Below are 72,089 nucleotides of genomic sequence, written 5' to 3' on the forward strand. Positions count from 1 at the left end.
TGACGCTGTGACACTATGACACTATGACACTATGATGCTAAGACACTGGGACGCTGTGACACTATGATGCTGTGACACAATGACACTATGACACTATGACACAATGACACTATGATGCTGTGACACTATGACACTATGACACTATGATGCTATGACTCTATGATGCTATGACGCAATGACACAATGACGCTATGACTCGATGCTATGACACTATGACACTATGATGCTATGACACTATGACACTATGACGCAATGACACAATGATGCCATGACGCCATGACTCTATGACGCTATGATGCAATGACGCAATGACGCTATGACACTATGACACTATGACGCTGTGACACTATGATGCTGTGACACTATGACACAATGACACTATGATGCTATGACACTATGACACTATGACGCTGTGACACTATGACGCTGTGACACTATGACACTATTACACTATGACACTATGATGCTATGACACTGTGACGCTGTGACACTATGATGCTGTGACACAATGACACTATGACACTAAGACTAAATGACACTATGATGCTGTGACACTATGACACTATGATGCTATGACTTTATGATGCTATGACGCAATGACACAATGACGCTATGACTCGATGCTATGACACTATGATGCTATGACACTATGACACAATGACACAATGACACTATGACACTATGACGCTTTGACACTATGACACTATGAAACAATGACGCCATGACTCGATGCTATGACACTATGACGCTATGACACTATGACACAATGACGCAATGACACAATGACGCAATGACGCTATGACACTATGACACTATGACGCTATGACACTATGACGCAATGAAACAATGATGCCATGATGCCATGACTCTATGACGCTATGATGCAATGACGTAATGACGCTATGACACTATGACGCTATGACACTATGACACTATGACACTATGACGCTGTGACACTATTTCGCTGTGACACTATGACACTATGACACAATGACACTATGATGCTATGACACTATGACTCTATGACGCTGTGACACTATGACACAATGACACTATGATGCTATGACACTATGACACTATGACGCTGTGAAAATATGACGCTGTGACACTATGACACTATAACACTAAGACACTGACACTATGACGCAATGACACAATGATGCCATGACGCCATGACTCTATGACGCTATGATGCAATGACGCAATGTCGCTATGACGCTATGACACTATGACACTATGACACTATGACGCTGTGACACTATGACGCTGTGACACTATGACACTATGACACAATGACACTATGATGCTGTGACACTATGACACTATGACACTATGATGCTAAGACACTGGGACGCTGTGACACTATGATGCTGTGACACAATGCCACTATGACACTATGACACAATGACACTATGATGCTGTGACACTATGACACTATGACACTATGATGCTATGACTCTATGATGCTATGACGCAATGACACAATGACGCTATGACTCGATGCTATGACACTATGACACTATGATGCTATGACACTATGACGCAATGACACAATGATGCCATGACGCCATGACTCTATGACGCTATGATGCAATGATGCAATGACGCTATGACACTATGACACTATGACGCTGTGACACTATGACGCTGTGACACTATGACACAATGACACTATGATGCTATGACACTATGACACTATGACGCTGTGACACTATGACGCTGTGACACTATGACACTATGACACTATGACACTATGATGCTATGACACTGTGACGCTGTGACACTATGATGCTGTGACACAATGACACTATGACACTATGACAAAATGACACTATGATGCTGTGACACTATGACACTATGACACTATGATGCTATGACTTTATGATGCTATGACGCAATGACACAATGACGCTATGACTCGATGCTATGACACTATGATGCTATGACACTATGACACAATGACACAATGACACTATGACACTATGACGCTTTGACACTATGACACTATGAAACAATGACGCCATGACTCGATGCTATGACACTATGACGCTATGACACTATGACACAATGACGCAATGACACAATGACGCAATGACGCTATGACACTATGACACTATGACGCTATGACACTATGACGCTGTGACACTATTTCGCTGTGACACTATGACACTATGACACAATGACACTATGATGCTATGACACTATGACTCTATGACGCTGTGACACTATGACACAATGACACTATGATGCTATGACACTATGACACTATGACGCTGTGAAAATATGACGCTGTGACACTATGACACTATGACACTAAGACACTGACACTATGACGCAATGACACAATGATGCCATGACGCCATTACTCTATGACGCTATGATGCAATGACGCAATGTCGCTATGACGCTATGACACTATGACACTATGACGCTGTGACACTATGACGCTATGACACAATGACACTATGATGCTATGACACTAAGACACTATGACGCTGTGACACTATGACGCTATGATGCAATGACGCTATGACACTATGACACCATGACGCTGTGACACTATGACGCTGTGACACTATGACACTATGACACTATGATGCTATGACACTGTGACGCTGTGACACTATGATGCTGTGACACAATGACACTATGACACTATGACACTAAGACACTATGACACTATGACGCAATGACACAATGATGCCATGACGCCATGACTCTATAACGCTATGATGCAATGACGCAATGACGCTATGACACTATGACACTATGACGCTGTGACACTATGACACTATGACACTATGACACAATGACACTATGATGCTATGACACTATGACGCTGTGACACTATGACACTATGACACTATGATGCTATGACACTGTGACGCTGTGACACTATGATGATGTGACACAATGACACTATGACACAATGACACTATGATGCTGTGACACTATGAAACTATGATGCTATGACTCTATGATGCTATGACGCAATGTCACAATGACGCTATGTCTCGATGCTATGACACTATGACGCTATGACACTATGACACAATGACACAAAGACACTATGATACTATGATGCTGTGACACTATGACACTATGAAACAATGACGCTATGACTCGATGCTATGACACTATGACGCTATGACACAATGACACTATGACACAATGACACTATGATGCTATGACACTAAGACACTATGACGCTGTGACACTATGACGTTGTGACACTATGACACTATGACACTATGATGCTATGACACTGTGACGCTATGACCCTATGATGCTGTGACACAATGACACTATGACACAATGACACTATGATGCTGTGATACTATGACACTATGATGCTATGACTCTATGATGCTATGACACAATGACACTATGACGCTGTGACACTATGACACTATGACACAATGACACTATGATGCTATGACACTATGACACTATGACGCTATTACACTATGACACTATGATGCTATGACACTGTGACGCTTTGACACTATGACACTAAGACACTATGATGCTATGACACTGTGACGCTGTGACACTATGATGCTGTGACACAATGACACTATGACTCTATGACACAATGACACTATGATGCTGTGACACTATGACACTATGACACTATGATGCTATGACTCTATGATGCTATGACGCAGTGACACAATGACGCTATGACTCGATGCTATGACACTATGTCACTATGATGCTATGACACTATGACACTATGACGCTATTACACTATGACACTATGACACTAAGACACTATGACACTATGACGCAATGACTCTATGACGCTATGATGCAATGACGCTGTGAAACTATGATGCTGTGACACTATGACACTATGACACAATGACACTATGATGCTATGACACTATGACGCTGTAACACTATGACACTATGACACTATGATGCTATGACACGGTGATGCTGTGACACTATGATGCTGTGACACAATGACACTATGACACTATGACACAATGACTCTATGATGCTGTGACTCTATGACACTGTGACACTATGATGCTATGACTCGATGCTATGACACTATGACGCTATGACACTATGACACAATGACACAATGACACTATGACACTATGATGCTGTGACACTATGACACTATGAAACAATGACTCTATGACTCGATGCTATGACACTATGACGCTATGACACTATGACACAATGACACTATGACACTATGACACTATGATGCTGTGACACTATGACACTATGAAACAATGACGCTATGACTCGATGCTATGACACTATGACGCTATGACACAATGATACTATGACACAATGACACTATGATGCTATAACACTATGACACTATGAAGCTGTGACACTATGACGCTGTGACACTATGATGCAATTACACAATGATGCTATTACACTATGACGCTATGAAACTATAACGCTATGACACTATGACACACACTATGACACTATGAAGCTATGACGCAATGACACAATGACACAATGCTACAATGACACTATGACGCTATGACACAATGACGCTATGACGCTATGACGCAATGACACTATGACGCAATGACACTATGACACTTTGACACTATGACGGTATGACACTATGACACAATGATGCTATGATACAATGACAATATGACACTATGATGCTATGATGCTATGACTCAATGACACAATGACACTGACACAATGACACTATGACACTGATGCTATGACACAATGACACTATGACACAATGACACTATGACACTATGATGCAATTACACAATGATGCTATTACACTATGACGCTATGAAACTATGACGCTATGACACTATGACACAATGACACTATGACGCCATGACACTATGACACTATTACGCTATGACACAATGAATCTTTGACACAATGACGCTATGACACTATGACATAATGACATAATGACACTATGACACTATGACATAATGATATAATGACACTATGATGCTATGACACAATGAAGCTATGACACTATGACATAATGACGCTATGACACTATGACACTATGACATAATGACGCTATGACACAATGACACAATGACGCTATGACACAATGACACTATGACACTGTGACACTATGACATAATGACGCTATGACACAATGACACTATGACGCTATGACACTGATGCTATGACACAATGACACTATGACACTATGACGCTATTACACTATTACACTATGACACAATGACGCTTTTACACTAAGATATAATGATACTATCACGCTTTGACATAATTACAAAATTACGCTATGACGCAATAACACTTTGACGCAATGACACAATGACACTTTGACACGATGACGCTCTGACACAATGACACTATGACACAATGACACAATGATGCTATGACGCTATGACACTATGACACAATGACACTATGACACAATGACACTATGACACTATGACGCTGTGACACAATGACACTATGACACTATGAAGCTATGACGCAATGACACAATGACACAATGAAGCTATGACTCTATGATGCTATGACACAATGACACAATGCTACAATGACACTATGATACTTTGACGCTATGACTCAATGACACAATGACACAATGATGCTATGAATCTATGATGCTATGACACAATGACGCTATGACGCTATGACGCAATGACGCAATGACACTATGACACTTTGACACTATGACGCTTTGACACTATGACACAATGATGCTATGATACAATGACAATATGACACTATGATGCTATGACTCAATGACACAATGACACTGACACAATGACACTATGACACTGACGCTATGACACAATGACACTATGACACAATGATACTATGACACTATGATGCAATTACACAATGATGCTATTACACTATGACGCTATGAAACTATGACGCTATGACACTATGACACACACTATGACACTATGAAGCTATGACGCAATGACACAATGGCACAATGCTACAATGACACTATGACGCTATGACACAATGACGCTATGATGCTATGACGCAATGACACTATGACGCAATGACACTATGACACTTTGACACTATGACGCTATGACACTATGACACAATGATGCTATGATACAATGACAATATGACACTATGATGCTATGATGCTATGACTCAATGACACAATGACACTGACACAATGACACTATGACACTGACGCTATGACACAATGACACTATGACACAATGACACTATGACACTATGATGCAATTACACAATGATGCTATTACACTATGACGCTATGAAACTATGACGCTATGACACTATGACACAATGACACTATGATGCCATGACACTATGACACTATTACGCTATGACACAATGACACTTTGACACAATGACGCTATGACACTATGACATAATGACATTATGACACTATGACATAATGATATAATGACACTATGACGCTATGACACTATGAAGCTATGACACTATGACATAATGACGCTATGACACTATGACACTATGACATAATGACACTATGACACAATGACACTATGACGCTATGACACAATGACACTATGACACTGTGACACTATGACATAATGACGCTATGACACAATGACACTATGACGCTATGACACTGATGCTATGACACAATGACACTATGACGCTATTACACTATTACACTATGACACAATGACGCTATTACACTATGATATAATGATACTATCACGCTTTGACATAATGACAAAATTACGCTATGACGCAATGACACTATGACGCAATGACACAATGACACTTTGACACTATGACGCTATGACACAATGACACTATGACACTATGACACAATGATGCTATGATACAATGACAATATGACACTATAATGCTATGATGCTATGACACAATGACACAATGACTCTGACACAATGACATTATGACGCTGACGCTATGACACAATGACACAATTACACAATGACACAATAACACAATGACACAATAACACAATAATGCTATGACACTGTGACACAATGACACTATGACACTATGATGCAATTACACAATGATGCTATGACACTATGACGCTATGAAACTATGACGCTATGACACTATGACACAATGACACTATGACGCCATTACACTATGACACTATGACGCTATGACACAATGACACTTCGACACTATGACACTATGACACAATGACGCTATGACACTATGACACTATGACATAATGATATAATGACAATATGATGCTATGACACAATGACGCTATGACACTATGACATAATGACACTATGACACTATGACACTATGACATAATGACGCTATGACACAATGACACAATGACACAATGACACTATGACACTATGACGCTATTACACTATTACACTATTACACTATGACACAATGACGCTATTACACTATGACATAATGATACTATCACGCTATGACATAATGACACTATGATGCTATGACGCTATGACACAATGACACTATGACGCTGTGACACAATGACACTATGACAATATGACGCTATTACACTATTACACTATGACACAATGACACTATTACACTATGACATAATGATACTATGACGCTATGACATAATGACGCTATGAAGCTATGACGCTATGACACTATGACGCTATGACGCTATGACACAATGACACAATGCTATAATGACACTATGACACTATTACACTATGACGCTATGATGCTATGACGCTATGACGCTATGACACAATGACACTATGACACAATGACACAATGCTACTATGACACTATGACACTATGACACTATGACATAGACACTATGACACAAGGACACTATGACATAATGACGCTATGACACTATGACACAATGCTACAATGACACTATGACACAATGCTACAATGACACTATGACGCTATGACACTATTACACTAGGATGCTATGACACTATGACGCAATGACGCTATGACACTATGACACTATGACATTATGACACTATTACACTATGACGCAATGACACTAGGACACTATGACACTATGACATAATGAAACTGTGACGCTATGACACAATGACACTATGATGCTATGACACTATGACACTATGACGCTATTACACTATGACACTATGACGCTATGACACAATGACATAATGAAACTATGACGCTATGACACTATGACGCTATGACACTATGACACTATGACGCTAAGACACTATGACATAATGAAACTATGACGCTATGACACAATGACACTATGACACTATGACGCTATGATGCAATGACACAGTGACACTATGACACTGACGCTATGACACAATGACGCTATGACGGTATGACACTATGACACTATGGGCCGGATTCAGAGCCACTCGTAAGTGGCCGCTCGTTCGCTCCGAGCGATGTTCGCTCAACTGCGCATGCGTATGGGTTGTAATACACATGCGCGAACCAGTCATTGCGGTCGGAAATTGTGTGCTCGCAAAATAGCGAATGCCTGCTATTTTGAGTGACAGGAGGAGGCGTTTGTGGGTGGTAACAGGGGAAGGTGCTTGAAAACGGGGAGTGGAGATCCGAACGCAGGCATGCCAAATGGTCAAAACGGGCGTTTTAAGGGTGTGCATAATTAACAAAGCAGCGTCATCGACCACGTCACTTGGTTGTCTTTTAGCCTGAACTGCTCGCATGATTGTGGTAGGAAAATGCTACCACAAGCACTGCGAGCAGTTCAGATGCCTTTTCGATGTACTCGATTAATCTAATAAATAGCGGAGATGACGTAGGATGCGAGCGGCCAGGGGTCGTTTTTTTAAAAATAGCGAGCGCATGTTTCGTTTGCTCATTCAGACATAGAGGCGTCAACAGACCGCAAAGAGCGAGCGCTCTATTTAAATATCCGGCCCCTTTTTCTGAACGAGCGAGTGCAAATAGCGTCCGGCTCTGAATCAGGCCCTATGATACAATGACACTATGACGCTATGACACAATGAAGGTGTTAAAAGAAATTCGGAAAGAATGACCAGCAGAAAAAATGCTTATCCACTGTCTATTCCTGATTATTGAATGTTCTGCAGTGACCTTACCTTAAGGTGTCTGCCACATTTATCATCTGTTCACCTTGTAATCCTGCAGACTGTGGGCCTGATTCAGAGCCGGACGCTATTTGCGCTTGTTCGTTCAGAAAAAGGGGCTGGCTATTTAAATTGAGCGCTCATTCTTTGTGGTCTGTTGACGCCTTTATGTCTGAGCGAGCGAACGAAACATGCGCTCGCTATTTTGTAAAGACGCCCCCTGGCCGCTCGCATCCTACGTCATCTCCGCTATTTATTTGATTAATCGAGTACATCGAAAGGCATCTGAACTGCTCGCAGTGCTTCTGGTAGGTTTATCCTACCGCAATCATGTGAACAGTTCAGGCTAAGAAACAACCAAGTGACGTGGTCGATGACGCTGCTTTGTTAATTATGTACACCCTTAAAACGCCCGTTTTGACCATTTGGCACGCCTGCATTCGGATTACCACTCCCCGTTTTCAAGCACCTTCCCCTGTTACCACCCACAAACGCCTCTTCCTCTCACTCAAATTAGCAGGCACTCGCTATTTTGCGAGTGCTCGATTTCCGACCACAATGACTGGTTGGCGCATGCGCATTACGACCCATACGCATGCACAGATGTGCGAACAGCGCTCGGAGCGAACGAGCGGCCGCTTACGAGCGGCTCTGAATCAGGCCCTGTGTCCCTGTACTCGGAATAAGGTCCGGCACCTGCTGGCACTTACTGACTTTTGCTACCTTCTGGCTGTAAGCCAGTGCTGTGAGCTGAGGCCGGTGGTCAGCTTCCTCTTGGCAAAGTCCTCTCCGCCAGTGCTGCCAGCTGACTATTCCCCTGCAGCCTCACGGAGGTGGTAGGTGTTCACTATACAGACCAGCAGCGCAACACCTTCAAGCACTTCACTGACTAGTATATCATCTCCGGCCACAATTCAGTGTTGAGAGCCGAAACAGGTGGTAAGTTTCGTGTCTGCCGAGTCTGCTCCCCCAGTACTTACCACTACAACCCTATGGAGGTGTCTGGTGTTTGCCAGACTAATCAAAGCTATACCACCTTGATGCATCGCTCCAGGGACAACAGCTAAATAAGAACTTCGGTCCACAGACCATCTATTCAGGATTTACCTATTTATTCCTACCTTCACACTCTAAACACTATCCAGGAGGAGGTTAAGTATGCTAGCTATACAAGTGTACTGGGGACTAATTAAGACAAAGATCCCTTTGCTATTTGGGTTCACGTTGTATGCACATTGTATGGACCTGATAGTAAATTATTATTTCCTCATTGTGAAATAATTGATGTTTTGGTGTGTTTACATCAAATAACTACAGAGCAGTTGATACTTTTAAAACATTTTTTATTGTTACTTTTAATAAATTGTATCTATATAATACATGCAAGTCTTCAGTACAGCTTATTACAGTTCACTCAATATCACATTCAGCGCTGTGCGTCTTTCCATATTAGATTTGTTATACCTGAATGACTAAGAAAAACTATGCTGTGCAAGATACAGGAAGGCCACTTAGAAAAAGAAAAATGTAAGTAGAAGGCACGAGAAGTGATGTATTGGCCAATAATGTACCAAGACATAGCACAGGCATCAGCTACATATGAATTATGTCCTATGTATAGACCAAAGATACAAATAGAGCCGCCGAGTCCTCATGCAGAGCCAGAGAGACCATACCAGAAGAAGAAGAAGGTACAGTACATGGTCCTGGTTGATTATTACTCTAATTAGCCTGAGATAATGATACTACATACAACTACTGGTAGAGATGATATCGATTCCATGATGTCAGTCTTTGCAAGACATGGTTTCCCTATGGAAGTGATCACTGACAATGGTCCTTAGTTTTCCAGTGTTGAATTTAGACAATCGCTGATGATTGGGAATTGTTTTATACGATGTGAAGTCCCTACTGGCCACAGGTTTGGTGAAACGTTCAGTAAAATGTAAAGACATGAATGAAGAAAACAATACTGAAGTGCACCATTATAGAATGGACTTTCTGCAGTGCAAATGCTGATGGGAAGGAAGATTAGAGCAAATTTTCTAATACATGATGAACTACTTAAAGCGCCTGATTAAATATTATTCAGATGAGTAAGGAATGACGACAGGGGAAACAAAAACTGTTCCATTATAGAAGAGCATAAAGCTTGTATGATTTTATATCATGTGACCAAGTCCATGTCAGAGACCATGAGAAAGGCACTGTGCAGGCACAAGTAGCACCAAGATCTTATACCTTACCGCTGGAACTCTCTCCCTCACTCTATCAGACTCTCCACCTCAGTACAAAACTTCAAATGAGCTCTCAAGACCCACTCTTTATAAAATCCCCACTCTAACCCACTGCTCCATGCTTCTTGCTCGCTGTCTCTCCCCTCTGTCATCCCAGTCTGCCCCCCCCCCCTTTAGACTGTAAGCTCTCACAAGCAGGGCCCTCTTCCCTCATGTACTTTACCTTCCCTTGCTTTTATCATCATCTTCTCCCCAATGTCTACAACCACTAAACCCTTGGGTTCTGCTGCCCTACTGCTCTTTTCTGTATTATGACCACGGCAATGTTTATAAACCTTCACCATGTTCTGCAATCTTCTGTACTATAAGTCACTGTTTTCTTCATTTGTTCATACCGTTTCTGCTTATGTCATTTGTAAGGCTCTGCGGAACCCTTGTGGTGCCATTTAAATAAATAATAATAATAATAATAATAATAATAATAATAATAATAATATTATATGCTCAGAGCATGGAACAGAAGTAAGAAGACATTTTGTGGATTTAAGACCTCGACCTAACCATCATTAAGACACCATGAGAATATCCTTCATCTGACGTATTATCTGAATTACAATAAACAAACTATGTCTCACAAACGCTCCAACATGGTTGATAGAACACAGACTATGTGGAGCATATTTATCAAACAATGTGGAAAAATTCCGATGGTTTATGTCAGCCATTGTGCAAATTTTGGCTAATTTTTGTATATTTTATCGTCATATGTATGAAGTATATTATGGTGGGAATGAAAATGCGAAAAACACCCTTAAATATGACATCTTCACTTTTTTTTTTATTCCAACAACAAAACAAGTACTGCATAGTTTAGTTTTACGAATTCAATAAAGTAAAAAGCACTGTGCATGACTGACCACCATTTGCAATTAAAAATTGCAAAACAATTCGCAAGAATCATTTTGCTGAATGGTGTTTTCCGATGGTGTATGCATTCTTGTTTTTTGTGCGTGTTTGCTCCAAAACTCACAAGAGACAAAACACACATAAACATGCTTACAGCATGTATGTCACAGTCACGGACGATACAAAATATGGTACGTGAGAAAATGGAAGCGAGACTGCAGGCATGGACATGGAAATGTGTTCTGATTGGTAGAAACAGTCACATGTCATGTTCTCACTGATACAGCATAAATAAACACCCCAAACTGCAGGAACCTTGTGGATTTGTCAGTGTGGAGTTGGGAGAGGGATGGAGGGATGAAGTCACACCTGCTGCGTTTCGGGTGTAAGGCTGTTAGCACATCTATACCGCACAAAATGCCATGTGGAGTACGGTTGTCAGTGCTGTCAGTGCGGACGGGTCCATTCAGGGCTCATTGGAGAACTGCAAAAAGTGATTCTCCGACATTAAAAGAATCAATCTGAAGATGACAAAGAAGGCAAGAGCTGCACGCCAAGCAGGCACTGGATCTCCCTACTAAGCTGACTACCAAGCCTGCGAGATTCCGTTACAGGCGATGAGCCCACCAGAGGTTATAAGTCGCGTCAATGTGCTGGATACGGATGCCCTGAGACAGCCAGGTGAGTGTTCATGTTTTCACAAATACTGCTTGTACTTTGTGTTTTGTGTTGGAACTTGTGTATACAATAATCAATGTTAATGATGCATTTGAAGGTAAAAAGTCTCAGCAATACCGAGTTGACTTGTAGTACATGAAGGTTTGATAGAAACTCGATACACAAATATGCGTCTACGGGGATGAGCAAAGGATGGGACATACTAAGGCAGCGGGATATTAAACACAACAATATTGCGACTAAAACTAAGATGGCTGCTGAGCAAACACAGCAAAATTGCTGTGTTTAATGTCCCACTGCCACAGTATGCCCGTCCTTTGCCCGTCCCCGAAGATGCTTATTTGCGTATCGAGTTTCTATCAAACACACTGTATACCGCTGATCGATTCCTAGTCTCCTGCTGCCCCTTTTAGTCTCCCGTGAGTAACCATCCTGTCCCCGTGGCCATCTTGTGTTTCCTCAGCTGCCATCTTAGTTTCAGTCACAAAATTGCTGTGTTTAATGTCCCACTGCCACAGTATGCCCTGTCCTTTGCCCGTCCCTGTAGATGCTTATTTGCGTATCGAGTTTCTATCAAACACACTGTATACCGCTGATCAATTCCAAGTCTCCTGCTGCCCCTTTTAGTCTCCCGTGAGTGACCGTCCTGTCCCCGTGCCATCTTAGTTTCAGACGCAAAATTGCTGTGTGTAATGTCCTGTTTGTCATAGACGCATCTTTACGTATTAAGGGGCATATGTATCAAAGCATGATGTGAGATGAAATTGGAAAATAGATATCACTAATCAGCTCAAAACTATCATTTATTAAACACAGCCTGAAAAATGTAATTTACAAGCTGGTTAGACTGTATATACTGTATCTCACTATTTTATCCCACATCAAGCTTTGATACATTCTGTACTGTATGCCCCTCAGTTTCCATCAGTATGCCTGGTTTATATAACTATAGCACTATATATATATATATATATATATATATATATATATATATACAGTCAGGACCATAAATATTGGGACATTGAAAGAATTTTCATATTTTGGCCTCTATTCACTACCACAATGGTTTTGAAATGAAACAAACAAGATGTGCTTTAACTGCAGACTTTCAGATTTAATTTGAGGGTAATTACATCCAAATCGGGCAAACGGTGTAGGAATTACAACAGTTTCAATATGTGCCTCCCACTTTTTAAGGGGCCAAAAGTAATGGGACTATCAACTCAAAAGCTATTTCATGGACAGGTGTGGGCTATTCCCTCAATATTTCATTATCAATTAAGCAGGTAAAAGGTCTGGAGTTGATTCTGTGTGTGACATTTGCATTTGGAATCAGTTGCTGTCAACTCTCAATATGAGATCCAAAGAGCTGTCACTATCAGTGAAGCAAGCCATCATTAGGCTGAAAAATCAAAACAAACCCATCAGAGAGATAGCAAAAACATTAGGTGTGGCCAAATCAACTGTTTGGAACATTCTTAAAAAGAAAGAACGCACTGGAGAGCTCAGCAACACCAAAAGACCCGGCAGACCACGGAAAATAACTGTGGTGGATGACAGAAGAATTATATCCCTGGTGAAGAAAAACCCCTTCACAACAGTTGGCCAAATCAAGAACACTCTCCAGGAGGTAGGTGTATATGTGTAAAAGTCAACAATCAACAGAAGACTTGACAAGAGTGAATATAGACGGTTCACCACAAGATGTAAACCATTGTTGAGCCACAAAAACAGGAAGACCAGATTAGAGTTTGCCAAACAACATCTAAAAAAGCCATTACAGTTCTGGAACAACATCCTATGGACAGATGAGACAAAGATCAACTTGTACCAGAGTGATGGGAAGAGAAGAGAAGGAAAGGAACTGCTCATGATCCAAAACATACCACCTCATCAGTGAAGCATGGTGGTGGTAGTGTCGTGGCGTGGGCATGTATGGCTGCCAATGGAACTGGTTCCCTTGTATTTATTGATGATGTGACTGCTGACAAAAGCAGCAGAATGAATTCTGAAGTGTTTCGGGCAATATAATATGCTCATATTCAGTCAAATGCTTCAGAACTCATTGGCCAGTGCTTCACAGTGCAGATGGACAATGACCCGAAGCTTACTGCAAAAGCAACCAAAGAGTTTTTTAAGGCTAAAAAGTGGAATGTTATGCAATGGCCAAGTCAATCCCCTGACCTGAATCCGATTGTGCATGCATTTCACTTGATAAAGACAAAACTGAAGGGAAAATGCCCCAAGAACAAGCAGGAACTGAAGATATTTGCAGTAGAGGCCTGGCAGAGCATCACCAGGGATGAAACCCAGCGTCTGGTGATGTCTATGCGTTCCAGACCTCAGGCTGTAATTGCCTGCAAAGGATTTGCAACAAAGTATTAAAAAGTGAAAGTTAGATTTAGGATTGTTTAGTTTGTCCCATTACTTTTGGCCCCTTAAAAAGTGGGAGGCACATATAGAAACCGTTGTAATTCCTACACCGTTCACCTGATTTGGATGTAATTACCCTCAAATTAAATCTGAAAGTCTGCAGTTAAATCACATCTTGTTTGTTTCATTTCAAAGCCATTGTGGTGGTGAATAGAGGACAAAATATGAAAATTCTGTCAATGTCCCAATATTTATGGACCTGACTGTATATATATATATATATATATTTATATATATATATATATATATATATTAAAGATGTGCGCTGACTCCCGTGTTTTGGTTTTGGTTTTGGATCTGTATCTCCCCTGGTTTTGGATCTGGATTGGTTTTGCCAAAACCTCACCTCCGTGTCTTGTTTTCGTGTTTTGGTTTTGGATCTGGTTTTTTTCTTAAAAAAAAATAAAAAAACAGCTAAAATCACATAAAATTGGTCTTTTTTGTTCCTACACTATTAATAATCTCAATAACATTTATATCCACTCATTTCCAGTCAATTTTGACCACCTCACAGCTCACAAGGGGACCAGGAAATGTGCTTTCCAAAAATAAACAAATGACTTAAATAATACTTTGCAAATCTTCTATAAACTGGCATTTCCCAACCTGTACAGGGACATAAAAAAACCCAGCTCAAACTGCCATTGTTCCCACTGTCCACTTAACCATATGAGATATATTGTGAACAAGCGGAACTGAGCAGCAAATGCAACATTTCTGACCTTAGGTTAAAGTATTATGTTGTGCGGCTGCACCATGCCTGCTTGCTGGCATTTTTTTTTCATCCCAGACGGGGACCAGGAAGCGTGCTTTCCAAAAATAAATCTTCTGTTCTGTTTCCCAACCTGTAAAGAAACATTAAAAAAACAGACTTAGTTAGTGGCCTTCAAATTGCCATTGATCCCACTGTCTTGGACTGGAGTAACCATGGCGACTGAATTAGTGTCATAAGGAAGAGGAGGCTGCAAACTGGGTGTCATGTTATGAGTTGGCCATATGGGGTATCTTGCTGTTAAGGGATCAGGCTGGTAATCATCAGTGGACACATTCATTTATTATAGTTGTTGTTATTTTGGGTTGCCATCTCCTGAAGGGTGTTTACCAACAGACAGAGACTACCTACCTATTAGCTCAATCATAGACAGTTCTTGGGGAACAGAGCTCTGTTCTCTGGACAGAAGCCAAATAGGTGGGAGTCCCTGTTCCAAGTCAAACATTTGAAGCTCTTATTCTCTCCACATCATCTATGATAGAAGAAAAAAAAATGTCATTGGGGACATCTAGCTCCTCTTTCTGTACCCTGCTTACCATTTTTGGATGGGGACATCTAGCTCCTTTTTCTGTACCCTGCTTACCCTTTTTGGACAGTAAGTCCTGCATGGATGGTTTGGAAGAAGGCCTAGCAACAAATGGGGATGGTCATTATCAAGACCTGGTCCCCCCAGTGGGTGTAGTCTGGGAGGTATTGGTTGGCATGCAGGCAGTGGAATAACAAAGGCCTCCATGTTGTCTGTGCTTACTATTCTGTATTTTATTTTGCCATTCAGGTAGGAATAAACTAGTGGGCTACAGAACAGAATCTCATAATCACTGGATGTCTTAGTGCATTCAGGCCAAATACGATCCATGAATTCCCGGACAGATTCCGGACAGATGAATCCTTTGCTTGTAATAATCTTTGGCTATCTATAACACCCACCTTTGCCAGGAATTACCAGATACTTTAAAGGCTGTAACTTTGAACTGCTTTATAGAAAACATGTGAATGAGACCTTTCCATACTGCAGAACATGATGGAGAAATCCCTTGAAGTTCAGCACCTAGAGCATCTTTTTTCATGTTCTCTGAGGCCTGTGAAGAAAGATTCTCCACACTGTAGTCTTCCATTGTGACTTTTTAATGGTGATTTTAATGTTGCCCACTGGCTGATCCATCTCATCTGAGGGTTGTGTTTTCCCCAAGCAAGTGAGACAATTCACATCCAGAAGGTGACTCTTATGTTTTGCCGTGGTGTCAGTCTCTCTTTTGGCAGAATTAGGCTAAAGTTTTTTACAAATATTATAAATATAGGCTTTAGTTTTTTAGAGCATATAACTTTATAAGCTGTTAGGATAACATTTCTGCTATGTTTAAGATTAAAACAAACAAAACTTTTTGTAACCCAATAGCTTTAAAAAAAAATTTCATTGCAATATTCATGCAGCCCCTTGCCAGACAGCAACACAGCACCCCTCCGCAGCTATGTTGATGACCGGTGTGGCTGACACACACATAAAAAAAAAATTATTTATTATTTTGGGCAGAAGCCCCTCAACTGACAGGAGCACAGCACCCCTGCGCAGCTACGCCGATGATCATGACAGACAGGTGTAAAATTGATAATAAATTAATTAAAAAACAATTCATTGGTTGCAGCCCATTGCTGTTAAATTGATAATAAACTAATTAAAAAACAATTCATTGGCTGCAGCCCCTGGCTGTTAACTTGATCATAAATTAATTAAAAAAACAATTAATTGGTTGCAGCCCCTGGCTGTTAAATTGATCATAAATTAATTTTAAAAAATCATTGGTTCCTAAACCAACCATAACATTAATTTAAAATATCAGGCAGCAATGCCCCAATGAGCAAGTAATGAAATGGAAAAAGGTGCAAGATGGAATAGTCCTTGGGCCCTCCCACCCACCATTATGTTGAATATGCAACAGGACAGTTTAACAAACCAATCATTTCAGCGACAAGGACTGCCAATTGTGGCTGAAATGATTGGTTTGTTTGGACCCCCATAAAACAATTTGCCAATGTGCTTTGGACATGGAAAAGAAAATAATCCCATACACAAACTGGCTTTACATTACAAGTTGTCATCATCCTCATCCTCGTCCTCCCCATCAGTGTGTACATCCTCTTCTTCACACAATATCAATTCATCCCTGCTGGATTCCACCATAGGCGCCTCTGTCATTTTTTGATGTAATTGTTGGTCGAGGTCTTCCTCGTGGAATTTGTAATTCATTTTAATGAACATCATCTTTTCCACATTTTTAGGAAGTAACCTCCTACGCTGGTCACTTACAAGGTTGCCAGCTGCACTGAAAACTCTTTCAGAGTACACACTGGAGGATGGGCAACTTAGGTAATGCAAAGCCAGTTTGTGTATGGGACTCCAAATTGCCTCTTTTTCCTGCCAGTACTGAAAGGGACTGTCTGATATGTCTATTAGGATATTATCTCTGAAATAGTCCTCCACCATTCTGTGAATGAAGACCATATAACACATAGTCACGGTAGAAGACATGTCAGTAGTAGGCAGTTTTCTCAGGCTTCAGCTAATGGAAGGGCAAATTTAACTGTACCTGCTGGTCATGCAATCTTCGACAAGCGGGCACCGAATGTCTAAAATGTCCAGATATTTTGCGTGCCACCGAGAGAATCTCCTACATGCCCCTGTCATTTTTTTTAAAATGTTGTACCACCAAATTAATTGTGTGAGCAAAACATGAGACATGTTGGAATTTGCTCAGATGTAATGCTCTCACAATATTGGTGGCATTGTCAGAAATCAAAAATCCCGAGGAGAGTCCAAATGGGGTAAGCCATTTAGCAATGATTTCCCTGAGTTTTTCTAAGAGGTTCTCAGTGGTATACCTCTTAGTGAAACCAGTTATACAAAGAGTAGCCTGCCTCTGTATCAGCTGTCTTTTGGGAGAAGTTGCTGCTGCTGTTGCTGTTGTAGGCAATACACCTACCCAGTGGGCTATTACAGTCATGTAATCCTTAGTTTGCCCTGTCCCACGTGTCCACATATCAGTGGTCAAGTGGACAGTGGGTACAACGGCATTTCTGCGGACATTAATAAGGTTTTTTTTAATGTCCTTGTACAGATTTGGAATTGCTCTTCTAGCAAAGTGGAATCTAGAAGGGATCTGGTAGCGAGGACACAGGACCTGAATTAACTGTTGAAAACCCACTGAATTAATGGCGGGTACTGGGCGCGCATCTAATACCAGCATAGCTGTTATGGCATCAGTAATCTGCTGTGCAATTGTGTGATTGCTGTCATACTTGTTTGACCTTGCAAATGATTGTTTAACAGTTAATTGCTTTTTGCAGGATACGCTACAAGTAGTCTTCCTCCTGGTCCCCTTCTGGGATGAAGATCCACTGGCAGAAACAGCAGCAGCAGCATCAGGCGTAGTGATCAAGGATCCTTCTGAGGAATCACGGATAGGAGAGGAGTCAATCATGTTTGGAATACAAACATTGGATGCAGCAGGACTACTCCCATATGACGAATGAGGATGTTGATGATGCAGGTGTTGGCGTTGGAGATCGAAGGCACTTGGATCTCACAGAGAGGGAGCCGGTAGGTGACACTGGACTTGATACATTTTGCGTTTTGGAACTTGGCAACGTACACTTTGATATTTGATAAATGTGCTCCAAGTGACGTAACAAGGAGGAGTTTTCCTAGGTGGTTTAGGTCCCTCCCTCTACTCACTCTTGCATGGCAATGGGCACATATGGCACAACTGTTGTCCGGATCGGGATGGAAATAATTCCACATGTGAGAATTTGATTTTTTTGTATTTTGTCCCGGCATGACAACAATGGGCTTTGGCTTTTTCAAACCATGGGCAACAGCTGTTGCCTTACTTACACAAAGGATTTCCTCAGCATCAACATCCTCATCACCAACACCAACATCTTCATCATCAACATCCTCATCATCCTTGTCTTCATCCACCAAAATATCCTCCTCCTCCATGTGCAATTCCACAGAAGCATCCTCAATGACTACATGTTCAAGATGTTGACTGCCCTTCCCCACATTTACAGAGGGCACACAAATGTTGGAACTTGGAGAATCCTCCAGTACACTAGTATTTAGGTCAGGCTCACACATGGCAATCACGGACACACTTGCACTCTCCTCGGGGATTTGTGATTTTGATTTCTCAGGGTACACAATTGTTTTTTCTGGAGCTGTCTTAACAACTTTCACATTTTTAATTGGACCACCACTACTACTACTACAAGCAGAAGGGCTATCAGAATCAGCAGCCTTCTTCATAAAGTAAGAAGGCCAAGGCCTTATCCTATCCTTGACACTTTGTGTAATGAATGGCATATTGCCAATTTTTTGTTTATCTAAAGTCAAATATCCTTTAAAAAATTTTTTCTTAATTTCAGTAAAACTTGCTTTACCATATTGATGGCATGACTTAAGCCCTGTGGCATGGGCCTTCATAGAAGTCGAGGAAGTTGACGGTCTTGCACTGCTGGCAGCAGCTACAACATGTGGTTCTTGGCCTTGCTCTCCTGTCATGTGACAGCCCTCCATATTTTTTCTGCAGTCTAGAAGCAGTGTCACAATCACCAATAGTGTAGCCAAGGTGCGGTTACAAAATTAACACACATGCAGTCGTGCACACACACAAAAATATTAGAAAAAACGACAAATGATGATTTATATTTTTTGTCAGCTCCAGAAGAACTTGGCCCCAGAGTAACGATTGATCATGATTGGAGTCTGTCAGCACAATGTTGCAACTTCCATTACTTTGTGGATCTTGTCCACTACTACGATTAAGCCGAAAACCCACCCACACAAACAAGAAAAAAATATGACACTTTAATTGTTATTTTTGAATGAACACGACTATAGTCGCTGGATTTTGTGCGCTAATGTGGTTAAGCCTAACACCCACGCACACATAGAATAAAAAAATATATAAGTCAGTGACACTTGTATTGTTTTTTTTTTATTGAACACGACTGTAGTCGCTTGATCTTGTGCGCTACTGTGGTAACACCCATGCACAACAGAAGAAGAAAATATATAACATTGATACTTTTATTGTTTTTTTTTTTTTTTTCTAAGAACGACTGGAGTCGGGCAGCACAAGGTTGCAAGTGCAATGTGCATTGCTGGCTGGCTCTTGTGCACTACTGTGGTTAAACCTAACACGCACACACAGAAAAATATACAAAGACACTTTTTTTTTTTTACTTTTTTTTTTGGAGTCCAGAACTTGGGCCCAGAGATGGACACAGCACAAGCCCAGGTCACAGCAGACAGCCCAGATGGACCACCAGACAGCACAATGACAGTGACAGCACTGTGGCCAGAGACCAGAATGGATCAGCACAGACAGCACAGTGATAGTGACAGCACCGTGACCAGAGATCAGAATGGATCAGCACAGACAGCACAGTGATAGTGACAGCACCGTGACCAGAGACCAGAATGGATCAGCACAGACAGCACAGTGACAGCACCGTGACCAGAGACCAGAATGGATCAGCACAGACAGCACAGTGATAGTGACAGCACTGTGACCAGAGACCAGAATGGATCAGCAGACAGCACAGTGGTAGTGACAGCACCGTGACCAGAGACCAGAATGGATCAGCAGACAGCACAGTGATAGTGACAGCACTGTGGCCAGAGACCAGAATGGATCAGCACAGACAGCACAGTGATAGTGACAGCACCATGACCAGAGACCCGAATGGATCAGCACAGACAGCACAGTGATAGTGACAGCACCGTGACCAGAGACCAGAATGGATCAGCACAGACAGCACAGTGATAGTGACAGTGACAGCACCGTGACCAGAGACCAGAATGGATCAGCACAGACAGCACAGTGATAGTGACAGTGACAGCACCGTGACCAGAGACCAGAATGGATCAGCAGTCACCAGCCCAGGACACAGCAGATAGCACCAGCACCTCTCCCAGCCCTACACTACCCACCCTCCCTGTTCACTTTACACAGCTGGAGTGGAAATGGCATCTGTCGCGTGGTCCCTTATATACTGCATTGATCATAGAGACGAAAGCTTGCGAACCGCGAGATTTCGTCTCTATGGTTTTGCCTCGGTTTCAAGAACTGAGTAAGGTGGGAACCTCCGAGCCTGCTTGGATTCGACTCAGTTATGTGAAATTCGGGTGGCCTCTGTTCTCTGAGAACTGAACCCGCTCGTCTCTAATATATATATATATATATATATAATATAGCAAAACAGCGGCACTCCGGAGACTTGAAAAAAGGAGAAAACAGGTGTTTATTCTACGTTTCGGGGTCTCCCCCTGCCTCAGGAACACACACAGGAAGGGGGAGACATGCAAACGTAGAATAAATAAGACACCTGTTTGCACCTTTTTTCAAGTCTCCGGAGTGCCGCTGTTTTGCTATATTCTGCATTAAGGGAGTACCGTCCACTGCTGAGGGCACCTGGAGCAAGTAAAATAGACCTACAGTGTGGTCTGCAGATCCCACTACCACCATGACCATGAGAAATCACTATAGTGTCCAAGGCTGGAACAGCATCGACATTGTCGCAAGTTTTCAGTGTAACGCTATTTTGCACTTTTAACGCACAGTCAGTTTGTAATACAAAGAGCTCTCTCTCAAACAGAGCCCCCTACCAGTTACTGCTCCTCATAAGATATCACTATAGTGTCCAAGGCTGGAACAGCATCGACATGAAATGACTATTGTGTACAAGTCTTGGACAGTGCAGAGTGGCGCAAGGGTACTGTAGTAATATAGACAACTGGGCATGCGCAGCGATGATCTTCCATACGCCATGGCATAGTGATACTGTACAGTACAGTACATGGTGTATGGCTTGGCGCCACAGATCCCATTGTAACCCCTCCACTGGGAATGCGTAAGAAAACCCAATTGCAACCCCTCGGAGCTGACAGCCACCACAGCGCAGACATTGACGCAGGTTTGCACTTGTTAAACACACAATCAGTTTGTAATGTCTTACTTTTAAGCAGCCTTTTAAACAACAACACTACAGTATTACAGTACAACACTACTACAGTAGTTTCACTATAGTGTCCAGAGCCGACAGTGCCAAAAAAAAAGAATATTATTTTCCAGGGCTCGAACCCGAGACCATCATTCTTGCAAAGTGATCACCTAACAACTAGCCCACATGCCAGCTACAGTATATTAAGAACCGCACAGAGTGGCCTCATCCTTGTGCACTCCACCCACCCGCTGCTGTTTTTAATAAAAAAAATTGTCTTCCTTTCCAAATATTATACAGTACTCCACCATTAGATAATAATTCATCCCTTCTCAGTGAAAGCTGTGCGTGCATATCATTAATCTACAGTATGTACAATACTGTATGTGTACTGATTTGCGTCCCGTTCTAAGAGCTTACTGTATGTACAGTATGTACAGTATGTGACATTAAAAATATTGGTTGTGTGAACATGCAAATGCTGTGAATGTGATATCCATCCAATTTAAGTATAATAGTATGGCATTCATTACAAATTACAACAGTGGAGCACTCGCTACCCAGCGGATAAGCGCTGTATTACATGCCGCAGCGTATCCTCAGTTGAAGAATACCACGGTACGCCACAAGTCCAGCCATCACGTAACGTTCCATGGCACGACTCAGAGGCCTGAATGCCATGCCATGAACAACAAACCAGCTGGGCCCATCTGTATGTTACAGTGTCACAGCCGCTGCAGCATGCATATATTCTGTGTGTATCTGCAGGTGAAATGCTACATTACAGTGTCACAGTGGCTGCGGCATGCCTATTTTCTGTGTATGACTGCGGGTGTATCTTCAGGTGAAATTCTATGTTACAGTGTCACATCGGCTGCGGCATGCCTATATTCTGTGTGTGACTGCGGGTGTATCTAAAGGTGAAATGCTACATTACAGTGTCACAGTGGCTGCGGCATGCCTTTATTCCGTGTGTGACTGCGGGTGTATCTGCAGGTGAAATGCTACATTACAGTGTCACAGTGGCTGCGGCATGCCTTTATTCTGTGTGTGACTGCGGGTGTATCTACAGGTGAAATGCTACATTACAGTGTCACAGTGGCTGCGGCATGCCATTATTCAGTGTGTGACTGCGGGTGTATCTGCATGTGTAATGCTATGTTACAGTATCATAGCGGCTGCAGCATGTCTATATTCTGTGTGTGACTGCGGGTGTATCTGTAGGTGAAATGCTACATTACAGTGTCACAGTGGCTGCAGCATGACTATATTCTATGTGTGACTGTTGGTGTATCTGCATGTGTAATGCTATGTTACAGTGTCACAGTGGCTGCAGCATGTCTATATTCTGTGTGTGACTGTGGGTGTATCTGCATGTGTAATGCTACGTTACAGTGTCATAGCAGCTGCAGCATGCCTTTATTCTGTGTGTGACTGCGGGTGTATCTGCATGTGTAATGCTACGTTATAGTGTCACAGTGGCTGCAGCATGCCTATATTCTGTGTGTGACTGTGGGTGTATCTGCATGCGTAATGCTATGTTACAGTGTCACAGTGGCTGCGGCATGCCTTTATTCTGTGTGTGACTGTGGGTGTATCTGCATGTGAAATGCTATGTTACAGTGTCACAGTGGCTGCAGCATTCCTATATTCTATGTGTGACTGCGGGTGTATCTGCATGTGAAATGCTACATTACAGTGTCACAGTGGCTGCAGCATGCCTTTATACTGTGTGTGACTGCGGGTGCATCTGCAGGTGAAATGCTACATTACAGTGTCACAGTGGCTGCAGCATGCCTATATTCTGTGTGTGACTGTGGGTGTATCTGCAGATGAAATGCAACATTACAGTGTCACAGTGGCTGCAGCATGCCTATATTCTATGTGTGACTGTGGGTGTATCTGCATGTGAAATGCTATGTTATAGTGTCATAGTGGCTGCAGCATGCCTATATTCTGCGTGTGACTGTGGGTGTATCTGCATGTGTAATGCTATGTTACAGTGTCACAGTGGCTGCAGCATGCCTATATTCTGTGTATGACTGTGGGTGTATCTGCATGTGTAATGCTATGTGACAGTGTCACAGTGGCTGCAGCATGCCTATATTCTGTGTGTGACTGTGGGTGTATCAGCATGTGAAATGCTATGTTACAGTGTCACAGTGGCTGCAGCATGTCTATATTCTGTGTGTGACTGTGGGTGTATCTGTATGTGTAATGTTACGTTACAGTGTCACAGTGGCTGCAGCATGTCTATATACTGTGTGTGACTGTGGGTGTATCTGTAGGTGAAATGCAACGTTAAAGTGTCACAACGGCTGCAGCATGTCTATATTCTATGTGTGACTGTGGGTGTATCTGCATGTGAAATGCTATGTTATAGTGTCATAGTGGCTGCAGCAAGCCGATATTCTGCTTGTGACTGTGGGTGTATCTGCATGTGTAATGCTATGTTACAGTGTCATAGTGGCTGCAGCAAGCCGATATTCTATGTGTGACTGCGGGTGTATCTGCATGTGAAATGCTACATTACAGTGTCACAGTGGCTGCAGCATGCCTTTATTCTGTGTGTGACTGTTGGTGTATCTGCAGGTGAAATGCTACATTACAGTGTCACAGTGGCTGCAGCATGCCTATATTCTGTGTGTGACTGTGGGTGTATCTGCAGGTGAAATGCTACATTACAGTGTCACAGTGGCTGCAGCATGCCTATATTCTATGTGTGACTGCGGGTGTATCTGCATGTATAATGCTATGTTACAGTGTCACAGTGGCTGCAGCATGTCTATATTCTGTGTGTGACTGTGGGTGTATCTGTATGTGTAATGTTACGTTACAGTGTCACAGTGGCTGCAGCATGTCTATATACTGTGTGTGACTGTGGGTGTATCTGTAGGTGAAATGCAACGTTAAAGTGTCACAACGGCTGCAGCATGTCTATATTCTATGTGTGACTGTGGGTGTATCTGCATGTGAAATGCTATGTTATAGTGTCATAGTGGCTGCAGCAAGCCGATATTCTGCTTGTGACTGTGGGTGTATCTGCATGTGTAATGCTATGTTACAGTGTCATAGTGGCTGCAGCAAGCCGATATTCTATGTGTGACTGCGGGTGTATCTGCATGTGAAATGCTACATTACAGTGTCACAGTGGCTGCAGCATGCCTTTATTCTGTGTGTGACTGTTGGTGTATCTGCAGGTGAAATGCTACATTACAGTGTCACAGTGGCTGCAGCATGCCTATATTCTGTGTGTGACTGTGGGTGTATCTGCAGGTGAAATGCTACATTACAGTGTCACAGTGGCTGCAGCATGCCTATATTCTATGTGTGACTGCGGGTGTATCTGCATGTATAATGCTATGTTACAGTGTCACAGTGGCTGCAGCATGTCTATATTCTGTGTGTGACTGTGGGTGTATCTGCATGTGTAATGCTACGTTACAGTGTCACAGTGGCTGCAGCATGCCTATATTCGGTGTGTGACTGTGGGTGTATCTGCATGTGTAATGCTATGTTATAGTGTCACAGTGGCTGCAGCATGCCTATATTCTGTGTGTGACTGTGGGTGTATCTGCATGTGAGACGCTACGTTACAGTGTCACAGTGGCTGCAGCATGCCTATATTCTGTGTGTGACTTTGGGTGTATCTGGATGTGTAATGCTATGTTACAGTGTCACAGTGGCTGCAGCATGCCTATATTCTGTGTGTGACTGTGGGTGTATCTGCATGTGAGACGCTACGTTACAGTGTCACAGTGGCTGCAGCATGCCTATATTCTGTGTGTGACTGTGGGTGTATCTGCATGTGTAATGCTACGTTATAGTGTCACAGTGGCTGCAGCATTTCTATATTCTGTGTGTGACTGTGGGTGTATCTGCATGTGAGACGCTATGTTATAGTGTCATAGTGGCTGCAGCATGTCTATATTCTGTGTATGACTGCGGGTGTATCTGCATGTGTAATGCTATGTTACAGTGTCATAGCGGCTGCAGCATATCTATGTTCTATGTGTGACTGCGGGTGTATCTGTATGTGTAATGCTATGTTACAGTGTCACAGTGGCTGCGGCATGCCTATACTCTGTGTGAGACTGCTGGTGTATCTGCATGTGAGATGCTTCGTTACAGTGTCACAGTGGCTGCAGCATGTCTTTATTCTGTGTGTGACTGCGGGTGTATCTGCATGTGTAATGCTATGTTACAGTGTCACAGTGGCTGCAGCATGCCTATATTCTGTGTGTGACTGCGGGTGTATCTGCATGTGTAATGCTATGTTACAGTGTCATAGTGGCTGCAGCATGCCTATATTCTGTGTGTGACTGCGGGTGTATCTGAATGTGAAATGCTACATTACAGTGTCACAGTGGCTGCAGCATGTCTATATTCTGTGTATGACTGCGGGTGTATCTGCATGTGTAATGATATGTTACAGTGTCACAGTGGCTGCAGCATTGCTATATTCTGTGTGTGACTGTCAGTGTATCTGCATGTGAAATGCTATGTTACAGTGTCACAGTGGCTGCAGCATGCCTATATTCTGTGTGTGACTGTGGGTGTATCTGCATGTGTAATGCTACGTTACAGTGTCATAGCGGCTGCAGCATATCTATATTCTATGTGTGACTGCGGGTGTATCTGTATGTGTAATGCTATGTTACAGTGTCACAGTGGCTGCGGCATGCCTATACTCTGTGTGTGACTGCTGGTGTATCTGCATGTGAGATGCTACGTTACAGTGTCACAGTTGCTGCAGCATGCCTATACTCTGTGTGTGACTGCTGGTGTATCTGCATGTGTAATGCTACGTTACAGTGTCACAGTGGCTGCAGCATGTCTATATTCTGTGTGTGACTGCGGGTGTATCTGCATGTGTAATGCTATGTTACAGTGTCACAGTGGCTGCAGCATGCCTATATTCTGTGTGTGACTGCGGGTGTATCTGCATGTGTAATGCTATGTTACTGTGTCACAGTGGCTGCAGCATGTCTATATTCTGTGTATGACAGCGGGTGTATCTGCATGTGTAATGCTATGTTACAGTGTCACAGTGGCTGCAGCATGTCTATATTCTGTGTATGACTGCGGGTGTATCTGCATGTGTAATGCTATGTTATAGTGTCACAGTGGCTGCAGCATGCCTATATTCTGTGTATGACTGCGGGTGTATCTGCATGTGTAATGATATGTTACAGTGTCACAGTGGCTGAAGCATGCCTATATTCTGTGTGTGACTGTCGGTGTATCTGCATGTGAAATGCTATGTTACAGTGTCACAGTGGCTGCAGCATGCCTATATTCTGCGTGTGACTGTGGGTGTTTCTGCATGTGTAATGATATGTTACAGTGTCACAGTGGCTGCAGCATGCCTATATTCTGTGTGTGACTGTCGGTGTATCTGCATGTGAAATGCTATGTTACAGTGTCACAGTGGCTGCAGCATGTCTATATTCTGTGTGTGACTGTGGGTGTATCTGCATGTGAAATGCTGTGTTATAGTATCACAGTGGCTACATCATGTCTATATTCTGTGTGTGACTGTGGGTGTATCTGCATGTGAGACGCTACGTTACAGTGTCACAGTGGCTGCAGCATGTCTATATTCTGTGTGTGACTGCGGGTGTATCTGCATGTGAAATGCTACGTTACAGTGTCACAGTGGCTGCAGCATGCCTTTATTCTGTGTGTGACTGCGGGTGTATCTGCATGTGTAATGCTATGTTACAGTGTCACAGTGGCTGCAGCATGTCTATATTCTGTGTGTGACTGCGGGTGTATCTGCATGTGAAATGCTACGTTATAGTGTCTCAGCCGCTAACACAGTCTCAGCTGCTGCACCATAACATAGCATTTCATATGTAGATATAGCTGCAGTCGCACACAGAAAGTTAGTCATGCCGTGTGCTGAGCGCTATGGATTCGCATGGCTTATCCGCTTTCTGCTCCCTCCCACTTAGAGACGTAGCACCATTAGTGAGGTCCGCATTCTCCATCTGTCGGGTCACCCTCACAACACAAACCTGTAGGTCTGTATAAGACAAAACCAGGACCCATGATGTAGGGCACAAGCACTACAATACAACAAGGTTCTGTGTTTCAGTCATTCTAATAGTGATTCCCGCATACACCAGCTATGTCCAAAGCACTATGGGCTTTATTACATGTGATTAGAACCTTGCCCAACATTATACTGTTTCCGTTTTCAAACAGGTGGCAATCTATAAGCTTATTTTATAAGGACTTGTTAGTTTTTGCCTACATTTACTTACTGAGCTACTGGTTTAGAGTTAACTTGTGAGTCCTATATGCAAACTTAATGGACACATAACGTTGGATAAATATAATGCCTTTATATGATCTCTCTGTGATCTAGTAGCTAACAATGTGTATTTATTGCTGCTTATTTGTGTTTTTGGTTTTGCTCTGCTAAATGATGTGTTTTTAAAAATCTTTGCATGCTATGCACTTTTCATGTATGAAAAATGTATTAAATAAATAAAAATTTAAGTGAACATTTAAGAATATTTTTTGTTACAGGTGAATGTTTGCGCAGTCAAGCTTAAATATTCTATATATTTTATGTACTTTTTATATTGCCACAGTTGTCACTAATACTCAGACTTAACAGTGAGTCTCACTTTGTGTCCTGTTTTGTTTCATTTTCATAAACGTTAAAATTCTGAAACTCCCCCTGTTAATAGCCATGGAGTCAAAATAACAGTAGAGTTCATTTATTTTACCGTCCAAGTGTGTTGCTTCACTTTTTATCATTGAGAATTCCAGAACACAAGATTGTTCTTGTACATTGTGTACTACATGTATCTTCCAAGATGCAATTTATTAAGGGAGATCCGGAAAACAAGAGGAGGAAACAAAAGACAATAGACTCTGAGGGGTTTTGTAAATGATGCCTTTGGGCTGAACACTCATATTTTGGCAGTTGTCATTAGAGTAAAGGTTTCCTTTCGGGAGTCAGCGTAACATTTTAAAATATTTATTTCAGTGAAATATGTTGCTCCATCACCTTCCAAAATCAGATAATAATTACATCTTTTATATATATATACTTGAATTATTGCTTATCTGAAGTATCCTTAATATTGGAGTCTCCTCTTTGGTTATTGTCTTCCTTTTGGTGCCAATCTTATGTCTTCTGAAATTACCCATTCACCAAACAGGGCCAACAGGCCACTCATTGTGCAGTATACTGATGTTTAATAATGATAAAACAATGGATTAAAAATCTTCACAATAAAAATAAAAACTTGTCAATTTGCGTGTATCACTGAGCCTTTCTCCTCTGGGTCTATAGTCATCCAATCTCACCCAAAATCTGAGTGCGAGCTACTGGTAGGAAATCTCCACAAAATGTCTAGTAAATCAATGGAGATCAATCGTCTCCCACCATCACTCACTAATAGACTGTAATAAATAACACTAATGGTTTCATCGTAGTGTTTGATATTCTATGTGTGGATTTCATTGGTATACTCTCATACTATATGACCTAATACCAGGACTTCTGTTATCAAACTAACATGTAAATGAACACAATGTGCACAAAGCATATTTCAGTTTCAATCATTTATTATGTACGATCTGAGGTTCCAATAACTTACTGAAATATTAGACTAGTCTGGGAAATAAAAATAGGATGCTAGACATATAAACATGTCATAGCAGTGGGGGCACTTATATATTGTTAAATAGACACATAAATAAAGACAAAAAATATTTTATTATACAAAATTAATGCATAAAATATATATAATAAAAAGCCAATTTATGCTTCAAAAAGACACAGCACCTAAATGTATCAACCTCAATAGAGGAAATGATGAAACAATTTATCAACAGAAATACTTTAGGCTCTGTTTAGGGATACATAGATAAAAGTTCCTCTACTCTATATATAGCCTGGGAAATAATTAAACAATCTATTTCTCAGAAGCTTATACAGTATCTTATTGAATAAATCTAATTATTTGTTGTAACAATCAAATTATATACTAATAACAACATATTATATTCTAATTAACACCGATCATCTCTGTGCATCATGTTATGTCTCCTGTAATACTCAGAATTGTGTCATCCCTGAATTATGATGAACCAGGATTATGTTTTGATGCTTTATTGATGAATAATAATTATCATTGCTCTTTTTGCATTATGTCATCACTGTGTCACTCCTCAATTATGACCTCATTCATGAATAATGGATAAATGAGGATTATATTTCTTGGAAACTGATTTTATGATATACAGTAGGTGTGATCATTCACCGAATAATGAAACCGCTGGCAATACATAGTGATATTACAAAAATATATCAGAAAATCATGTGGTTTAGGCAGGGACACGTCAGCAACATGTTTTACATATATATTGTACTGTATATAGTCTATCATGAATATGTTGTCCTATGTCATCCACTTGGCATAATGTTCCTTTATTTCTTTATTTTGCAGTATTTGTATATTTCACTATCCCTCCATGGGCAGCAAGGGGATTTTTAATATATTTTTAATAAAAGTTAAGTATAAATTGCTCTGGGATTCTGAGTGTGTCCATGGAGTTAGTACCCCTTTCTCTCATTTTTTGGTTAATAAAAACTGTAAATAAAATAAATAAAATATTATGTTTTCCTATAGATTACGCATTGAGTATACCAGTCTAGCTCTATTACTGTGCTTGTTAATAAACAAAATATCCACAGTGGATTTAGGGTCTCATTCAGACCCGCTCGCAAGCGCCTGAGCACTCGCAAGTGGGTCGATGTTTGGCTGTGCGGCCGCACTGCGCATGCGCAAGCCCCGTAGTGAGAGAGAAAATCTCTTGCTCTGGGGCTCACTACAAAAGGGGCGGCTGTCAATGTTGATCGACAGCTCGACCCGTTTTGTAGGCGTGGTGGGGGGGTGGCTTCACAAATGGAGGCGTTCCCATGCGAACACCTGCCGTTTGTGGGCGGCTCCACTGATATCACCAGTGATGTCTGTGGGAGAGCTTCCGGCTCTATTAGAGCTGGAAGCTCTCTGGGGCTTACGGTCACGAGACCCTACCACAAGGGTCTCGTCGCAAGCCCTGATGGTCACAATGGTCTTGACCATCGCTACCATCATCCTGGCCGCTCGCTATAGCTGTGGGTGGTAACCCAAAGCCTAGCGAGTGGCCAGAAGGCCGGATCATTTTTTAGATGCGGCCGCCCTCATTCAGAGTGAGCGCTCGCATTTTGCGAGCGGCTCTGAATGGGGTCCTTAGTCTGCAAGACTCATGTTACAAATCAGTTTTGCTTTTATAGCATGATATACTCTATATAAACAATTCACCATTAAAATGATGTCTGTAAGTAAATTAATTGTAAGATTATAAATAGATCATTACTAATCCTTTTGCTTCTCCCATCACAGATGTTACAATGTGCCAAATGTGACATAACTGTATGTAGCATATTAGACTTTTGGTAAATATTAGACATTGTAAATTGCACATTTATTTCAAGCTAATTCAAAACATGGCACATTCGCTGGAGTCGTGCAATGTTTAGTCCATCGCTGGGGAGCTCTATACAAGTACTGCACAGATATTGGATATAAAGATGGAAAGTGAAAAACATCACAGCAATTAGACAAATCTTTCTCTTCTCAGATCTGGCCGCACTGTTACAGATACAGACAAGGAGACCTGGAAGGCGACCGACAGCTGCAGATGGATTTGATGGATTTGTCTAGAAATCTTTATGGGTTGCAAACACATGAAATCAAATTAATATGATACAATTACACTGTATAGATTATATATTGGATGATTCGGGTCATTTTTATCTTAATGTAATCAGATTGTTGAATATCTGCTGTCATTGCATAATCCTTCATGACTTGTTACTGCATTGGGCATGTTCTACCAAGGTAATGAGTGTGGGGTAATTAAATCACTAAAAGTTCAGTATATCTGGCTGGTATGTGCATGATTAGCATAAAATGTAGAATTTTTTTAACATATTCTTACATTTTAGATTAATGTTACAAGTGTGGAAAAATCATGGCAAGATGCCATCTCCTGGGGTAGATGGGTAGACTTTCACACAGCAGTCCATTAGCTGCACACCAGTCGGGAATCTCTGTATAAGTAACCGCAGCTATTTTTATTTGCAGCATAATGATAATTGAAAAAGATAAGACTAGCCTGTACAACGCTCAGGAACAAAATGCCCTCTCTCAGAGCGGAGACTCTTAATGTCCCTCTCAAAAAACAAATATATTAGCACAGTACTTACATCCAGTAATTATAATGTCTCTCAACAGACCTGCTGCCTGCTCTCCAGGTAGTGAAAGGCTAAGACTAACAACGGCCACACATTATATGAGCCTCTCACAGGTGCTCTGACAATTTGCTTCTGTCCACCAAACAGAAGCCAGGAACCTAGGGCACACATAGCTCCCATTTACAACCTTTCCTGTGGTTTTATCACATATCCCCCCTGCTGGTTTTGACATGTTGTGCGAAACACCTATTGCCCCTAAACAAAAGATATTGGACAAATCATCTGTATTGGCCAGTTGGCTTCCTGGCTTATGTTCTACTAAGAATTGAAAATTTTGCAACACCAAGAACCATCCTGTTACTCTCCTATTGCTCTCTTTATTTTCAGACATCCATTTTAAGGGGGCATAATCGGTAATCAACCTGGTTTTTCTCGCCAAAAAGTATAAAAGGGTTTCTAATGCCCACTTAATTGCCAAAATTTCTTTTTTTTAATACTGACATAGTTTTTCTCATGTACATTTAATTTTCTACTTAAATAAGATGCTCTTCACCCTCTTTGTTCTGAAAACAGAACAGCACTTATCCCTACATATGATCCATCTGTTTGCACCAGATTGGGTATGAAATCCTGGCGGCTCAATATCTGCCAGGATGAAATGCAGATGCCGGAAGCCCGAGAATCCTCATGAAGCATGTAAGTTCCCTAACCCTACCCTTCTTCCTCCCCTAACCTTAACACTCCCTTAGGGTGCCTTACCCTAAAACTCCCAGGGTGGTACCTAAGCCTAAGTCCCCCCCAGGGGTGCCTAAACCTAACCCTCCCCCCCACAGCCTAAACCTAACCCTCCCAGGGGGTGCCTAACCCCAACCTCCACCCAGTGGTGCCTAACCCTAACCCCCCCTTCCCCTAGCTAAACCCTAACCCTTTAACCCTTCCTGGGGGGTACCTAACCCTAAGTTCCCCTGGGGGTGCCTAAACCTAACCCCACCCCCCGCAGCTAAGTACTAAGGACAGCTGGACTTATCTTGATCGGTCCGGCATCCTTCGGCATTCCGGCGTCGGGATTAAGAAAGGTGTCGGTATTACGATGTCTATCTTAAGTCCCTTGTTCGGCTTCTGCTGTTGGGATAAAGACCGGCGGCATTTAACTCTATAATACAAGAAAACTGTCACCTGCTTCTTATTTATGGACAATAGCCAATTTTGTACTGCTTCAATTTTATTGAGTTGGGGCTTTATCAAGCCTCTGCCTATTGTATTTTTAAGATGCTTCACTTTTTCTATTCATAAGCAACATATTTTGGGTTGGCTGTCAATCTTGCCTTATGAATGAAGTACAACACTGTTGTACCCTGGGTAAGTGAGACTGCCAATCAGGACTAAAGATTACTACAGCTATGAGAAAAGAAGCAGCATACAGTAAATGGGAATTCAAATTTTATCCATCATCCTTTGAAAAGTGGTGGGTGTCCCATTTAACCCAAAAGGCAACAAGCTATTTTTTGCCTTGTATGTCAATGGCACTTGCCAGTACTGTTTGGTTAAGTCTACAGTGGTTAAGTACCATTCAGTTCCCAGTCTTTCAATGAGTTCATCCACACAAGGCATTGGGCAGGCATCAAACTTACATACATTATTCAATTTATGAAAATCATTGCAGAGGCTTCCATTTGGATTTGGGATGAGTACAATGGGACTTGACCAATCACTGTGTGTCAATGATATCTAACCCCAATATTTTTTTAATTTCTTTAGACATGATTGGGCTTATGTTATTTTATAGGTTAACCTAAACCCCTGGTTAAGTGATTATGGCATTTGTAATGACTGTTGTTGCACCAAGTGTGACAGAAAACAAATTTATATTTCTTATGAGAAATTATTTAGCCTAATTCTGTTGAATAGTTGAGAGGGTTTTGGCTATGGTTACTGCAGGAATCAAAGCTACTGCAGTTACAGGAGGTACTCGGGTTGTCAACAGAGCTACTCAATCCTTCCAGGGTTTTATAAGATTTATATGGTAGATCTGTTCTGGCTTCCTTTTCCCAGCCTGGTATACTTTATAATTAAATTATTATTATTTCAAATGGTCCTTGCCACTTGGCCAAAAATATACTTTCTACCGTGAGAACTAAAATAAACACTTGTCCCCTTGAGCCAAGGTGCAAAAACCCTGTGGAAGATTGTGGAACCTTTCTAGTGGCCAGCAATAAATAGGGAAATAAATAATCCCAATCTTTCTCATCTTTACCTACCACTTTCTTTAGGATATTTTTTAAAGTATTGTTACTTCTCCACTAAGCCATCTGTGTGAGTGTGATTCATTGAGGTCCTTAGCTGAGTAACTTTAAATAGGCAGTACAACCCTTTCATGATCTGCGACATAAATGAGGTACCCTAGTAATTTAGGATTTTCTTAGGTATTAACACTTTCCTAAACACATGTCCTCGTTCCTTGGCAAATGTCTTTATTAATGTATTGTGTAATAGTATCACTTCTGGGTATCTGGTAGCATAATCCATTACTACCCTGAGCAGACTTTAATAAAGGTCCCACCAAGTCCATAGTATATCTCTCAAACAGGACCTCAATAATGGGTAATGGGACAAGTGCACTTCTATATTGTGGCAAAGGAGCATGGTACTGACACTCAGGGCAGGATACACAGTATTCTGATAAATCTTTATGGACCTTGACCACTTTAAAATATTGACTTCTAGATGTTCTTCAGTTATATGACCATGAGCCAGGTCTAACACCATTCTTCTATATGCCTTTAAAACTATTAATTGTTTCACAATATCTACTCCTTACTTTGACACGGTACAAACATCTTAATGTATGGGGGCATGGCAACCTATTATGAGGCTCTACTTATTTTCTGTCAACAACCTTTACATTTTTCTTTAGCCTTTACCAGAGTAGGGTCATGTAACTGCTTTAAATCAAATATCTATGTATTGGGATAGCAAAATGGCTACTGACAGCCATTTCTATTCATGGTTCTTATGTGTGTATCAGACATGAAGTGGTATCAGGCATGAAATGGTACAGGAATGTGGAAAGCAGACAGGCCATAAATCCAAGGCGTTGTCTACTGCGATGTACACTTGTGTTAAGTTTTAGAAAGTCCTTATCAGTAGTTAATCAATAAAGTAGTTTGAAGTAGGTTTATGTCCATATTAGTAAGAGTTAGATGGGTATGCAAGTAGGATACTATATAAACGAAGAACAAAGGAGATTCCAGTGGCCTGCCCTATGCCTGGACTAGACTGCAGCTGGTGGCCAGGAAATTGTTCATTTCAGCTCTATTCTGAGAGGAGACTCCTGGATCGTGTAACCATCTTATATTCCGAAGCTAAGTAACTATTATTCTTCCATATCTTGTTATCGGTTGTAATAAATTATATCTTTTTTCAAGATACTGGTTTGTGTGGCTTACTTAACCTTCTGTATCGAAGAACCTTATCTCGTTCCCCCGGGAACATTAAAGCGGTGTCAGAGGGTGGGATACAGAGCGTTAATAGTCATTAATCTGCTTGGAATGTGTAGGCGATTGTTTTAGCATTGCTGTGCAAATGTAGTGTTGTGCAAATGCAGGGTTGTGCAAACCCATGTAAAAGATCCTCTGTCTCATAAGTGAATGAGGGAGGTGTGACCTGATCAGTCACAGAGTGTATACTGTACGTCGAATAAAATGACAGGAGGGAAAAAGGGAAAGGAAACTCACGGCACAGGTAATGGTCTCACCATGATATCAAATTCAAATTTAAGGGGGGAAGCTATTTCCACAGTATTCCCATCAACATATGTATATAAATATCTATAGGAGTTGTGGTGGTGCTACTCAGAGTAAAGAGATACAGAATGCAAAACAGGGGGAAGAGGTCCAAAGACCAGATCCAAGACTCTATATTGGAGCACTCTTATAGCTAATCAGCACAGTTAAAATATAGCTTTCAATGAAAAATGATAAAATTGAACTTACATAACGAACGAACACTTAACATTATAGAAAACGAGAATGTGAGGGAGAGAGAATATTAATCCCTGTAAAGACGGGTGTTCGAGTTATTATACTTTAACTTTATATTCCTCTCACCTCCCGCCTGCAGCCCAGTAGCTTTTTCCTCCTGTCTTTCCAATGCTATTTTAACATGAAAGAGGGGGGTTTATAGTGAATGCCTGCTACAGGGTTGTGATCTTACTTAGATTTCAGTGTCAAAAAGAATTTGAAACAGAAATTGTGTTTGATCAGAGGAGTTGTGTGATGGAAATGTCTGCTGATTTGACAACATGTGAACAAAATGTTGAAACCCATGAATGCAAAGAATATGTCCAGAAATCAGAGTCAAAATTGAATGCAGATGAGGTTTCTGATAACATGCCATTGGTTAGTGATACTCTTAAGGTGAATGATGGTATGTCTGACTTGTCCAGGAGTGTCCCGTTTGCTATGCAATGTGAACTGATTGAAAAAAAAGATGTGTTTACATGGCCATTGCAAGGGCTGTCGCTGAGTGAAGGGGTGGTGATGATACCTTTTGCCTTGCCCAAAGAGTCAAAAGCCAAGGGGTGGGGATTAGGCAAGATTGCAGTTACAGACCATACCCCTGAGACTGAAGACTCCCATTGTGACAACATTAAATTTACATGGCATGATCAACATGTCATTGTTGAGTTTAACAATGCAAAAAGTGAACAAGATGTGTTTTCTGATGAAACATCCACTGCAAATGATGTTCATGGTTTACTTGCTTATTGTGAAGGAGGGGTTGGTGGGTACACACTGACCAACCACAAGGGGCATACATACATCACAGACACACTGACTGTGGGAATATTTTGTGACAAAGTTGTAGATTTTGTGTTTGGTAATGAAATTCGCATCCCAGTGTATTTCCTTACAAAGCCTTACCAGCCAAAGGTTTCAAAGCAGCTGAAAGACACACAGTTGCTAATGACAATGGCAGAAATTCTGATGCTAATTGAGGAGATCAAAGCACTACTTGCTGGCCGAGTAAAATTTAAACCAATGTTTGAACTGTCCATACTGGATTTCTTTATGATCACAGCTCCACAGTGGTGGGAAGATTTCTAAGACAGAGAGCATTAGTGGTTCATGGACTATGGTGCTACCTGCACCCATACAGGACTGTTGTGGATTATTGCTGAAGCAAAGCAGCTATCTTTACAAGCTGACAGCCGAAAGACAGAAGAAGGGGCTAGTGAACTTGTTGCATTTATGACTGTTTTCCAAGTCACTGACAAGACTGGATGCCCTGTAAGTCTTCACACTGAGAAATGGACATTAGACACAAAGTCTATATGCGCTGCTGTCCAAAGCTGTAAGATCGACGTGGGACATGCTGATACACACACCTACAGCTTCAATGGTGTGTGCACAAGTGAACTGAGCACAGAACATGGTGTGCAATTCACCGCAAAGACAGCACTGATGGTGCTAGAACTGTTAAGCCATGACGGAGCTGACGCTGCATTCGAGCAAGCTCAAATCAACGGGATTCCATATATCCAAACCATGGTCAGAGACATTGCAAAAACCTGTTATGTTTGCCAACAGCTGGAAATGTGGCCTACCTTGCTTGCTACTGAATGCCTAATTTACTGTGAAATAACTGCACAAGTCTGGCAGTTTGAATTCATCGTTTGCCACCAAGAAGATGGAGGACGAGTGTTATACTGAACAGCTACAGAACACTGTCATTCAGGAGTGAAGTTGTCTCAAGCAGAGTGATACAAGATAAGAGACTTTCCTGAAGGTGTGACGCAGACTGATTTGTTGATATTATGTGATGTCCAAGAAGATTCAAACAGACAGACACCCATTTTACAGAAACAACATGGAGTATATTGTGTTTTCTATGCTTCATACCATTCACAAAACTGACATCAGTATGATTGAATGAGTGAATGTGTTGCTTAGGAAACAGGAATGTTCACATATATATATATACAATGTTGGGGTTTTTAGAGCAGGATGTACATGTATATATATATATATATATATATATATATATATATGTTTTGTTAACCGGAAGGTGGTAAAGGTGGAACTTTTAAAAGTACGATACCTGGTGCACAGACACAAACATTTATGATAAGGTTGTGATGAAATGTTTAGTAGGAAGAGATATAGAGACAGGTAGAAGAGATAATTTCAACAGGATAAGTAAATGCTTATTTTGTTTTGTTGTTATGGTTTATCTCACACTGTTTCTTTGTTTAAGCCAACAGGTTGATGGTTGGAACAGATGAGAGAACGTCGCTGGAGATGTACCTGAGATGACGATTACCAGAGAGTGATTTCTTATACAGAAGAGAGAGCCAGGAGGACAACAGAGTTATAAGATCTGATTGCACAACCATTACATACATTTATGTGCTTTGTGCAAAACTGAACTTGTGCCTTATATTGGTTGGATCCACACTCACCAATATTCTCAAGACTTTTTCAAGATTTCATTGAACTGAACTGAACTTTATTTTACTTTACTGATATTAATTATCTTATAAGTAACTGATATATTTGATATAATCATATGTATTATTTACTATTTTATTAGAGTATTCACATATAAAAGGGAATTGTTTATGTTTGAGTATATGGTGGGTAGGACGATATTTCAAATATGGGATTTAGGAGCTCAATTGGTTAATACTGCCAGGGAATGGTGGGCTCTGTTAAACATTACACTTAATTGTAGTGATACCCCAGACATGATGCAATTAACACCTGATCCTAATAAGAGCAGAGATTTTTCGGCTAATGTATACACTGTGGAGGCTAATATTCCATATATTCATCCAGATGATGTGTATTACCTTTGTGGGAGAAAAGCCTACAAATGGTTGCCCTATGGGGGATTTGGTAATTGTACATTGGGACGTTTGATACCCACCACATTCTTTACAGATGGGAATCAAGTTAATACCAAGCAGATTCCACATAATTTGTTAACCAAGAGAGCAGTGCAGCCTTTAAAACAGTATTATGAGGAAAGTTGGTTACGGTGGTTCAACCCTGTTCAGGAATAGGGGGTTGGTTCACTGGTTTACTGCATATGCTCATCTATGGAATCATGATTATAATATGTATGTATCTTGGGGTCAAGGTATTATTTCTTTGTGCAGGGAAATGTTGTAACACGCTGGATTCTGCTGAATTGATGCCGATTAGGAGGAAAGATTCCTATGAGAACATGATATACATGTCTTCCACACCATAAGCCCAAGGGTGTATTGTATTGGGATAGCAAAATGGCTACTGACAGCCATTTCTATTCATGGTTCTTATGTGTGTATCAGACATGAAGGGGGTGTATCAGGCATGAAATGGTACAGGAATGTGGAAAGCAGACAGGCCATAAATCCACAAGGCGTTGTCTACTGCGATGTACGCTTGCATAAAGTTTTAGAAAGTCCTTATCAGTAGTTAACCAATAAAGTAGTTTGAAGTAGGTTTATGCCCATATTAGTAAGAGTTAGATGGGTATGCAAGTAGGATACTATATAAACGAAGAACAAAGGAGATTCCAGTGGCCTGGACTAGACTGCAGCTGGTGGCCAGGAAATTGTTCGTTCCAGCTCTATTCTGAGAGGAGGCTCCTGGATCGTGTAACCATCTTATATTCCGAAGCTAAGTAACTATTATTCTTCCATATCTTGTTATCTGTTGTAATAAATTATATATTTTTTCAAATACTGGTTTGTGTGGCTTAATTAACCTTCTGTATCGAAGAACCTTATCTCGTTCCACCGGGAGCAATCTAGTACTTCATTTTAAAATAGAGGATCCCAGCTTATTCCTAGGAGACATGTTATATTTATACTTGCAGAGAATATCGACTTCAATCGGAGTCTCACAATGGGATCTACTGTACACACCTACACAATAGAAATGGCTTCTAACACCTTTTCACAAGTCTGCTTTGTTCTGGAATAATTTGTGAAAAAAAGTTATCTTATTTAAATACTCCTTGTTCAAAATATACCTTTTGTATAAGAGAGAAGCAACTGGATATAGCAATAACCAAATTAAATTAGAGACAGCTCATGATACCATTTATTACTTCTGGACCACACAAATAATTGAAAAAGTAAATGTCATCATCAAATGCAATTCATACTTACTCTCTCATTGATGACCCAATGTATTTGTACAACTCCAGCTTTATACTTTCACTCCACCCACCACAAACATCAGTTTCTATTAATACAGGACAGGCTTCCATTCTTAAATCACTTGACATTTTCAAAAAAACTCAGTGGGGCTGTTGTGGAAAGTGACGCTGAAAATCTCTCATCCGCTGTAACCACCTTAGGGCCAGATTCAGACCCGCTTGCTAGGCTGCGTTCACTTGTAGCTGCTGATGTTCCGCAATGTGCACATGCCCATGCATCACAGTGCTTGTGTGTGAACTAGTCCATGTGATTGGGAAGCGTTTGCATGCTGCGCATAGACAGTCCGGCTACATGAGTGACAGGACAAGCCGTTTGTGGGTGGTGACAGCAGTTGGTCGATGGAAACGTTGGATGAGTCTGAGCATCTTAATGTCATTTCAGTGGCATGCATAATTAAGACAGAGCATGATAGTACACGTCACATGGCTGAACTTTACACTGAAGCACTCACAGTGCTTGCGGTAGGGTATGGTCAACCACAAGTGCTGAATTCGCTTCCGATGGTACTCAATGTTACCGGTGGTTGCATACACTTCCGGGGGTCGGCGCAATTCCCTAGATACAACATTTGGGTTTTGAGACACAATAACCACTTTTGCATCGGTGGAAGAATCAGTAATGCAATTTGTGGCTGAACAGATCACCTTGCAGTAATAGGAGTATCTGTGATACAAAAATAGCATATTGCACTTACCTATTATCCTTAATTTCAGTTATTTGCTGGTGGAAAGGGTTGCTCTTCTGTTTGCCTACATATTTTATGATTGGCATTTACCAGCACTGGTTTTATTTATCACATTGACCATAGATAATTTGATATAGTTCTGGACCACCATTCTGTGGCATACCTTCAAGTGCCCCCAGCAACCAGTTTGGGAACCACTGGGCTATGGGTTAAGTAATTGAAAGTTTTCATTGAATGTGTCACCTAAATGGATGGTTGTGTGAAGTGACCAAGCTCTGCATTTATCTTCAGCAGAGCCGTAACTAGACTTTTTGGTGCCCTGTGCCAGAAAGAGCATTGGCGCCCCCTCACTTTTCAAAGGGACATAATGCACCCAAAAAAGGGCCATGGCTTCAAGGGGAAGGGCCAGGGAAGAGATAGGAGAGGCCAGGAGATGCTGGGGATGAAATAAGAGGAAGCTTCAAGCAAGAATGATAATAAACAGAAATTTGACAGGCCCAAACAGCGCCCCCTGACCTGTGGTGCCCTGTGCGATGGCACCGGCCGCACTACCCTAGCTATGGCCTTGATGTTCAGTCCCTATCTTCTGCCCAGCCTGTGCTACGTAACTAAATTACAGTGAAGAAGCTCTAACTCCCAAAGAGCATGTACAGGTAGTTGAGCCTAAATGTACAGTCTCCGTAGGCCCGATAACCATAGTGGACTTTCAGAATATTATAAAATAATTTCAATTGTCACATACAGCAGAAAATAAAGATATATTCTGTTATATAACAGGTTAGGGTTATCATGGCTTTTATAAGGTCCAATATTAAACACTGCCATGAATCTTTCTTCCTTATTTCATTGCCATATGGGGCCCTTGAGACCACCACTTTCCCACTTATGCCAGAGTATACTGGATACACCACACTTGTGAAAATCAGTGTAACGATCAGTTCCACATAAAGACGTTTGATAAATGAATTGAGGAAGCATAGCACTAATTGCTCCTGAGTCATAAAGAAATCAAAGCTTCAATAATTTCATAATCCTGTCTGACATTTTTGCTCATACAGTGGGAATAACAAGACAGTCTGTAGTACGCTCCATGATAAAGACACTGATTTAATGCTTGTATCAGCTACACAATATGTTTTGTCATAAGTGGAAACAGACATGGTAGCAATAAATATATGCAGGACACAAGGGAAATGAGAATTATAGTAGCTGTATATCCATTCAGGGAACATTCGTCTCAGCAGCGTGAGAAGACTAAGAACAAACATAACATGGAAGAATCAGCATATAATTCATGTGGTGTCAGTCTCTGCGCCAGACAAGTGTTTGGGCCAATCAATAGCACATCAATGGGGACACTCTCCGCTCTGACACTAGAACACAGCTGCCTTGATATTTCCATATTCTGCCAAACAGGTGTCTTTACTCATTAAACATGTGGAAGGGGTAATTTTCGGGGGCAATTATAGAGTTGGGAGGTCTTTAATCTCCAACTCTTCGACTTTAAACCCAAAATGGGTGACAGCACAGAATAATAGACTTAGGGGTATATTTACTAAGTGTGGGTTTATACAATTTGTAGAAGCAACCAATCAGATTCTAGCTATTATCTTCTAGAGCAGGGATGGAGGAACCTCCAGACCAGGGGCCGTATAAGGCCCCCGGTGTCATTTCATCTGCCCCTCTGAGCTTTATTCTGCTATCCTCATCTGGATAGCAGGGAGCCTATAATGGCACCCTATGGCCAGAATCTATGCAGTAGTGCCACCCGGAACGTCCTTGGGATGCTTCAGATGGTCACACTGCTCCCCTTACAGCTCCCTGAAGCACCCTCAGGAATTTCCAGGAATTGCTGTAATCACTGACTATTGTGGCCCCATCCCCGTGTGACATCACACAAAGGGGGTGTGACCTGCATCAGGCCCACAAATAATGTTTATATATATATATATATATATATATATATATCAAAATGGCCCTCGGCAGAAAAAAGGTTCCCCACCCCAGTTGTAGAAGATGCAAGACAAATGATAAGTAGAATTTGATATGTTGCTATGGGTAACACCTTCACTTCTATAAACCCACAATTTATAAAATATAGCCCTTAGTTTCCATATGTGCATGTATAAGTAAACTTATTTAAAAGAAGAAATGATGTCTACTAGAGGAGCTGTCCACTTTTGTAAATCCTTTTCATGCTTAGATAACACCCCAATTATAGCCAGAGACTGGGCCCCAGCACAAAATACAAGCTGGACCGCATAAACAACCCTACCACTAACAGCCCCAAATCCAAATATCTCACATTACTTCATCCATACTGGCTGCAACTTGGGGACTGACCTTAATATTATCTACATTATGTAATCTGAGTGCCCCCTTAAACCTGTCTCCCTTTATTCCTTCTCCGCCCCCTCGTGCCTGCCCCATCTCTTACACAGGAGTGCCTGCCCCATCTCTTACACAGGGGTGCCTGCCCCATCTCTTACACAGGGGTGCCTGCCCCATCTCTTTTATTAGGTTAGGGGGTCCCTCTCCTGGGTAGAGGACTCCTTCCTTTCACACACAGCAGCTGGGAAACAGTACGCCAGACTGGATGCAAGTACAAGCTGGTCGGTGCCAGTCTTTATTGTGCAATGTCAGAAATAACACGAAGAAAACATAAACATAAATCCTAGCCCTGTCGGGGCACTAACTTCACAGGTAGTTCCCTCACTACCAGAACCTGGCAGGGCCTAATGCCCTCACCAGCAACAAAAGCACAGCACAACACTTACAGTTAGGTTTTCAAGTGTCTCTGAGCTAACTCCCTGTCTGCTCTCCCAGGTGAGACAATCAGCCCTCAACACACTAGGCTTATATTGGCCACTCTCAGGTAGAAACCCTAAGAAGCCTGTTACCAGGCTGCGAGAACCAAAACCTGGAGTGGCCGTGGGTGGAGCCCTCCCTCTCCTCTCACCCACAACCCCCAGGTCCCAAACCGGCTTTTCAAAAAGCCGAAACTCAAGCCTGCTACACTGCAGACTTTCTCCTGGGGGTTTAAAACACAAAAGACAGGAATCTGGGACAAATGTGCCTGCCACAGACCACTTTACCAGTGATCCTATCACAATATATATATATATATATATATATGTGTGTGTGTATATATATATATATATACACACACACACACACACACACACACACACACACATATATATATATATATATATATATATAGTGATAGGATCACTGGTAAAGTGGTCTAGGCAGGCACATTTGTCCCAGATTCCTGTCTTTTGTGTATATATATATATATGTGTGTTAAGTTTTAACTAATTGTTCTCCCTATAGCTGTTCCCCCACACAGAGTCCTATTCTTTCTTTTCTCCTTTTGTGTAACCATAGTGATTATATATGACTTATGGGAGCACCACCGACTAACCAGCATCACTATCAATGTATTGTACATCTGGATAAAAATATATATTTGCATTTTTCAGTGATAATTATAGGTCAGGACTGGGAGATTTTGAACTTACATTTTCATTAAAAATTATATTACCATTTGTTTTCTCCTCTGTGTGGATCTGCCACAAAAACAAACCCCTTTTTGTAGTATAGTAATCCAACAAGAAGTGTACACTACAATATTCCAACAAAGAATGTACACTACAGTATTCCCACAGAGAATGTACACTACATTATTCCCACAAGGAGTGTGCACTACATTATTCCCACAGAGAATGTACACTACATTATTCCAACCAGGAGTGTGCACTACAGTGTCTTTAGCTGGAGGCAGCCGTGGACGCCAGATTTACAAAATTATGTTAATATGACTATCTATTCAACTGAATTGGGATACGTGCATGTACAAGTCCAAACCAGCGCTTCCAACTGATTTTATGCTGGCCAACACAACCTTCATTCATAGAAGCAAAAGTACCAGCCCCATGCAAGGTGCAGAAGATCCATCATCTTTAGTATCAGCACTAGTACCTGCCCCATACTAGGTGCAGGAAAGCCACCATCATTAGTATCAGCACTAGTACCTGCCCCATGCTAGGTGCAGGAGATCCATCATCTTTAGTATCAGCACTAGTACCATCCTATGATAGGTGCAGAAGATCCATCATTAGTATCAGCACTAGTACCAGCCCCATTCTAGGTGTAGGAGATCCATCATCATTCGTATCAGCACTAGTACCAGCCCCATGCTAGGTGCAGGAGATCCATCATCATTAGTATCAGCACTAGTACCAGCCCCATGCTAGGTGCAGGAGATCTGTCATCATCATTAGTATCAGCACTAGTACCAGCCCCATTCCAGGTGGAGGAGATCCAACATCATTAGTATCTGAACTATTACCAGCTCCATGCTAGGTGCAGGAGATCCATCATCATTATATCTGCACTAAAACCAACCGCATGTTAGGTGCAGGAGATACGTCAGCATCTGCACTTGTACCAGCCCCATGCTAGTTGCACAAGATCTATCATCATCATTAGTATCTGTACTAGTACCAGCCATATGCTAGGTGCAGGAGATTCATCATTAGTACCAGCACTATTACCAGCCCCATGCTCTGTGCAGGAGATCCACCGTCATTAGTATTAGCACTAGTACCAGTCCCATGCTCTGTGCAGGAGATCCGTTATCATTAGTACCAGTACATGTGTTTCAAAATCAGCCCCATGCCACTTACTGTCCCTCTAGTGTACTTTCTCATGTGTACTTGGCCTATGCTGTTGTCCTACTCCAACAAATATAAAATACTGTAAGTAGTTTTAGAAATGGTCCAATATTCAAAAACATGTTTAAAGATCTGCCGATTAGATGACTGATGTAAAGGTTACTAGAATTGGTTTAAAAACTACTGCTCTGGACACTGCCAAACAAACATATTTCCAATCTCTAATCTCTGCTCAAGCTTCTAACCCCAAGCAACTTTTTAATACATTTAAACTGCTTCTTACCCCTCCATCACCCAAACCACCTGCTACTATCTGTGCACAAGATCTTGCTTCCTATTTTAGGGACAAGATTGGTAAGATCCGAAATGAAATGGTAGGCTCTTCCTCAGCTAGTGACCTGCTCAATTCCCTACCGGAACCCTCTGGCACATTCTCCTCATTTGATCTCACAAACAAAGATGAAGTATCTACACTGTTCTCATCCTCCTACTCTATTACCTCTCCTCTAGATCCTATACCCTCACAAATCAGTAGAGCTTTGTCTCCTGTGCTTATCCCAACCCTAACTAAAATCTGTAATCTCTCTCTCTACTGGCAACTTTCCATCACTGTTCAAGCACCCAGTGATTACTCCCATTCTGAAAAAACAAAATTCTGACCCTAGTACTCTCTCTCAAATTACCGTCCTATCTCCCAGCTCCCATGCCCCTCCAAGCTACTTGAGAGACTTGTCTACACCCGCCTCACACACTTTCTTAACTCGCACAACTTATTGGACCCACTTCAGTCCGGCTTTCGTTCCCAACACTCCACAGAGACAGCACTGACTAAGGTAGTAAATGATCTTGTCACTGCCAAGGCTAAATGCCATTACTCACTCATAATTCTTCTAGATCTCTCTGCTGCTTTTGACACTGTTGACCACTCTCTTCTCATACAATCCCTAGGTCTTAAGGACACAGCTCTTTCTTGGTTTTCTTCCTACCTATCTGATCGCTCTTTTACTGTTCGTTTTTCTGCCTCCTCTTCACTACCTCTATCAGTTGGAGTTCCATAAGGCTCTGTCTTAGGCCCTCTGCTATTCTCAATCTATACCACCTCTCTTGGAAAACTAATCAGCTCTTTTGGATTTCAGTACCATTTGTATGCAGATGATACTCAAATCTACCTATCCTCTCCAGATTTATGTCCATCTGTATTGGTCCATGTCACTGAATTTCTTTCTGCCATTTCATCTTTGATGTCATCTCACCACCTGAAACTTAATATTTCTAAAACAGAATTAATTATATTTCCACCGGCCAATAACCGTTACCAACCTGATCTCTCTATCATTGTTGATACCTCGACAATCCACCCCGCCCCACAAGCTCGCTACCTTGGTGTCATCCTTGACTCTGAACTGTCCTTTGTTCCCCACATTCAATCTGTCTCAAAATCATGTTACATGCATTTAAAAACCTATTCAAAATTCAACCATAACTCACACAAGACACTGCAAAAACTCTAATCCATGCACTTATTATTTCCCGCATTGACTATTGCAATAGCATCCTTACTGGTCTTCCCAAAAACAGGCCATCACCATTACAATCCATTATGAATGCAGATGCAAGGCTTATCTTCCTTGCGAAACATTCTTCTTCTGCTGCCCCGCTCTGTCAGTCCCTCCATTGGTTGCCGGTTTTCTACCGTATTCAATACAAAATACTGTCACTTACACATAAGGTTATTAACCAAACCACACCAACATACATCTCTTCACTCATCTCAAAAAATCTCCCAACCCGACCTCTCCGCTCAGCACAAGATCTGCGTCTCTCATGCCCATGCATTACTTGCTCCCATTCACGGTTACAGGACTTTCTTCGCGCTGCACCCACTCTATGGAATGAACTACCTCGCACAATAACTTTCCTCTAGTCTCCAATCCTTCAAGTGATTCCTGAAAACTCACCTCTTCTGGCAAGCTTATCAAATTCCAGAACCTCCCACATAACCTTCATAGCTTCCATATCTAATTACATCCCCTTTTTACAGTCCACACACAATCTCACACATTTGTCTTTCTCTCACATCCTCATGACATTTGGTCGACATTCCTGTGTGACTGGATCATGCAGCCATCAAAGAAACTGTGCATTCTGGCTGGACCAAAATGCAATATATAGCACCTATCCTTGTGTATCAATGCCTATTTCCCTATAGATTGTAAGCTTGCGAGCAGGGCCTTCCTACCTATATATCTGTCTGTTATTACCCAGTTTTGTTCTATTAATGTTTACAATTGTAAAGCACAACGGAATATGCTGCGCTATTTAAGAAACTGTTAATAAATAAAATAAATAAAAAATAAACTAAGTTACTTCCAATTTTGGTCTGTTTGGGCAAAGTTAAATTTCTAACTTCCTGGGAATTTAGGAATGTTCAGAATGGTTCCCAAATTCGCCCACCTTGTTTTGTGGAATGTACATTTTTTTAGTATCAATGTAATAGGATTTCTTTTGTAACAACATCAAAACTGAGAAAAAGAAGTTAGTTTTAGCGACAGACTGATAAAAAGGAGAGCCTGCAAAATGTCATGATCTGATTTATTTTATAAACGCTCAGCTTTGTTCTTTGTATCCTCTGCCAGGCCAATCCATTTCTGTTTGACTTCCTTCCCTGTCCTCATATTTGAACTGGACACAATTTTTAGCTAAGTAAGTAGATAGCTGAAATTAAAACATTTTATAGGAAGGGGAATTAAGGAAATATTTTTAGTTGGCTTTGCAAATATGTTTTTCTAAAGAAGCCTAATCTACTTCAGATACTGTACTTTATTGCGCATTCAAAAAATAGTATGTAAAATAATTTTAAAAGAATTGCACCTAAAAATAAAAAACATTGGCTTCTACTGACCTGCATGTTGGCAACACTTATCAGGCAAAGAAACTGAACCCCGCGTGCTTTAATGGGCCAGTGCTGCCTCTTTTCTACCATTGTCTGGTGTTGTGGATGGACCTTGAAAAATGTACTTACTATTTATGTGATTGGGAAGTTCACAGGGGGAATCTCAATGACATCAGCCCGACCTGCTTAAATAAGGATTCTGTAGGACAGAGGAGCTTAGGGGGAGTGTCAGGACTGTGACTATTTCAGTACATAAAGAGAGATTACTTTTTCCAAAGTTCCTTTGTAGCCATTGCAGGAGCTATCCTGCTTGCTGGCGTTCTTCACATACAGGGAATAGAGAGTTAAAGTGATCATCTGTTTCCAAGGTGTTGTCAGGTTGTGGGATTCCTAGATTGCGCATTATTTCAAACCTGATTCCATTTGGGTCACATGTTCTAAACTTCCTATGGATCACAGACCTCTAGTATAACGCCTGTTACTGTGTCTCAGTGTCTGTGCAACATTACTTTCAGGTCTTTCTTGGACTCCTGCCAGATCCCTGCTGTGCCAGTGGGTTGCTGTGGACTTCCCTATATCTCCGCTCATGTTCCAGCTAAACTTCTGATGCCAGTTACCAGCTGCACTACAGAGCTCAGCATGGCCATTGCCTAAATATTGCTTTCTGCTCCACTGCTATGGCCTCACCTGTTTCTGTACTATTTACTTTACCTGTTGCCTCACACTCCTGTGGACATCAAATCCATCTTCATTACAGTTGTCAACTGCACCATTACAGTTATCATTACCGCATCTAGTCACACCGCAGGGCTCAACCCTGTTCCGACCTCATCGCATCATAGGGCTCAACACTGCTCCGACCCCATCGCATCACAGGGCTTCAACCTCACAGCATTACAGGGCTCAACCTTGCTCCGTCTTTCACTGCATCACAGGGCTCACTCTGCTCCGGATTTCCATCACTACAGGGTTCCACCCTGCTCCGATCCCATCGCATCACAGGGCTCACTCTGATCTGGATCTCCATCACTACAGGGTTCCACCCTGGTGAAGCTCCTCTATACCATCCTGAGGTGTTAGCCTCATACTGGACTCGGGGTTCCCTACCATACTAGCTCTTCTGTGTTAAATACTATATATGGGGGGGTTTTCTCCTTTACTCATTATTGCTTATGTGTATCTCTGTGTTGTTGAGACTTTATGTGAGATGTTGCTATTATATTTTCTCCTATGAATAAATTCTATTCACTTTTATTCCATGCTACCGAGATTTCATGAAGAGGTCATTCCTAAAGCCACCCCAGTTCATTGTGCCTAATAGGCCTGCCTCCTCCCAGGAGTCTCAAGTGTCGGCAGCCATTACAGGGAGATGTACTAATGGCAAAAATGTGGTAAAACCCCTGAAAAATCCAGTTTTCGGTGGTTTTACCCCATTCCCCATATGTACTAAGCAGCAGAATGCATTCATGTCGCTAGGTAACGCCACCTTCAGATAGCATTACCCAATAGAAGCCTATGGGGTTCTTATTGTGATGCTCCTGGCTGGGAGGGATCCAATCGGATCCCTCCCATGAGCCCCATGGCCTGCGGCCTTCTGTGCATGCTTCTGGGTGTTCAACCCGGAAGTCCCTCTGCCCGGCAGCATCGTAAAGGACAGCTCTTATCGGGAGAGCTGTTCTCTGCGAAATCCTTTGTACATACCATGTTAATTAACCCCGGTATGTACCCGAAGTCAGGGGGGATGTACCGCAATGCGATACCGATGCTTAGTACATCTCCCCATAGTGCTGTATAAGTGGATCAAATGGTGAGACAAAATTCTAGCTCCTTTTTCCTCCATCCACCTCATCTGCCTTCCCACAATCACTGTCTTCTATTTCAGCACCAGAAATGAAGTCCAGGTCCCCCTCTCATCTCCCCCCTCCTTTCATCTGCAACCTTGACCCCATACACTCTCACCTCTACCACTGTCTTTCTCACTATATCTTTTCCTATCACTCTTCAACCTGTCTCTCTCTGCTAGCTTGGTCCAGTCTAACCTTTAAATATACCATAGTCTCACCAATCCTCAGTTAACCCAGGCTTTCTCTCTAACTACTGCCACCATCTCTATCCTGCCTTATGTCCCCAAGCTTCTTGACAGAATTGACTATTACCACCTAACCTAGCTTCTTTCTACCCACTTATTTCTCAACTCTCTTCCTATGACTTACATCCCATCCATTTCACTCTACTGAAAATGCCCTCACAAAGATCACCAATTACCTTCTCATGGCCAAATCCAAGGGTCTCTGCTCATCCTCCTTGATCTGTCTGCTGCTTTTGACACTGTTGACCATACTCTGCATACTTTCTACTCAATCAATCTCCAAGACACTGCCCTTTCATGGCTCAAGTCATACCTCACCAACCATTCATTTTCTGCTGTAATTATGCCTCTTGCTACCCCAAGGATCCATTCTTGGTCCCTTCACTTTTCCCTCTACCCTTGGAAATATCATCAGCGCCTTAAGCTTTCAATGCAATCTATATGCTGAAGACACTCAAATCTACCTCTCTCCCCCCCTGACCTTCCTCTGTCTTTGCTTGTATCTTCAACTATTTGTCTGCCAACTCCTCCTAGTTGCCCAGCACTTCCTGCAACTCAACATGTGTAAGACTAAACTTTTTATTGTTCTCTGTTCCAGTGTTCGACTTCCCTGTCCCCATTCTCTCTCCATTGATGAGATAACCTTATCTTATGTTGCCATGTCAGCTATCTGTGTCATCCTCGAGTACACTCTCTCCTTCACTCCTCACATTCAGCCCACCTCTCAATCCTCCAACTCCAGAACATTTCTAAAATCTGTCCCTTCATTAATTCAGATGCCACCAAGTCTTATTCATTCTCTCATCATTTCCCACCTACACTACTATAACCTCCTCTATCCAGTGGCGTCACTAGGGGGGTGCGGGGGGTGCGGCCCGCATCGGGTGTCACCCTTCAAGAGGGTGACACCAAAAAGAGCAACACACACATGCGGGCCGCACCCCATCCACAGACCCGTACGCTGCCCGCACACCCCCTGCCGACCCCAAATGGACTGGCCCTGCAGCCGCCGCTGCGGGTGAGTTAAGTCTCTCACTGCGGCACGGCCGGCGTTCAGAGCCACACGCAGGCACAGAGCATCTCTCTTTGCCTGTGTGTGGCTCTGGCCGCTGGCCGCTGGCCGCGGTGACGTCATCAGGCACGCGGCACGCCGGCTGAAGGGGAAATATACCTTTCCATTCTGGGAAGGAGAAGAAGGAGGTGTGTGCCCGCCACCCGGACAAGCCAGCCTGGACTTCATAAAGGAAGGTAAGTAGTACTGCACAGGGGTGGGGGCACAGCATAAGCAGCGTTACTGGGGCCACTGCATATTGGCACTACTGGGGATAGTGTATAGGGGGCACAGTATAAGGGTACTACTGGGGGCACAGCATAAGGGGCATTACTGTCTGGGGACACTGCATAAGGGGAGCTCCTGGGGTATTGTATAAGGGGTGCTACTGAGGGTAATATATAAGGGGCATTGCATAAGGGGCGCTACTGGGGTACTGTATAAGGGGCACTGCATAAGGGACGCTACTGAGGCCACTGTGTAAGGGCACTACTGGGGGCACAGTATATGGGGGTCTAATACAGGAGGCATTGCATGATGGGCTATAATATAGGGGGCATTGCATATTGGGCACAGCTGCAGGGTACATTGCATAAAGCAGCACTACTTAAGGGGGAACTGCTTAAATGGGCAGAGCTACAGGGGGCATTGCATAAGGGGCACTACTACTGGGGGCATTGTTTAAGGGGCACTACTATGGGCATTGTGTATAAGGGTCACTAATGTGGGCATTATATAAAAAGGGCACTACTGTGGGCATTGTGTAAAAGGGGCACTACTGTGTGTCGTAACATAAATAAGGGACACTAATTTATGGTGCAATGTGAATAAGGGGTACTATGTGTGGTGTAATGTGAATAAGATTGTGCTACTGTGCGTTGTAATTTGAATTGGGGATAGTATTGTATGAACATGCCATTTTCTTTCGAGATCACGCCACTTTTTTGCACCATATGCCTTAGGCGCATGCTGTCCTTTTATTGATAAATTGCTGAGGATGGGGCGGTCGTTCCACCACGTCTCTAGGACCACTTTAAGCACTGCTACCCAGAATACCGGGCATGGCATCATTACGCCCGCCTGGTGCGCCCGGCATCCTGGGAGGAGCACAGTGTGAATGCTGGACAGGTAAGGGGGAAAAGTTTGCGGCGCTGCGCATCTTGGTCTCAATTTTTTTTTTTTGGGTGGAGGGGGGGGGTGTCACCATGCATTACAGCACCAGGTGACACCAACCCTAGTGACGCCTCTGCCTCTATCCCATGTCTCTCCACTGCAATATATTCTTAATGCCATTGGTTGTCTCATGTTACATTATTTTTCTATAGCATCTATGTCACTCCTTTGTACATGCTTCACTGGCTTCCTACCTCACTCAGAATCCAGTTTAAACTCCTTATTCTCATCTAAAAAGCCTGCTTCGCTCTTCCCCTCTATAGATTTCCAATCTAATCTCTATCCACACTCCCTCCTGCACTCTCTGCTTCTCCTCTGACAACTGCCTCTCCTCCACCCCGGTGACTTCCTCTGATGCTAACCTCCAAGACTTCATTAGAGATGTCCTCATCCTCTGGGACTCACTTCCTCTCCCAGTCCAAATCTCCATCAGCCTCCTCTTCATTAAATGTGCACTAAAAATTTACCTTTTTATTAAAGCATACCAGCCCCCCTATTAATTCAATACTTCTCCAACCATCCACCATTTATTTTTCCCATGTCACCTCTAACTGTTCTTCCCTTCCATTAAGCATATAAACTCTTATGGTCAGGGCTCTCCTTCCTAATGTTCTCTACCTCAGCACACTGCATGTCACCAGAGGTAAGATCCCTTGCCTCCTTCCCCTTACAAGCTTCTCTGATTCTGTCTGCTCATCCATAAATTGAGTAGAGGATCACCGAGTACTGAATTGATTCCCATCTTTGACACTTGCTAGCTTCAGTGAGTTGCCCAACCCATCCCCCTGCTATGAGTCCTACTCAGTCTGGTGTGATATTAATATTTGTACTTATGCTATGGCATTCTGCTGTTTATTTTATTTAGGATATAATACCCTGTAATACTCTGTGTACATTTTGTGGTACATTTATAATAGTAACAACAACCACCACCATTCATTTCATCCTCCACCAGAGATGTGGCACTCTTTGGTAGGTAACATCACCATATAAGCAAAAGTTGACTTCTGCTGGCTTAATTGTAGGAGCATTACACTAGGCTACCGACAGCTATTATGTTGTCAGGCATGGTAGTCAGGGTGCAGCCACCTGTCAACTAGTCATGGTCGCACTATTAATACAGAAAACCTGCATAAATATTGTACATGCATTCCATTTACATCCTGATGCATCAGAAATGGTTTGAAGTTGGCATCAGGTAATCCACCTGCACCAGGAGTTTGTGAACCCATATACAGGAGTTGTTGCACTTGCATAATAACTACAGACGGCACTTCCGGGATCCCACATCTCCTGACAATGCCAGGGGGAAGGGAGATGTATTCTGGTCAACGGATCACTGTGGAGAGAATCATTGGATTCTCCAAAACATTAAAATAATATATATATATTTATTTATTTATTTTTTTAACATTGAGATTTGCCATCCAAAATAGTGACAAAATACAGGGGAACTAGTATAGTAGCTGTGGAATCTAGAGTATTATTTCACAATGGTTTTCCCTCAGCCGCTGAATGTAAACAGTGAGGGTGGAGGAGAGGATGGCACATTACTGGCTGGCAGATCGACTTTGTTTCCTTTAAAAAGAAAAGAAGAGGAAATGACCATTGTGGGCACTGCAGCGTTCCAAAGCTTCTGCACTTCACGATGACTGTGCCAGCAGAGTTGAGAACAAAGCAGAAATGTACCAAAGCACAATTTAACACTAAGAAAAATATTTGTTCATCTCTTCTCTAACCCATCCCACGGTTTCTCCTTCTCCTGCATTGTACCATTAGAGCACCGCAACGTGTGTAATGAAATCATCATTGCATCCAATTAATGTTGGAACAACTTAGCAGCTTCCTGTCAATGCTGCTGAGACTATGTAAAACTTCTCATCTTTAGGTCTCCTCTCTCTAGATATAACATAATTCTCTCCAACATTTGTTTCTTTTTTTGGACAAACCTGTAAGAATTCTGCTATACTTACCATAAATTGTATAATATTTAATGTTTAAGGGCTGATGATGGCAGCAATATTGCATGTAATACAAAGGGAATCGGTATGTAATACCGACAGATGGGATCCAGGAGGTCAGAATCCCGACACCTGGATCCTGACTGGGTTAACATACAGACACTTGGTGGTCTGTATGCTAACACTATCCCTCTCCCTACCCTAACCCTAACATTCCCTCCCTGGTGCCTGAACCTAACCTCCCCCCAGTGCGTAAACCTACCCCTCCACCCAACCCTGTTACTTACCTTCGGCATCCCGGCGGTCAGGATGCCGGTGCTGGGATTCTGACCGGCATCTGTATTCTGGAGAAGGTGGTGTAAGCGCTGGCATTCAGACCGCCGGTATGCCTAACGTATACCATACAAAGAGTGAACACTTATTGCCCCTCCAATTATATAGCTGCAGTAATAGTATCATTCTTTTAGTATACCTATAGAAGGGGTATATGTTTAAGATGCTGGCTGACAGGATCCCTGACGTCAATATACCAACATCGGAATCCTGACGACCGGCATAATGCCGACTCTGCAATGCTGAACATATAAGGATACTGACATCTGGCATCCCGAACGTAAGACTGCGGGTACTTATTACACTTAGCACAGGGAAGGGGTGGTTAGGTCTAGGAACCTCCCAAGGTGGGCTAGGGTTAGGCACCTCCCGAGAAAAGTTATGGTTAGGCTGCAGGCAGGGTGGGTTAGGCACCATCAGGAGAAGGGTAGGGTTAAGCACCTCCCTGGGAGGGTTAGGTTTAGGGTGCAGGAAAGGGGGATAAGAGTAAGGCACCACCAAAGATAGGTTAGGGTTAGGGTGGAAGAGGGGGAGGGTTAGTGTACTTAATTGACTCTGTCGGTATTCTGCATGATTGAGATGCCGGTGTTGGTAATTCAACAGCCAGCATCTCATACACTGGGATGTCATACCCAACCCATATAAGGTTATAATGTATTTTCCAATGTCCAGTGATATTGGGGTTAGGCATAATGAATGTACAGTGGTTTGCATAGTGTGGCTTGTGTGGATTTGCACTGTGCATGCTAAGGAAACAGGTATACACTAGTACAAGCGATGGAGAGTCTAATGCATCTCAATAGCATCTACACTTATGACTGAAGAGGAACTGGGCTGTAAGGGTTGTTCTCACATAGTCTGATTTGCATAAACATGCCCTCACTTTGTCTATGTATAGTTAGACATAAGTGAAAGTACACAAAGTAAAGAGTAACGGAAAATCCACAGTGTTGATGATGACTAAACCAGGGGCACACACACTGGCAGTCACATCACAACCCTGCAGATGGGGCACACACACCGTACAACCCTGCAGATGGGGCACACACCGTACAACCCTGCAGATGGGGCGCACACAGTACAACCCTGCAGATGGGGCGCACACAGTACAACCCTGCAGATGGGGCGCACACAGTACAACCCTGCAGATGGGGTGCACACAGTACAACCCTGCAGATGGGGCGCACACAGTACAACCCTGCAGATGGGGCGCACACAGTACAACCCTGCAGATGGTGCACACACAGTACAACCCTGCAGATGGTGCACACACAGTATAACCCTGCAGATGGTGCACACACAGTACAACCCTGCAGATGGGGCACACGCACCGTACAACCCTGCAGATGGGGCACACGCACTGTACAACCCTGCAGATGAGGCACACATCCCGTACAACCCTGCAGATGGGGCACACGCACTTTACAACCCTGCAGATGGGTGGAGAATTATTTGTGTACTCACCTATGCTTAGCTCTTGTGAAAAAAGGATCACACAGTAATAACTCTTATGACAACTCTTCCTTACTTGTGTTCCCCTATCAGGAATAGTTTCAAATGATTGAAACTAAAATGTTTTTCTTCACCCTTACTCAGACAACTTACATTGGATATTCCCCTTATAATAAATTCTTAAAACAATATGCCCCCACCCTGTAGCAAAGTATAAACAATTACCTTAACCCTGGAGGTGCCATATCCTTAATCCCAGACATGTATCTTGAACAGAGTATAAAGAAACCCTAATTACACCCCCTTTCACATTCAACCCACACACACTATAATTTATAGCACTAAACTTATACGTAAACTAGCTGCTGCCTGCGGCTTTGCCCATGATGAAACTGCTTCTGCAGGGCCGGATTAACAATGGGCAGATGGAGCTGCAGCTCCAGGCCCGCCATTGTAATAGGCCCACAGAATCTGGAGAGTTGCAGAAGACAAGAAAAAAATATTTTCTTATTATAGCCTGGCTGCTGCCAGCCACCCAATACCCGCCCACTGAAAGCGCAACTCCCGATTCCCCGTCTGCCCGCTCTACCGGTGGTTCAAGTACCGGCGTTGGGCATAATTCTGCAGTGCAGTGGGAGGCTTCATAAGCTCTCCTTGCACTGCATGCATGGTTTCCCAGCTCCTCTTCCCCCTCCACACCATGTGACAAGTGCCGCGGCTGCCGCACCCTCACACCCGACTGTAGCTGAGCTAAGTTCAGTCATCTCCATGAAGGCTGCCCAGCTTCTGCTTCTGATCGGGGACGGGCTGCTGCTGCTGATGGGGAACAGGCTGCTGCTGAGCCTTATTAGGAACATGTCCGTATCCTGTAGCTTGAGCCTCAGTGCAGTGTCTCTGAATAATGGCCCTCATTCAGAGCCGCTCGTTAACAGCAGTACGCTTGTTGCGTTCCGATGTTGACTAACCGCGCATGCGTCGGTGTTACACTGCGCATGTGCGTACGGCAGATTGCGAGCTTTTTTTGACTCGTTCCTAAAATAGCGTACAGGAAGTGACATGTCAAATGTGATTGACAGAACAGGGCGTTTTAGGGTGTTGACGGGGGTGGAGATGGAAAAACGCAGGCGTGGCGAGGCGTTTTTGGGGCGTACATACATTAGCAGATGCGAGCGTAAAATGTGTTTGGACCGACTGATACGTCACTGGATGATCCTCTTTCACTTCAAAATGCTCGCACAGCTTAGGGTCTGGATTACTCGACCACATTGGCGATGGCCTTCTCCTCCGTCCCGGGACTCCACGATGTTGTTGCGATTAATCGCGGGAGGGCAGAAAAGCAATTAGTGTTGGATTGAGAACCGGCTTGGTATGTGTTTTGAAATCAGTTTTTTGGGATAGCACAAAACCGTACGCAGGTGGAACTCAGAGCTGCTAATGTCAGGATGACACAATCAATTTGCGTACATTTGTGGGGGTTTATTTTGCCCTCAATTTGGTGGTTAGGGCCTATTGTAACAATAATGTCATCATGTTTTAATTTTCGCACCATTTTATTTGTACCTCTTGAATTTGCCTCGTTATATGAATTTTTAAACATTCCTTAAAGAGCCCATTATTTTTTTTATTTTTTTTTGGGCCAGTTTTTGCCTTTTGGTCCAGGATTAAATGTAACCCATTTGTACAATAATTTCACAATCCAATGTCAGATTTTTTGTTTCAATTTATTGCTCAAACAAAAAAAATAAAAAATAAAATATTGGGGACATCTTTTTTGGCCAAAGATATGTTCCAAAATCAAACAAATTGGCCCAACATAACTGTTGACATAAACATACAACAAAAAAATAAAAACATTTCACAAGAAAGGAGAGGGAAGTTTTGACCAGAAAGGAATATGAGCCAAGCACAGAAGGATTGTGGGAAAAGTCACCATTGCTGTCACCGTTTTTTCACTCGTTTGGATGGGGGAGGGAGGGCGCCAGACCGGGTCCGGGATGTCATCGGGCTGGCCTGTCCAGAGGCAGATGTTGTGGCCTCTGGACTAGGCACAGGGCTAGGCACATTTGGAGGATTGGCTGATGTTGTGCCAGAGGTGGAGGATCCTGATGTTCCGGCAGGAAGGGAGGTCGGCTCCACCATGTGCTGGCGAACGAGCTGCTCCAGGGCATTGGCGATGCGGATGTTGGCTCTGGTATTTTCCACCAGGGCCTGACCAATGGTCACGTTGGCCGCAGCATTTTGCTCCAGGGCCTCAGCCACCCGTAGCAGACTGGCGTCCATCCTCTGCAGAATCTCCGTATGGAAATCCGATTTGAAATTGAGTTCTGTGAGGAGGGACACTGCCTGCGAGGGGGATTGCCCTGGACTGGCTTCTGCAGGGTCCTCAGCCGGATGTACTGGTTCCTCCCCTGCCGAGCCAGCAGAAATTCGGCGGCCAAGGCTCCCCTCTGGAGCAGACTCATCCGCCTGTGTCTCTGTTAGGAAAAAAGAGAAAAGCCTCACATTAGAATCTACATATTGGCACAATAACATTTCAGAGTTGATGACATCCAAAGATTTACCTGGGACAACATGAGGAGCCGCAAAGTCTGGCATGTCCGTATCCATGTTGGACACGCCAAACACCTCCACAGGCTGCACACACCCCTGTGCCAGCTCTTCTAAATCCGTCAACTCCAATGACACAGGGGTGGGACCCCCACCTGTCCCCCTTGCATGCCTAGCCCTGTCCGCAAGTTTTTGCTTTAGGCGATATTTGAAGTCGCCCCATCTGTGGGAAAAAATGGAAGCCATTATCCTTTTTTTTTAAAATGGTGTTTTTTTTCGGGGGGGCAAGTGTTTACTTACCGCCGTTTGACATCCCGGGCTAGACGGACATAATCACCCACCCTATTGACAGCAACGGCTACCTCTTCCCACATTCTCCCCTTCTGGCTTAGACTCATATTCCTGTCTGCCTGTGGCAGGATGTCCACACACTTCTGTATCAAAACCTCCATCTCCTTTCTTGTGAAATGTGTCTGCCTTTTTTTTTTGGCAGCTTTGGCCGGAATACTGGGCCCAGCAGCCTCTTCCATGTCATCCTCCTCACCTATTTGTGTAAATATTCAGATTTCACAAAATCACAACTTGCCCAATCTTATGTTTCAAATTAATCATTGATACAAAATGCATGAAAGACTTACCGCCTGACTCTTGGGCATTGTTTCCCTGGTCTGTCGCCATGTCTGAGGTCCAAACAAGAAATACACCAGAATTTTAATGTGTTTTCGTGACGTATTTATACATGCGTCCTTATTTTGCGGCCGCATCATTGATTGTGCGTTCCTATGATCCCTCCTTAATTTGTGCGGGAAACTAAACACTATTTATGGCTTGGTGTGTCTCGAGTCGAGGTGGCGTTTTTGGATTGTTGGAGGTTACCTTGGCTGGAGTTTATTTATTGCGTATAAAGGAGTTGGCGGTTGGAGATTATTTTGTTTGGTAGATTTGTGTTTTTATTTTCCGTTCTCTTTGTTAGTTTATATTTTTTTGACCTCGTTTCTTGATTTGGTAAGTTTTGTGAAGTCTAACTTTTGATCAATTGTTGTTTCATTGTGTTTCTTCTTTTTTTTTTTAATTTTGGATCCATAATTTCATCTATTTTAGTTTTTGATTAATTTCGGACCAAAAGACCTTTTGATTTGGACTCTTATATATTTGCTCTTGGTAAGTCCATTTTTTATCTTGTATTTGCGAACTAATTAGCGCATTTTTACTACTTACTATTGTGACTTGTATTTGCGAACTAATTAGCGCATTTTTACTACTTACTATTGTGACTTGTATTTGCGAACTAATTAGCGCATTTTTACTACTTACTATTGTGACTTGTATTTGCGACCTAATTAGCGCATTTTTACTACTTACTATTGTGACTTGTATTTGCGAACTAATTAGCGCATTTTTACTACTTACTATTGTGACTTGTATTTGCGAACTAATTAGCGCATTTTTACTACTTACCATTGTGACTTGTATTTGCGAACTAATTAGCGCATTTTAAAATGCTTATAATCATTTTAACTTTTTTGAGGTTGCCCTTTCGCTTTATGTGCAAACATTTCAACCCATTTTGATGTACTGTGTGCAATGTCGTTTTGCTGTTTTGCCAAATGTGTGTTTCGCATATTTTAAGTTTGGTCTACCACAAAATTTAGAAACAAAAATGCACAGAGTGAAATTTGTCAAATAATTTTTGTGATTAATTTCAGTTTGGACGTATCATGACAATACCCTGGCATGTAAGCAGCAATGGATGGTATCATCAAGCTAAGTTGTTTTAATTTACTTTTGGGGTGGGTCAAAAGCCTTACATTGAAATCTTTGAATTTCAGGTAGATCTGGGGCGGATTGTTCTGGCCATGCTCCCGGAAGCCGACCAACCTCAATCTCGTCCCAGGCGTAGGCATCGTAGGCATGCAAGGCCCCAGATATTTCAAACACGTGTCACCCTTTTTGGAGGCCATATTTCGAAACAGGAAACACTATCACTCCCTGAATGTAATGGTGGTATGTGATGCCTCCCTCCAGATCCTGTCCCTGAATGCTAAATTACCAGGAAGTGCACATGACTCCTTCGTCATCCGGCAATCAGGGATATGGCACAAATTAACCAACCTACAAGCTGGTGATGCGTGGCTTCTGGGTAAGTGGAGACCTTTAGTACATAACAATGTTAAGCTTGATACACAGTGTTCCTGATGTTGTCTATTCTTTTTCACAGGAGACAGTGTATATACTTGCATGTCCTGGCTGCTCACTCCTTATTTGGCTCCCACACCAGGCCCACAAAGTGCATATAATTCCGCACTTACAGCCACCAGGCAAGTGGTGGAGCGCTGTATCGGCCTTTTAAAAGGCCGATTCCGATGCCTCCACCGCTCTGGTGGCGAGCTCATGTATTTGCCGGATATGGTGTCGAAAATTGTGGTCCTGTGTGGGATATTTCACAACATCGCCATAAGGAGTGGTGTCCCAATGCAGCCAGAGGATGCCTTACCTGAGAATGGCCCCCCCGAGGTTGGTCGGAGGTCAGTATGTGGGGGGGCCATACGCGATGATGTGGTGGCCAGATTTTTTAGGTAAGTTTTCACAAAACAACAGTGTTTATACCTAATGTGTTTGGGTTTGTTTGCGAACATCTAATTTTTTGTTGTTTTTTGCACCATCTTCTGTTTGTTCACATAATCTTTGGCACTCCAACGCTCACTACTTCCTGCTACCCTTACCAAACCTGGATCTGGACATTTTGGGAATATATTCTGGAACCCATATCGCAACGCCATGTTTGTGGAATCATGTTGGCATGGTCCTTCGTCAACCAGTTCTTGATTTGTTGTTTTGGTTTGTTTTTGTTTGGTATGTGTTGTATTTGAGATTATCACTGTGTGTTTTTTTTGTGAGTGACCACTTTTGTTATGTTGTGAATAAATGTTTGTAGAGTGAAATGTTCTTCCTTTTTTTGGACGTTACCAGCAAGTGTAACCAGGTTCACACACGTTACATTTGACTAAGGGGTAATCCAGTACTGACGCCAGTTGAGCTAAAATGAAATATGTTTTCAGTTTCCAAACCCACACCAAAAGGAAGCCTGTACAATCATTTGGCTTTGTAAGATTGGCCTAAGCAGCTTCCACACCAACTAGGAACCTGTAAAATGTAGAAATATCTAATTGACACTACACCCAAAAAGGGAAATGACATTGTGACTGTTATGTGTTTCTTGTGGCTGTTTTACATCCAAATACAAAACACAATCTTACTTTAAAAAATGGAAATCCTTGCAGGAACAGTCTACTTATGTCAGGGTAAACAATCTTTGGTTTTGAAAAAACTAATGAGCCAGAACGTATGTTCGAAAAAAACAATTTATTTTGAAAAAGAAAAACCAAAAATAAAACTACTGACGAAGGATGCCAGACAGACGGTCAAGGGCCACGAGCACCCCAATTATATGTTGGCGCATCTGGCCCACACAGTCTTGGACTTCTTGCCGACGACTCTGTTCCTCTGTGGGTGAGAAAAGTGTGTGGATTAAAACAACAATAGGGAAACCTCATTAAAATTTCAAAAACACAACGAAATCACTCAAAAAAAAAAAAATAAATAAAAAGAAAAAAAAAAAAAAACACTGAAATGGGGGCTGCAAAAAATACAAGGCCTATGTACAAATTCCCACAGGTGTGATATGTGTATGTTGAAATCAGCAGGAACAGATAAAGGCAATCTGCTAAATCACCAAAAGTCTACCCAAAAACCCAGAATAAAGGAACGACACATGATTACATACAAACAGTTTGTGGTTAAAAAAAAGGCTAAAGAAAAACATACCGGTAGACAAAACGGCAGCTCCGGAAGTCCCACCATCGTCCTCCTCGGAGGAGCCTCCATTCCCCAAAGATCGGGGCGGGGTTATTACGGACTCCGGGGAGGGGGTAATTGGAAGAGGGGTGGTTGGAGGAGAGGGAAGTGGGACGGAGGGGAAGGAGGCCCGACATTTCCGGGAGAGGGTCTTGGAAAGCTGGGGAGGAGTGGGGAATAGGGGAATTATTGGGGGTGGAGTGTTGGCTGGGGGTTGGGGAGAGTGGGCGTGACCGCCGTCTGGCCGGACGGTGACGGCGTAGTCTTGGCTGTCCCCCTAAAAGATGTAAAACAAATTGTGGTTAGTTTCAGCACAAATCCTGGCCAAAAAACAAATTAAAATCACCCCCCACCAACAAAAAACATGCAAATATGAGGAGAATGAATAAATATGAAATAGAGGGAAAACATGGCCATGCAAATATGAGTAGAATGAATAATTATGAAATAGAGGGAAAACATGGCTATGCAGATATGAGTAGAATGAATAAATAGGACAGACATGAAAACATGCACACGCAGTTTGGGCCACAAAGACAAACATGAAAACCACAATACATAAAACTTACTTTCTGAGATCTGCATGCGAAAGCATGCCAGCAAGCGGGGCGTTCGCCGTTGCAGGTCCGACCACCTGCGCTCCTGCTGGCCGATGTTGCGGCGTGAGCCGAAGGAGCGCAGGCGGGCCCGTGCCTCCGCATATGCGGAACGCTTCTGCCGGTTGCTGATGGGTGGAGGCTGGCTGGTGATACGCCTATCCATCACCTCCGTTAGCACCAGCAGCTCGCGCCTGGTGAATGCGGAGGCTCTCATGATGGCAATGGTGTTTTTCTTAAAAATCATTTTTGATAAAGTGGCCAAAAAATTTCTGATTGGCTAATGTATTTGGGAAATTAACAGGAGCAATTCTATTGGTTAGTGTATGAGTCATGTGTTCGACAGGGCCAGAAATCTCTGGAGAGTTATGATAGGCTTGATGCAGTGACATGCGTAAGCAAATTTAAATAAAGAAATGAACCCCGGGAAATATGCGGGGATCCAAAGCAATAGAACAATAGTTTAATTGTGGGTAACATGTTTTTTGAGCAATAAAAGCGAATGTTTAAGCCGTACGTATTCTGCGGGAAAACACAAACACGGACAAGAGTAAAGTTTCTTGCATTGTGCTGAAAAAAAAAAAACAATTAAGCTAATTGATACATTGATTGGCATGATACGATTGATGGCGGTAGGCAGAATAAAGGAGCAGGTAATCGACATCTGACAAGGCCACTTCCGGTTTATACTTGTGCGTGCGTTCCCTTCAAGCCATTTCGGGGATGTACGGTCGCTATTTCGCACGCTCGTTAGTTAGAGGACGGGTCGTCTGAGTTTGGGGAGGATTTTTAGATGCGTTCGAAAATACGAGCGAGCCCTTGAATTTAAATATTTTTGTACGTACGCCTAACGTACGTTCGCCCGCTTGCGAGTGGGTCTGAATCAGGCCCAATGTACGCTCTGCTCCCTATGAGTGCACTGCTGCGCACTGTGAGTGATATATATTGTGATATAGCTATAGATATGCACAGTATGTATGTTTTGATACATACAGGAATATATATATATACATACACTGGGGTACCTAATTCACTGTACTGCCCTCTGCTCTGGCCGGCCACACCCCTTATCTGCTGTACTGACCCTCTTTGCTCCGTCCTGACACCCCATTCATTGCTCTGTCCCACCCCCTTCCCTGTTTGCTCAGTCCTGCCTCTGTTAGGTCTAGACTATACAGCGCAGATAGACCTGTGATGTCACACCCACATGACCCGGCCTGAAAGGGGGAGGGGCGGAGATGCTAACTGGGGAACAAAACTGTCCCCTCGCGGGCTCACTGCGCTCGCCATGCTTCAGACACGGTGGCTTGCTGCGCTCACCACAAATATTTATTCCCCCTCTATGCCCTAGTGGATGGTAACACAGGAGCGGTCCAGCCTCCTGTAGCAGTCACGTGGTGGATACGTCACAGAGGTTCTTTAGCAACATAGGAAATAGCAGCAACCGTCCTGCCTCTCTACCCCTAACTCCTTACTCCAAGCTCCCATACTTACTTGTTCCCAGCAGCTGGTCGTCTTCTTTCAATTTCCGTCTCCCTTGCCTGGTAGCCAATGGGGTGAGAGCCGAGGCTTCAACTGTGCCCACACTGGGGGACTGGGCAGACCTTACACAATTATTGTGTGTGTGTGTGTGTGTGTGTATACAGAGACAGATATATATATATATATATATATATATATTTTTTTTTTTTTTTGGAAATATACTCACAAACACATACATATATATATATATATATATATACATATATACATATATATATATATATATATATATATATATATTAGGGGTGAGCGGGTTCAGATTTCTGAAATCCGAGCCCCCCCGATCCGAGTCCGATCCGAGTCAGGCTCGACTTTTCCCGCCTGACTCGGATCTGAAATCGAGGCAAAACGTCATCATCCCGCCTTCCGAGTCTCGCGGGTTTTGGATCCTATATAAGGTACCCGCGTCGGCGCCATTTTCTCACTCGGCTGTGGAAAGTGAAGAGGGAGGGTGGGAGTTAGGGCTGTGTAGTGTAGTGTAGTGCTGCTGTTGTCCACTACTTCAAAGTCCATAGGGGCTGGCTGTGTTTTGCTGTGCTGCTGTTGTTAATAGGGGCTGTGTCCACTACTTCAAAGTCCATAGGGGCTGGCTGGACTGTGTTGTGCAGTCAGTTCTCCATAGGGGCTGTGTCCACTCCAAAGTCCTGTGCAGTGTCCCAGTCCTAAAGGGGTGCTGTAGTGTTGCCCAGGGGGTGCTCTGTCCATCAGGGGTGCTCCCCCCAAGTGCTAAAAAAATAATATATTTTCTGTTTGTGAATTGTGTGCGCAGTAGCCGCACGTGCATCAACAAAGTAGTGCCAAGCGTGCGCCTGTGTCATAAGTAAAGGGCCGGCTGGCTTGACCGTTAAAGGGTGCTGTAACCCCCAAAGTACACTCCAGTCCAAACCAAAAAAAAAATTTTCTGTGTTTGTGAATTGTGTGCGCAGTAGCCGCATGTGCATCAACAAAGGAGCAGTGCCAAGCGTGCGCCTGTGTCCCATAAGTAAAGAGCCGGCTGGCTCATTTCTTAAAGGCTTGTGTAACCCCCAAAGTGCACTACTCTCCAGCAAAAATAAAAAAATATTTTCTGTGTTTAGCCGCACGTATATATGAAATCGATATAACATAAATGGAGGACCAAACTTTCTCCGATAAAAATAAAATAGAGAAAGATCAAGAACCACTTCCTCCTAGTGCTGAAGCTGCTGCCACTAGTCATGACATAGACGATAACATGCCATCAACGTCGTCTGCCAAGGCCGATGCCCAATGTCATAGTAGAGGGCACATACAATCCCAAATGACAAAGTTCAGGAAAATGACCTTGAAAAAAACATTTAAATCAGCTGGAGAGAAATGTAAACTTGCCAATATGCCATTTATGACACGGAGTGGCAAGGAACGGCTAAGGTCGATCCCTAGTATGTTCATGACTAGTGGTTCAGCTTCACATGACGATGGAAGCCCTCCTCCCACTAAAAAAATCAAAAGAGTTAAGCTGGCAAAAGCACAGCGAAGAACTGTGCTTTCTAAGAAGATATCACAAATCACCAAGGAGAGTCCAAGTGTGGTGGTGGTTGCGATGCCTGACCTTCCCAGCACTGGACGGGAAGAGGTGGCTCTTTCCACCATTTGCACGCCCCCTGCAAGTGCTGAAAGGAGCACCCACAGTCCACTTGCTGATATGCAAATTGAAGATGTCACTGTTGAAGTACAACAGGATGAGGATACTGGTGTAGCTGGCGCTGAGGAGGAAGTTGGCGAGGAGGATTCTGATGGTGATGTGGTTTGTTTAAATCAGGCTCCAGGGGAGACAGTTGTTGTCCGTGGGATGAAAAAGCCCATCACGGTCATGCCTGGGCAGAAGACCAAACATTCCACCTCTTTGGTCTGGCAATATTTCTATCCAAATCCGGACAACAACTGTCTTGCCATATGTACCATATGTAAAGGTGAAATAAGTAGGGGTAGGGACGTCAACCACATAGGAACATCCTCCCTTATACGGCACCTGCAGCGCGTTCATAAAAAGTTACTGTCAAGTTCAGAAACTTTGGCTAAGGCCGTAAGCAGTCCAGGGACACCTAAATCCCGTTGTCCTGTTGTATCCAAGTGCCAGCAAACCACACCGTCAACTCCCTCCTCGTCAATTTCCTCCTTAGTCAGGATCGGAAGTAGTCCTGCAGGCCATGTCACTGGCATGACTGACTCTCCTATCCGGGATTCCTCTGGAGGATCCTGCATTGCTACGCCTACTGCTGCCGCTGCTGCTGTTGCTACTGCTTGGAGTCGTTCATCATCCCAGAGAGGAAGTAGGAACACCACTACTTTTACTAAACAATTGACCCTCCAACAGTCCTTAGCGAGGAGGATGAAGTACGACAGCAGTCATCCTGAAGCAAAACGTATAACTGAGGCCTTGACTGCTATGTTGGTGTTAGACGTGCATCCAGTATCCGCCATTAGTGCAGTGGGATTTAGACAATTGATGGAGGTAGGGTGTCCCCGGTTCCAAATCCCGTCTAGATTCCAATTCACTAGGCAGGTGATACCGAGACTGTACAGAAACGTCAGAAAAAGTGTCCTCAGTGTCCTGAAAAATGCCGTTGTACACAATGTCCACATAACCACGGACATGTGGACAAGTGGAACAGGGCAGACTAAGGACTATATGACTGTGACAGCCCACTGGGTAGATGTATCACCTTATGCAGCAACAGCAGCAGCGTCACCAGTAGCAGCATCTCAGAAACGCCAGCTCGTTACAAGGCAGGCTACGCTGTGTATCACCGGTTTCAGTAAGAGGCACACCGCCGACAACCTCTTAGAGAAACGGAGGGAAATCATCGCCCAGTGGCTTACCCCACTTAGACTCTCCTGGGGATTTGTGATATCTGACAACGCCACCAATATTGTGCGGGCATTACATCTGGGCAAATTCCAGCACGTCCCATGTTTTGCTCACACAATAAACTTGGTGCTGCAGAATTTTCTGAAAAGCGACAGGGGCGTGCAGGAGACGCTTTGGGTGGCCTGAAAAATTTCTGGCCACTTTCGCCATTCAGCGACTGCGTGCCGAAGACTGGAGCACCAGCAAACACTCTTGAACCTGCCCCGCCATCACCTGAAGCAAGAGGTTGTGACGCGGTGGAACTCAACCCTCTATATGCTTCAGAGGATGGAGGAGCAGCAAAAGGCCATTCAAGCCTATACATCCACCTATGATATAGGCAAAGGAGGGGGTATGCACCTGACTCAAGCACAGTGGAGAATGATTTCCGTGTTGTGCAAGGTTCTCCAGCCCTTCGAACTTGCCACACGTGAAGTCAGTTCAGACACTGCCAGCTTGAGTCAGGTCATTCCCCTCATCAGGCTTTTGCAGAAGCAGCTGGAGAAAGTGAAGGAGGAGCTAAGACGGAGCGATTCCGCTCGGCATGTAGGACTTGTGGATGAAGCCCTTCATTCGCTTTGCCAGGATTCCAGGGTGGTGAATCTGTTGAAATCAGACCACTACATTTTGTCCACCGTGCTCGATCCTAGGTTTAAAGCCTATGTGGTGTCTCTCTTTCCGGCCAACACAAGCCTGCAGAGGTGCAAAGACCTGCTGGTGAACACACTGTCAGCTGAAGCGGAACGTGACATGTCAACGGCTCCTTCTTCATTTTCTCCCGCAACTGGGGCTGCCAGGAAAAAACTTAGGTATCCTAAGCAACCCGCTGGCAGTGATGCAGGGCAGGCAGGACCAAGTTTGGACATCTGGTCCGGACTGAAGGACCTGGCAACAATTTCTGACATGTCTACTGTCACTGCATATGATACTGTCACCATTGACAGAATGGTGGAGGATTACATCGGTGACAGCATCCAAGTAGGCATGTCAGACAGTCCATACCTGTACTGGCAGGAAAAAGAGGCAATTTGGAGGCCCCTGTACAAACTGGCTCTATTTTACATGAGTTGCCCCCCCTCCAGTGTGTACTCCGAAAGAGTGTTTAGTGCAGCCGGGAACCTTGTCAGCGAAAGGCGTAGGAGGTTGCTTCCACAGAATGTGGAGAAGATGATGTTCATCAAAATTAATTATCAGCTTTTCCAGGGAGACCAGCCTCCAGAAGGTACAGAGGGACCTGTGGTGGTGGATTCAAGTGGGGACGAGTTAATACTTTGTGAGGATGAGGATGTACACACTGAAGAGGGTGAGGAATCGGTGGATGAGGAGGATGAGGATGATATCTTGCCTCTGTAGAGCCAGTTTGTGCAGGGACACATTAATTGCCAGCTTGTTTTGTGGGGGCCCAAACGAACCAATCATTTCAGCCACAGTTGTGTGGCAGACCCTGGCGCTGAAATGATTGGTTTGTTAAAGTGTGCATGTCCTGTTTATACAACATAAGGGTGGGTGGGAGGGCCCAAGGACAATTCCATCTTGCACCTCTTTTTTTTCTTTGCATTATGTACAGTTTGGGGCCTAGTTTTTCAAACTGCCATCCTGTCTGCCACTGCAGTGTTTGTGCCGCCCACTCATGTCGCTTAGCATAGTCATCCAGCTACCTCGGTGCAACCTTTTGGACATAAAAACACTATTGTGAGGTGTGAGGTGTTCAGAATAGACTGGAAATGAGTGGAAATTAAGGTTATTGAGGTTAATAATAGCATAGGAGCAGAAAAACCTACAAATTCTGTGATTTTAGCTGTTTTTATGCTTTTTTTCAAAAAAATACAGATCCAAAACACAAAACCCAGAACCCAAAACACGGAAGGGTGGTTTTGGCAAAACCAATCCAGATCCAAAACACGAAGAAAGTTCCAGATCCAAAACCAAAACACAAAACACGAAAAGTGGCCGGTGCACACCCCTAATATATATATATATATATATATATATATATATATATATATATATATATATATATACACATACGTGTGTGTACAATAGGCCCTTTCTCAATTACAGCTCCAGGTCCATGTTTACCTTAATCTGGCACTGTGCTTCTGCCAGTATTTTTTTTTAGTTGAGGTGTTCTATTTGCATTGCTTTGCATAGGAACCCTGTCACGGCAGTGACCCACATGACCATCAGTGTTATATTGACTGGTGGCAGCAGCTTCTTCACCCACCACTTACACCAATGTCACTGTGTGCCCTGTGCACAGACTGCTATGTAGCCTATCCTATTGATGTGACCACAGGCCCAAAGCACCTCTCCCCCCACCCCTTACCAGCCACACACATGGTGCCACACATTTCTCACCAATGTTACTGTGTGCCCTGTGCACAGACTGCTATGTAGCCTATCCTATTATCCTATTCATGTGATCGCAGGCCCAAAGCACCTCTCCCCCCACCCCTTACCAGCCACACACATGGTGCCACACCTATCTCACCAATGTCACTGTGTGCCCTGTGTACAGACTGCTATGTAGCCTATCCTATTCATGTGACCACATGCACAAACCACCTCTCCCCACACCCTTTACCGGCCGCGTGCAAGGTGTCACTCCTGTCTCACCAATGTCACTGTGTGCCCTGTGCATAGACTGCTGTGTAGCCTATCCTATTCCAATATTCCTAATACAGGAACGGATTTGAGTGGACTTATACTAGTTTTCTTGTTTATTTTCCATGTGCTTTATACTTACGTGTTTTTTCATAAAAGCTAATTGCACTGATGAGCCGATTTTTAGCCAATTGAATAAATACCTGTTGGTTACTTTTAAACCGTCCATCATTTATGGTTTTCTTTAGCATTGGTTTTCA

Source organism: Taudactylus pleione, unplaced genomic scaffold (genome assembly GCF_031769625.1).
Source record: "Taudactylus pleione unplaced genomic scaffold, aTauple2 ptg001874l, whole genome shotgun sequence".
Classification (NCBI taxonomy): domain Eukaryota; kingdom Metazoa; phylum Chordata; class Amphibia; order Anura; family Myobatrachidae; genus Taudactylus; species Taudactylus pleione.